The sequence below is a fragment of the Mus musculus genome, chromosome 8 (assembly GCF_000001635.26).
Source record: "Mus musculus strain C57BL/6J chromosome 8, GRCm38.p6 C57BL/6J".
Classification (NCBI taxonomy): Eukaryota; Metazoa; Chordata; class Mammalia; order Rodentia; family Muridae; genus Mus; species Mus musculus.
In genome coordinates, this window is record NC_000074.6 from 75,367,322 (window position 1) to 75,439,410 (window position 72,089).

The window sequence follows — 72,089 nt, forward strand, 5'->3', positions numbered from 1 at the left end:
TAGTCACTGATTAGTGGATATTAGCCCAGAAACTTAGAATACCCAAGATATAAGATACAATTTGCTAAACACATGAAACTCACGAAGAATGAAGACCAAAGTGTGGATACTTTGCCCCTTCTTAGAATTGGGAACAAACACCCATGGAAGGAGTTACAGAGACAAAGTTTGGAGCTGAGATGAAAGGATGGACCATCTAGAGAGTGCCATATCCAGGGATCCATCCCATAATTAGCCTCCAAACGCTGACACCATTGCATACACTAGCAAGATTTTGCTGAAAGGACCCAGATATAGCTGTCTCTTGTGAGACTATGCAGGGGCCTAGCAAACACAGAATTGGATGCCCACAGTCAGCTATTGGATGGATCACACGGCCCCTAATGGAGGAGCTAGAGAAAGTACCCAAGGAGCTAAAGGGTCTGCAACCCTATAGGTGGAACAACAATATGAACTACTCAGTACCCCCCAGAGCTAGTGTCTCTGGCTGCATTTGTATCAGAAGATCGCCTAGTTGGCCATCAGTGGAAAAAGAGGCCCATTGGTTGTGCAAACTTCATCTGCCTTAGTACAGGGGAATGCTAGGGCCAAGAAGTGGGAGTGGGTGGGTGGGGGAGTGGGTAGGGGAGCGTGTGGGGGGCTTTCGGATAGCATTGGAAATGTAAATGAAATAAATACCTAATAAAAAATAAAAAAATATTTATTCCCTTTAAATCTCAGTATCAGCTCACTTATCCTCCCAGGCCCCCCCACCCTCTTCCAGTGCCTCACCTACTCCTCTGTCCCCTTCTTCTTCTTTGATTATTATCTGATTATTATCCCCCCTACCCCACATATCAGTCACTGCAGAACTAGGTGCATCCTCTCTTATCGAGGCCAGACAAGGTGGCTCAATTAGAGGAATGGGATCAATAGGCAGGGAACAAATACAGGGCCCCCTGCTCCAATTGTTGGGAGAATCCACACGAAGACCATGCTGCTCATCTGCTACATATGTGTGGGTCAGGGAGGGCTAGGTCTAGTCTATGCTTGTTCTTTGGTTGGTGGTTCAGTCTCTGGGATTCCCCAAGGGTCCAATTTGTTGAATCTGTTCTTCTTGTGGAGTCCCTATACTCTTTGGTTCCCTCAGTCCTTCCCCTGACTCTTCCACAAGACTTTCTGAGCTCCATCTAATGTTGACTGTGGGTCTCTGCATCTGTTTTTGTCAGATATTTGGTGGATCCTCTCAGAGGACAGTTATGCTAGGCTCCTTACTGCAAGTATAACAGAGTATTGTTTATAGTGTCAGGGATTGGTTCTTGCCCATGAGATGGGTCTCAAGTTGGGACAGTTATTGGTTGGCCACTCTTCAGTCTCTGTTCTGTCTTTGTGTATTTCTTTTAGACAGGACAAGGTTTGGGTCTAAAGTTTTGTGGGTAGGTTGGTGTCCTTATCTCTCCAATGAGAGTCCATATTCTAGCTAGTTTTATATCAACTTGATACAAGCTATGACCATCTGCAGGGAGGGAACCTCAGTTGATAAAGTGCTTCTGTAAGCTCCATCCTTATCCTAAGGCGTTTTCTCAGTTAGTGATCAATGGGGGAGGACCCAGCCCATTGTGTGTTACTCCATCCCTGGGCTCGTGATTCTTGGTTCTATACCTGGCTGAGGAATGGGTCCATCCACCCATCTCCAAAATTTTAACCCAGAATTTCTCCTGCCTAAAGGAAATACGTGGACTGTAACCTCCAACAAGCTTGAAGCAGGCTGAGCCAGATCTCAACTTTGCTGCCACTAAGGAGATTATCAAGGGTGGAGCCTGCCTCCCTAGATCACTCTATTGTTCAGCCACTGTTGCTGCTGCTACCTGCTGGGAGTCGGCCTAGCTATTCTGGAGACTACATCTGATCCTACATGTGGTCACCTGCAGCTGGGCTCCAAGGATGAATTGGTGGGAATGGGCCTCCCCTCTTCCTTTATAAAGCGTGTCTGCCATTAAACATTAGATCCTTGAGCAGACTAGCTTGTCTTGGCTCCATTATTTCTCCACCCGCCTAGGTTCCCTCTTCTTTTTCAGCTCCAGGCTGCCTCTCAGGCTCAAACCCAGACATGAGAGCCACAGGCCGGCCCCAACAATGGACAAAGAGTGGAACAGATAGTGAAGGAAAGGTTATCCAGAGACTGTCCCACCTGGGGATCCATCCCACATGCAGACACCAAACACAGACACTATTGCTGATGCCGAGAAGTGCTTGCTGACAGGACCCTGATACAGTTGTTTCCTGAGAGGCTTTGCCAGATCCTGTCCAATACAAATGTGTATGCTTGCAGCCAACTGTCCGACTGAACACAGGGATCCCAATAGAGAAGTTAGGGGAAGTACTGAAGGAGCTGAAGGGGTCTTATCAATGGGAGAGGAGGCCCTTAGTCCCGTGAAGGCTTAGGGTGGTGAGTGGGGAGTGGGTGGGTGGGTGGGTGAGCACTCTCATAGAAGCAGAGTAAGGGGGGATGGAATAGGGGATTTGCAGAGGGGAAACTGGGAAAGGGGATAACATTTGAAATGTAAGCAAATAAAATATCCAACTTAAAAAAAGAAATAGTTAAAACTCAAAGAGAGAGAGAGAGACAGAGACAGAGAGAGAGACAGAGAGACACAGACAGACACACACACACACAGAGACAGAGAGAGAGAGAGAGACAGAGACAGAGACAGAGACAGAGACAGAGACAGAAAGACAGAGAGAAAGCAGGCTGAACAGCCATGGTGAGCAAGCCAGTAAGCAGCACTCCTCTATGGTTTCTACATCAGCTCCTGCTTCCAAGTTCCTGCTCTGTTTGAGTTCCTGTCTTGACTTCCCTCAATGATGGATTATCACCTAGAAGCATAAGCTGAAATAAACCCTTTCCTCCCAAGTTGCTTTTGGACATGGTCTTCCATCACAGCAATGGTAAACCTAAGACAGACAAATAGCAACTCAGATACAGGTTTTTAGTTGTTTCATTTATTTGAGACAAGATCTTACTTACTATGTTTTGCCTGCTGGCCTGGAACTTGTATTAAGCTTAGCTTCAAAATTCCAGGGATCCTACTACCTCTGCTTCCAAAGAATTGGATTTGCAGGTATGAGTCACCATGTCTGGTTTCCTGAACATTATTTTAAGATTAATTAAAATTATAAAGATAATTAAAACTGTCTATTTTACCCACTTATTGACTACAAACACACACACATACTCTCTATGTATACAGATATGCTTGTGAACACATATGATCATGTGTGAAGGCCAGAGGGTGATGTCAGATGTCTTCCTCAGTCACCCTCTATCTCAGTTTTGATACAGGTCTCTTACTGAGCCTAGAACATACTCATGGCTAGTCTGAGTGGTCAGTGAACCTGTGGTCCTGTGTCTCCCCCTCCCAGCTTTGATATTACAGATGTATCACTGTACCAGACATTTACCTGTGTTCTGGGGGATGGAACTCACATTCTCATGCTTGTCCAGTAAGTGTTTTTCCTACTGAGCCATCTCTCCTGCACCAAAACTTTTCTTTCTTTATTTTTTAAGATATTTTTTTAATTGGATTTTTCTTTATGTACATTTCAAATGTTTTCTCCTTTTCCAATTTCCTTACATAAACCCCCTATCCCATCCCCCCTCCTCCTGCTTCTGTGAGGGTGTACCCCCACCCACTCCTGCCTCCCCACCCTCACATTCCCCTACACCCAGGCATCTAGCCTTCACAGTACCAAGGGCCTCTTCTCTCATTAATACCTGACTAGGCCATCCTCTGCTACAGATGTGGCTGGAGCAGTGGGTCCCTCCATGAGTACTCCTTGGTTGGTAGTTTAGACCCTGAGAGCTCTGATTGGTTGATATTGTGGTTCTTCCTATGGGGTTGCAAACCCCTTCAGCTCCTTCAGCCATTTTCCTAACTCCTCCATTGGGGACCCCGTGATCAGTTCAATGGTTGGAAGAGAGCATCCACCTCTCTGTATGTATGTCAGGCTCTGGCAGAGCCTCTCAGGAGACAGCTATAACAGGCTTCTGTCAGCATGCACTTCTTGGCATCCACAATAGTATCTATGTTTGGTGACTGTATATGGGATGGATTGCCACTTTTCTTTTTTTTTTATATTTTTATTAGGTATTTTCCTCATTTACATTTCCAATGCTATCCCAAAAGTCCCTCATACCCTCCCCCCAACTCCCCTACCCACCCACTCCCACTTTTTGGCCCTGGCGTTCCCCTGTACTGAGGCATATAAAGTTTGCGTGTCCAATGGGCCTCTCTTTCTAGTGACGGCCGACTAGGCCATCTTTTGATACATATGCAGCTAGAGTCAAGAGCTCCGGGGTACTGGTTAGTTCATAATGTTGTTCCACCTATAGGGTTGCAGATCCCTTTAGCTCCTTGGGTACTTTCTCTAGCTCCTCCATTGGGGGCCCTGTGATCCATCCAATAGCTGACTGTGAGCATCCACTTGTGTTTGCTAGGCCCCAGCATAGTCTCACAAGAGACAGCTATATCAGGGTCCTTTCAGCAAAGTCTTGCTAGTGTATGCAATGGTGTCAGCGTTTGGAGGCTGATTATGGGATGGATCCCTGGATATGTCAGTCTCTAGATGATCCATCCTTTTGTCTCAGCTCCAAACTTTGTCTCTGTAACTCCTTCCATGGGTGTTTTGGTCCCAATTCTAAGAAGGGGCAAAGTGTCCACACTTTGGTCTTCGCTCTTCTTGAGTTGCCACTTTTCTTTTTTAAAGATAGTTTTAAAGATTCTGAATCAGGCACAGGTTGTGACACTCTCTCTTTTATCTAGCTATTTTCAAGTGTTCTCCAGTTGTTTGATACTCCATGGGAGTAGGTGTTTTTGTATGTGAGTGCCAGATGTACTTTGTCCCTTGCGTTGTTCACAATTTGAATCACAGATGGACTCACAGCCTTCTGTGGAATTACTGCTCTCCTTTCTGTGATGAGTGACATATTAGCCAGGAAGAATAATTTCAAGTTATTGTTTTAATAGACCTTTTCCTCAGGCTTAAATAAATCATGACTCCTTCACACAGGTTAGAAGACAGATTTAGACTTAATGGGAGATTGCAACTAAATCACAGTACAATGCTTGGAAAATTTACCTCCTTTTAATGTCATATTTCTTTCTAAATGGCTGTGATAAGTGGCTTTTATAGAAGGTTCATGAAAGAAGTGGAGTATTTAAAAAAGTTAAGACTTTATGACAGGTTTCAAAAATATCTGAAAGTCAGTATATATGTTCAAGCTTAATAGTTCTATATCATAATACCCCTAATACTTTTCAAGAACCTTTCTTGGCAATTAAAAAATTAACTAATGCGAAAGAGAGATCAAAAGAACTTAAAACCAAATGAAATGTGTCAAGATTATGAGGTATAAGTTGAAAATGAGTATGTGGGCTGAAGAATAAGGGCAGACTCTTTATTTAAAGCTATCTAGAGTTTAGACAATGGGAAGTTTTTGAAGAGGCTGCCTCCCTTCTTCTGCAACCAGGTATAATCCTGCTCACAAAGGTTAGGGATCTCCTGCTGTGGCAAGGTGGCCTCTAGTACCATAGAAGATGGGGATAAAGCTGGATGAAATTCTGGACCAAGGAAACCTGTTTTCTCAGTGGTCATCCTTCTTCAACTATTCTCTGGGATTTTTTGTTTTCCTGCCCATTTAACCTGCCTCAACCTTTCCTCAGAAAATGGCTGGATAAGAGCAATTCTCAGTCTATACAGAATTTACCCATCTTTTGTTTCTTTTAAAGAGGTTTATGTTTGATGCTTTGTTTCTAATAATTCTGTGCTACTAAGGCCATGTTTTATGTCGGATACCCAAGCACTGATCAATCTGTGAAAAGGCATTTGCGTGAGTTTCCTAGGACCCATGGTATACCATGTGGATAGCAGCTAACTGTAGGATCAACTTGGTTCTGTTTGTTGTTTCAGTAATGGAGATCTAGCCCAGAGTCTTGTATGAGCCAGGCAAATGCTTTGTCCTGGGAACTAACACACCAAACCCACACTAGTGCAGCTTTCTCTAGTAGGATGAGGCCTCACTGTGTGTTGTGATGTGTGCAAAATAAGCTGCATGTCCAGAGAGAGTTGACTGCTCACTCACCTGCTAAACTTTCTATTTAATTGTGAATCACAAAAACCAGTGCATCAGTTAGCTGTCACCAAAATACAGGAGTTTTGGAGCTCTCAGTCCTCAGTCTGTAGGTTCTATTGTGCCATCTCTGTATATGCAGCAAGCACATCCTGTTAGGTTGTATGCTGGGGGAAGCTGTAGGCCTCCCAGGGGATAGCAGACACACACAGCACAAGATACAATAAGACCAGACCAAAAAACTCACATTATGGCTTGGTGAGGCAGCCCAGTAGGAGGAAAAGGGTCCCAAAACAGGCAAAAGAGTCAGAGTCAGAGACTCCCCCATTTTCACTGTTAAACCCCTAAGCCAACTACCATATATTTATAGAAGGCCCAACGCAGACCCACATAGGCTCTGCGATTGCTGCTTCAGTCTCGAGAGCCCCCATGAGCCCTGCTGTTTTTTCCAGGTGTCTTCGATCCCTCTGGTTTCCACAAGTCCCCCTCCCTACTTTCCAGGGTTTTCTCAGAAGGGGGAAGGCAGAGATGGAGACCTCCAACCAGGGCTCTCTTTCCACCTAATACAAGACCTATACATTTTATGTTCTTTCCTGTAGTTTTGTATTTCCACAGTTTTGTAATTCATAAAAGAGATTTTAGATTCAGAAAACACATAGAAACCACAAAGACTAATAAGGAAGAAAAGCAACCCCCACATATGGCTTCAGCTCTTACCAATGCCAATAGGATTTGTCTTCTATTTAAATGTATAATTATGATAAGAATTTATTGAAATAAAAAAAGCATATTGTAAGTAATGACATTTATTTGGTCTTCCTAATAAAATGAAACCAAAGGTTTGGAAAGCAGCATTTCATCCGAATTATTTCCTTTTTGGGTCCAGTGTTTAATTCCTAAGCAAAGCCAGCACAACACATGTGGTGCTCAGTTTTCACATGGTAATGGATTCTAGAGGCAGGGAAACATGTTATATATTCCTCTTGATGGCTGTGAGGTTTGGGATTCTAATATTTCCCCAAAACAACTGCACCAAAACATGAGCTTCTATAAGTCTGTCTATCTATCTATCTATCTATCTATCTATCTATCTATCTATCTATCTATCTATCTATCTATCTCCTTGTAGTTTCATTAAGGGGCTCATTTATTTACCCATCTCTTTAGAATGGCTTTACCAGTCTTCCTTAAGGAGTAGTCAGTCTCCTTCTGGGTGATTGACAATTCCAGTAAGGTTAACTCTTAAGGAGAAGACAATAGTATAGATTGTTGTAGTTTTTGGTAGTAGAAGATTACCATGTCATGTCTCTACCTAGGGCCAAAGGTAGATTGGATTCTTTTGTCCAGGAAGGAATAATGTCTCTTTATTAAGCATAAACAGAGCTCTGGTAGCCATCTCTGATGTTCTAGAAGGCCACCATTACCCACCCCCCACCAAGAATTAAGGGCCTAAAATAATTGAGGAAATAGGTTGAAATTGGGGAACAGATATAACTTGTTTGTTCCATGATAATCCAAAAGTCCATCTCCAAAGCTGTTTGCTAGAAGACTGTGGTGCCTGTCCTGCAACTTCCTCTCCATGCTCACCTAGCCTCTAGGTTGAAGTGCTCATTTAGAAATTGGAGCTACCCCTGCTAGCATTTTTTTTCTGCCTTTGGCCAGGCCAGAACAAAGGCCATTTCCTGATTTGAGTCAAGGACAATAATTCTCTTTCAGGTTCCCTGCCCCTAAGTCTTTTTATTCTTTCTATCTCTTCCCCTCACCAATTCAACATTTGAGAAGTCTGAGACTCATGTAGAGGTACACAGTTGACTGTAAAGGGTCGACTTCACACCGGAGGTTTCAGTAGCACATGGATACTTTTCAGTTGCTTCAGTGCTTCAGAAATTAGAGGCAGACCAGCAGAACAGGTGAATTTCCATAGCCATCATCAGCTGCTCATGACAGAAACGTGGCTTAAGGAATTCTCTCCAGTTTAGAGTGATAGAAAAAAGCTCAAATACAGTTCAAACATCCTTGAACTGGCCATTCTTAACTAGCGAGTCTCTTTGATCATTTTGGGACTATACAACAGCAGAACATTTCCAAGAATGCCCGTGTTACAAAAAGGTAGAGGCATTTATAAGATTATTTCTGAGATTGATTTTAGAAATTTAAAAAATTTAATTTGATTCAAAGCTATCCCATGTTCTTTTTTTTTTTTTCTTATTTCTGATGCAAGAGCTGTGATTGCTAAGTCCCTTGCCTCTTTCTGAGAGTCAGCCTGCCCGTATGGGATGGCACATGCTAAGTTGCCATGGTTTTGATTTAGAAGGCTTGTGGAGAAAGCCACTGCACTGTTTTCTGTAGGGATTACAGAAATAATTGTCACTGGTTTTGTACTTTTAAATTAGAAGTTCTTTGTGGTGGTGGGCTATTCTTTTAGCAGTATGTTTCTACTTACTGAAAAGCATTGCTGAGCACAATATACCCACTCTGCTATGTAAATAAAGACATTATTGTTGGAATAATGCAGTGCAGGGGATGCCTCTTCTGGTAGGCTTATCTGCCAATCTGTGTTTAGTTGGCTTTTCAGCCCACCCATTGTAATTACTACTGCTTTTCAGTCTTCTAGAATAGGGATCTGGGAAGGGGATTTGTTACAACTGGGTTATTTAAGTGGAATTTTCCAAATATACAGTATCTCCTCCTCAGATCAGAAGTTCACTCCCCTATTCTTTCCTGTGTGCTTTAGAAGCCCTTGGCAGGCTATTATTACAAGCTGAAGGGCAGGTTTCAAGCTCCCCCTGTTTATGAACTTGTGCAGGCTATCAGTAAGCCACATGCGTCTCAGATTGCTACTCTTTGTTCTAATTTCACTTGGAATTGTGCTAAATTTAAGAGTGTGAATTCTTTCAGGAGCAAAGTTGGCAAATGCTTAATATTAGGTCTGTTGCATGTCATCTGGACTTTTTTTTTTAATAATTGGACACTATTTAATATAGATGATTTGATGGATGTCATATCTAAAGATTTTATTAAATATGTCACATAGATTGTTTTGAGGTTCTAAGGAATGTAACCAAGGACCTTGTGCATGCTAGACAATTATTCTTTACTGAGCCACATCTATAGCTTTAATTTTCTTTAAAAATATGTTAAAATATTAAATATAAAGGAAAACATTATCATAAAATGTAGTAGACCTGTGACATTTATGATCTTCAGTAAGGTGGTACATATTTTGCAATATCCTTTCCTTTGTCTTCAAAGCTTATGGCTGAGAAATAGATATTTAGAGTCCAGTCTACAAGTGAAGGCCTATGCCACACCAGGATAAGTTTCTCTGTATTTCCTTATTTATGGGAGCCTGCAATGTATCATATTGTGACACATTTGTAAAGGAAGCAACAGCATTGGAGACAGCTTCTCCTGCTTTATGAATGGCTCTTTCTCAGTCTCTTTAAATGTTGCAAACTTTACAAGGTTCATAATCCAGTTAGAAATTCATTTTTATACACTGTTTTCCCTCCCAGACTCTTCCTTCTCAATCACATTTGTTAGCACTGATCTGCATTTCTCACCTCCTGCTTATGTTGTAAGTTTCTGCTTGGATCCTGCATCTACTTCAGAAAGACCTTGGGGAGCTCATGGATGACTCTGGGGAGTATTTCTTTGACCATGCTTTTAAAATGTTACATCATCTCATTTTGTTGACCTCTCCCCATGACCTTTATATTCTTTTGTAGGAAGTAGAACAGCAATAATGATCACAACTTATTAGTAGATACAATTATATATTACATAATGTACTATTAATAATATTATTACCACTTTAATTCTGGTGCTGGATATTGCTAGCTTTCTATTTTAAGGTCAATTTCTTTCATTATTTTTTCTTTATTCTTCTCTCATTCAATATATCTTCCCTGCTACTTCCTTTCACTCCACTCTTTCCAGTTCCTCTTCCCCTTTCCTCTTCCCTAGATCAACTCTTTCCCTGATTACCCCCACTGCCTTGAAAAGAGCAGGCCTCCCAGGGTCTTACATCTTCTTCAATGGCTATTCCTTTCTGTTGTCTACCATAGGAATTTTCCAGTCAACTTAGCCTGGAAAACACTGAGTCATGGTTCCTTCTTGCTCCCTCTCTTTCTCCTTGTGATTAGTCAGCTAACAAACCTTTCTTGTCTTCTTCCTCACACCTTCTTTCTCATCGTCACTCCTCTAAGTCTATTATTGTTTGCTTGTTCTGTAGGCTTCAAGTTCTCATCTTCCCTCTGCAGAAGAAACTCTGAAGCAGTTTAGGTATTGTTAACCTGACTGGGGCACAGAGAAGAATTTTCTAAAGATCAGGTTCATCTGGGACTGGCTCAGCCCTGCAATGATAGATAACATGTGCACCACAGTAAACTGTGTGTGTGCATTCTAAAAGGTTCAGGCACAGAGGTGCTTTTAAAGTCAACACCAGAGAAATTTATATAAGACCCAATATCCAGTTGGTATAAGCTTACTAGTAATGGAGGTCACATAGATGCTGGCTAGATGTCTACAACATTGTATCTGGTTTGCCACAGTGCATGGTTACAGAAACTTATGCATATGTGTCAGGACACCCATGAGGTAAACAGAGCATGAAGGAAGTTTTATTTTATAGAAAGTCTCTGAAAAAGATTTATCTCACACAAGTGTTCTGCTTTAACTAGTTCTGGACTCTAATTTTATGTAGTTCTGGCAAGAACTATTTTATCTTGATATCAGCAACATTCACACTTTCTTCTTTGTCTAAAACAGTTTTCTTTTATAGGTGGGTAAATTTTTGAGTCTCATGGATTATTTTTTATATTACTTTGTTTTGCTCCCTTCTGAATGCTATACTTAAAACAAGCATGACTGTTCCTCACACTTTAAACATCTTTTTCCCCCCAAATGCACTTCATTCTTCTACCTTTACTTTTTCTCTTTGCTATTAAAGAAAAAAAAAAAAAAAACAAAACCAACCAACCAAGTAACCAACCAAGTAACCAACCAACCAACCGAACCAACTAAAAAATAAGAACCCTGCAGCTGCAGTGAAGCACTTGCCATGGGAAGACTTTGAGACATTCAAACAATATAGTTACATCTCCCAGCATGCCCATGTAATTGGAACTAACATGTGAATTATTATGCTAAGATGATACATGACATAATCAAATTCTGTTTAAAGGGTTTCAGTCTGCAGAGAGTTAGTAACCAGTATTGGTAATATCAGAAAAAGTCCTGCCTAGAATATGACCCTCCAGCTGAGCTCTAAAACTAAAGTGGAAGAAAGACCATTCCAATTAGAGGAACAACATACATCTCTGTGAGACAATGGCACAGTCAGGGTTGATATCAAAAGTAGATCTAAATGGAGATGAAGCAAAAAGATGAGTGTGTAGATAATGGAACTTCTTATATCCTCTCATCATTGGTGAGATGATAGAACACTTTGAAATATTTACATAAGAAATAACAATCTTACTTGTAATTCAGCTCATTCTCATCCCCCCACCCTCCAGGTGTATCTATTAGACGGAGTCTCATAGAGCTCAGGTTGGCCTCAAATTATGGAGTCAGGGATGATTATGAACGTCTGTTTCTCTTGCCTCTGCCTTCTAAGTGCTGGCATTACTGGCTTCCAGCATTATGCCTGGCTTATGTGGTACTGGGATTGTGTATTCTAAACAAGCATTATCAACTGAGCTACACTGCCAGATGTTTATTTACAATTTAGAAAATGCTGCTCTGGCTCCTGTTCTCAGAAGGCTAACATGATTGATTCCATGTTGGAAGCTGTGAGAGAACATAGGAGAAGCACTTAGGATTCATAGGACATAGTGACTCAATGGGTACTAGGGATAATAGAGATGAAGAACTTGAAACAAACATCTTGACTTTATTGTATAAGAGACAGACGGTAGAGGCTATAGGAGAAGCTGAGCTCACTTAGGAGAAAGCTGAGCTAGAAATTTAATACTGAAAAAGAGACTGTCTTCTTTTCCTTTTTCTACTGCAATTCAAGCCCCTGATTCTGACATGGTTACTTGGAAATACAAATGTGTTAGGCAGCAGCTTAGCCTGACCTACCACTGCCTACCCCTCCATGGTGGGGCTCGGAGTCAGGAGTCACCACAGGACCTGAAGGTGTAGAATCAGGCAGAGGTAGGAAGGAGACTGTGTTCACTGAGCACCGGTTTTGGTACCTGCCAGTCTAGTGCCTCTTGTGATGGTTTTTGATTATAACTGAGGATCTTTGGGAAGATAGCTGAAAGAAGTAATTTTTCTTTTTTAAAGATATACAAAATTATTACCATGCAAATGTCTCCAAAAGCACATGAAGTTTCTCCATTGTGTTTGAAACAGGCTTATGTTCCTGTTAATTCACAACAAATAGGCAGAGCTAGTAAATCAAATAGGCCTTTATTTGACTCTAGAAATACATACATGCATTTGAAAGAATGTTTCCTGAAAATACAGATGTTCTAGGTAACTGTTGGGGATTATGCTGATGAGGAATCATTCTGCAAGATTATTTTAGCTATCTGCACATTTATTCTGTTCTTTCCTTTTAATTTGTATGGAATATAATGACACAGCATAAGTAATTCTGAGATATGTTTGTTTTTCAAAGACTTTCTTCACTAACATCATTATACTATTTTGAGAACTAAATAAAAACAGAAAAATTTGCTTGGCAGCTTCTAGCAAGGAAGCTGTTAATCATCTTGATATATATTGAAAAGATTTTTCTTGACTTCTGTCAGTGTGAGAAAGTACAAATCCACAGAGTACTCACAGTAGGTCTGCAGTTACCCTAGCTGTGCAATGTTCTGCTTTGTCAGAACATACCAGCTGTTTTAATATTAAAATTCTTAAGGAATTGACTCACTTTGTATTAAATTTTAAAGTAATTATAGTTCCAAGTCTCTCCTTTCGGATATTAGTTTACTTTATGTTTTGTCTCTCAATTGTGAATATGTGATTAGATTTTTATAGATTTTCTCATGAAAACATTGTTTATATTTTTTATCAGATAATATATGGTGTCTCTCTAAGATCTTATGATGTATTGAATCATGAACAAAGCTGTTTTATTCACATACTTTATGCCCAGAGATTGTAATGCACACAGATTGATGCACATACTTAAAAGATTTGATTTTGTTTCTGAATTAACATTTTAAAAACATGGCTTTCAGAATTTTCTAAATCAAGAAATGCCTTTTTACTTGATAAGCAATGGAACTATTTTAAAATAAATCTTTCATATAAAATTTTAATTATTTACATTTTGATGAGTTGCTTTTGGAAATAAATATTTTATAGTAAAGAAACACAAGCTCATAACATTAAAGGGTCCAATGCTATTTAATCTGCACAACCAAGGGCCTAAGGATTTTTTTCTAGTGAAATATTTAATGAACTGCCAGTTTTCTTATCACTGTTGGGTTTACTGTGACCTAAATTTGGGAGTCTTTTGTTCCTTCTTTACTCTTTGATTTAATTAGTTAATGATTTTGTAGTCAGGAGTTCCCCAGAGATGGCAAATTTATTGATACTGTAAATCAACCTCTGGATATAACTTCATGCTGTTAGTTTCATTGATGGTGGCTGCAGCGGCCATTATAGTATGGGCAAAGGCTACTGCTGGCAAAAAGGAAGAACCTTACTCTTTTAGGTCTAGGTTGAATGAACTAGAAAAATAACTGGGCTAAAAGTTGTTAATTTTGATTGTCAACTTGACTGGACTAAGCTGCCCGGATGAGTGAGGTACACTTCTGGGTGTGTCGTTCATGGATTTTCCCACTGATAACACGAGGACTTGGACTTCAGTGGATCCATCCCTTGATGGATGGGTGATACACCACTACAGGCAGGCAATGAAGTGGGCGGTGGGGCCCTTGGAAGAAGGAGTTCACTAACAGCATGTGTAGATGGCTGTGTCCTGCCTTGGCACTTTCTTGTGTCCTCCTTTTTTCTTCCTCTCCTGTCATACTGTGAACTCCCCTGTCCTATTAAATCCTCCCTGCCATCACGGAATGGCACCTCTGTAGCCGGGAACCAAACCAAACCTTTCTTACCTGAAAATTATTTGTTATTTGGTCACTGTGATGAGACAATAACAAGACAGAAGTTAACTTGGTGGAGTCTGTAGAGGATCACGAATATTCAGATAGTTTCTAAGTATAGCTGAAGAATATACTACATCTTATAAAATTATACGAAGATATTGGGGTGGCCCAAACTGACACAATCATAGTTCTGTAACTCAAGAAACAGAGCTAGGAATATCTTTATCTGAAAGAATAAGTTATAGTAAACTTCCATTTTGTGTTGACATAAGTTTTACTGACCCTATGGATAACTCTGGAACTCTAACCCAGATTTTGCTAATTTTCATCTTTGAAAATCCTTTTAGGTTTTAACAACACTATTAGTATTTCTGCCTAACAGTGCTTTCAACCTTTCTCCCCATCATAACATTCAATAAAAATTTCATAAAACATTAATAAATTAAAATTACATTTCACTAGAACATACACTTTCTTTCTCTCTTCCTGCTCTTTTATTTTTTAATGCCACATTGAAGATCAAAACCAGAGCCTTATGAACCATACCATGAGCTCTTCCCCTGAGATAAACCATTAATCTAGAATAAATGCCTTTAAAATCAAATTTTATGATAATTAACAAAAGAATTCAGAGGGAATGAGGCTAATTATACAAACAAAATATTTAAAATTGGACATTACAGATAAAAGTTACTGTTATTTATCTGGAGTTAACAAATGGCTGTGGTTTTTAACTGTGGTTTTTCTCTTGTTCAAGAGAAAGCAATGATGTACAGTAAAAGTGGTTCCCAAGGATAAACTGGTGGCTGAGCTTACTTTTTCCTTTCTTTAATTTTTCCCTTGCTACTTCTGAATATTCTTTAACCAAGGATAACCAAAGCCCGAAGGAACAGAAAAATTAACAAAAACCAGGAAACTGGTTTTCTGATATGGGACACCAAGCATGTACACCACCCATACCTCAAAGATAATCAAAGAAACATGGTAAGCCCATAGTGGTTACCCAGTTTATTCTGTAGAAAAAAATCTTAGGCTGCAGTTCTAAGATTTAGCTCAAGTCAGAAATGACTAAAAAGGTTTGAGTTTGAAGAACACAGTGTATATGAAGAGCAACATGGAAAAATTCAGCTCCTTCCTATTTAAATTGAATACCAATAGAACATGTACATGATAAGACTAGCCAAAGCCAGGCAAGGTCTAGTTAAAGGCTCAAAGGAGACAACCTGTGTATGGTGCAGGCTAAGAACTGTTCTTACTTCTGCTAGCCAGCACAGGTAGCTTTCCAGTTCTCAAGGGATGCTGAGTAAACACCAGCTCTTTTCTTGGGTGGGTTGGGGAGCAGGTCAGGGGGAGGGTATAGGGGGTTTTGGGGATAGCATTTGAAATGTAAATGAAGAAAATATCTAATAAAAAAAGAATAAGGTAATGTCACTCCAAGTAGAGGTCAGTAAGCTTCCTGTCAAAGGACCGAGTGATGAGTGCTTTAGAGTTTTATGAGTAACATATAGCTTTGTTGATTATCGTCACTTGCCTCTTTTTCTTCTCTCTCTCTTTCTCAAACTTAAAGTCATACATAGTTCTTGGGAAATATAAAGAAATAGTTTGTGATCTGTATTTGATCCATGGTTACAGTTTTTTGACTCTTGACTCAGAATTGTGATTGTTCTGTTCTTGTCTACAAAAATGTATAGGAGTTTCACATAATTTCCTAGAAATTATAACTTCATCTAGAACAATGTTATCCTTACTTAAAGGAATAGAAAAACATAAAGCATCCGAGAAAGACAATTCATATTTTTCATCTCTTTAAATATTTATAGGCATATACAGAAACAGGAGATTTCAGTCTTAGGATGAGAATAGTCAGTTACTAAAACTGACTCAGAAAGATGGCCTTGGCGGCTCAAGCTTGTAATACTGGTGCTCAGCAGGAATATCACAAGTTTCATGTCAGCCTGAAGTTCAATGAAGACCCTGTCTCAGAAATAACAAACAACAAAAGCAAACAAAACCAGAAAGCCAAAAACTAAAGAAAAGAAAACCAGCCTAACAAAAACCAAATCAGAAATTTCAGAGATCATAAGATTAGCAGACAAGGTCATTAAGATACTATGTGCATGTTGAGCATAGTTCAGGAGTTACATAAAATTCTTAGCTATTTAGAAATATAAAAGATAAAATGACTCAAATTTGTACATAAAAATGAAATGGTGCCCGGCGGGAGCTGGCAGAGTCGGTGGATAGGTGGATAAGCCGACAGAGTCGGTGGATGGGTGGATGTTCGTCCGCTACTCTGGAGATGGCTTCGGCGGGAGGCGGTGGCTCAGAGAGTACTGCGCCTGCCCGAGGCCGATCTTCCTCAGCCTTGGCCGTTCCTCATCGGCGTGAGTGGCGGCACCGCTAGTGGCAAGTCAACAGTGTGTGAGAAGATCATGGAGCTGCTGGGACAGAATGAAGTGGACCTCCGGTAGCGCAAGTTGGTCATCCTGAGCCAGGACTGCTTCTACAAGGTTCTGACGGCTGAGCAGAAAGCCAAGGCTTTGAAGGGACAGTACAATTTTGACCATGCAGATGCTTTTGATAATGATCTGATGGACAAGACCTTGAAAAACATTATTGAAGGCAAAGTTGTTAAGGTTCCTACCTATGATTTTGTGACCCACTCAAGGTTACCAGTGACCACTGTGGTCTACACAATTGATGCGGTTCTGTTCGAGGGCATCTTGGTATTCTACACTCAAGAGATCCGGGACATGTTTCACCTGCGCCTCTTTGTGGACACAGACCCTGATGTTAGGCTGTCTTGAAGAGTTCTCTGGGATGTGCAATGAGGAAGGGACCTGGAGCAGATCCTGACTCAGTGCACCACCATTGTGAAATCGGCCTTCGAAGAGTTCTGCCTGCCGACTTAGAAGTGATCATCCCTCGAGGGCTTGACAATATGGTGGCCATCAACCTGATCGTATAACACATCCAGGACATCCTCAACGGGGACCTGTGCAAGCGGCACCGAGGAGGGCCCAATGGGCACAGCCACAAGAGGACCTTACCCGAGTCAGGAGATCACCCTGGGGTGTTGGCCACTGGTAAACGCTGACACCTGGAGTCTAGCAGCAGATCCCATTGAGGACCAGCATATATAGGTTCCCTACAGACCCATGATTAAGGGCCTGGGGAGACCACTAGCTCCTAAAAGCACAGTCAGGGATCCCTCTCAGTGGGATCTAAGGTAGCATCGAGACCAAAGCCTTCCTTGCATGGAGGGCAGACTCATGCTGACAGAGCATTCTGGGGTCCTCTGTTTCCTTTCATTGGAGGAGGCCACAGGTCTCTGGGTCACTGTCCCAAACAGCATAGTAAGCCCATGGTGCCAGCTTCCCCAGGGGATGCAGGACACATATTATGGGGCAACAGGAAACAGCTCGGGCTCTGGCTGGTCTGGTGTTGACAGTGAGCCAAACAGAAGTCCTTCCCCGTATGGTGTGGCTTGTGTCCATGTTGCAGAAGTAAAGTTTGCAGAGATGTTCGATACCTTTGTTTGTTTTGTGGCAGGCAGTTTGTGACCTCTGAACCTAGTTTTACAACCTACCACTTGGCTATGGTCCAGTTTAAGGAGCCTGAGGCAGGAAACCTAAGGACTACCCACATGACTCTATCTCGGGGCCTGGATCTTGGGTAGATCCCATCTGGGAGTGGGCCATCAGGTCTCTTGTGGCTAAAACAGTGTCTCCCAATTCTGCAGGAAGCCTTGAACCAGGGGGCTGACTGTGTACAAGTCACTTGGGTACAGTTCATGGCTAGCATGCCAGGCAGGCTCTCTCCAGCCAGGGAGCACTGCAGTGCAGAGGCAGGTGACTGTGGCTGCCTAAAGCCAGCTAGTCTCCTGCACACCCAACTCAAGCTCCTGGCTCCACAAATGCTCCCTTCTGTGTTGTAAACTTTGTCTTCCCTCCCACGGGATGGCTGTGTTTGGAAAAGTGTCCTTTGCTATTCCCGTGATGGAAGCACGGGACTTCTCATTTCATGTTCAATACAACTGTGTTTCTCACAACAGCAGCTGAGCTGTGATTAGCTCAGGGGCTGGTTTCTGCTAGTGCTGTGCTGGTTTTGTTGAACTAAAACCCCTCTTTGGAGGAAGAATCAATAAATAACATAAAATATTAAAAAATGAAATGGCTGAGGATAAAAAATACTGTGTGGGTTTAACAGATTAGAATCTGTGGAAAGCCCTTCTGGTCAGCGCCAGCTCCAGGTCACCTTGGGTGCAAACTCAGCGGACAGTCCTGCAGTCGCAAGATGACTGTCCACACCATCTTAGGATCACTGGTGAGTGGAACACAACATCGGTTCAATCCAATCGCGCCAGGACTGAGCCAGCAGCAGGAAAACAAAAAAACCTGTCTGACCAGGGGCACAAGTCCCTTCCAGTCAGCGCCAGCTCTGGGTCACCTTGGGCAAGAACTCCAGGGAAAGTCCCACAGTCCCCAGAGGACTTTCCATGCGATCTTAGGATCACTGGTGAGTGGAACACAACATCTGTTGCAAACCAATTGTGACGGGCCTGTGACAGCAGGAGCAAGGACACGGGAGCCTTTTCTGAGGAGCAGCTTGGGCTCCTTCTGATCGGTACTGGTACACCTTGGTTTTGAACATACCAGACAGCCCCACCATCCTCAGAGGAGACACAACTTCCAGGCGCTGTAACACACCCAGGATCTTAGTATTCCAGGAACCCAGGATAATAGAGCTTGGTCACACCAGGATCTCAGGGTCTCAGAGGAAGCTTGACTGCCAAGAACTCTGACATACCCAGAATCTCATGTTCACAGGAGTCAGGAATCACAGGATCACAGAGAAAGCTGCACTCTGAGGAGTCCTGAATCAACTGGGATTATAGGAAGGAGAGCCTCCAATTAGATATATTGAGGGCAGCAAGCATTTGAGATAATCAGATGACAGGAGGCAAGCATAAGAACAGAAGCAATAGAAACCAAGGTTACTTGGCATCATCAGAACAAAACTCTGCCACCATAGAAAGTCCTGGATACACCATCACACCAGAAAAGAAAGATATTATCTAAAGTCATTTCTCATGATGATGTTGATGAGGGACTTTAAGAAGGAAATACAGGAAAACAGGTAAATAGCTAGAAGCCCTTAAAGAGGAAACACAAAATTCCCTTAAAGAGTTACAGGAAAACACAGCCAAACAGGTGAAAGAATTGAACAAAACCATTCAGGATCTAAAAATGGAAGTAGAAACAATAAAGAAATCACAAAAGGAGACAACTCTGGAGACAGAAATCCTAGGAAAGAAATCAGGAATCATAGATGTGAGCATCAACAACAGAATACAAGAGATGGAAGAGAGAATCTCAGGTGCAGAAGATTCCATAGGGAACATGGACACGACAGTCAAAGAAAATGCAAAAGGCAAAAAGCTCCTAACCCAAATCATCCAGGAAATCCAGGACACAATGAGAAGAACAAACCTAAGGATAATAGGTATAGATGAGAATGAAGATTGTCAACTTAAAGGGCCAGTAAATATCTTCAACAAAATTATAGAAGAAAACTTCCCTAACCTAAAGAAAGAGACGCCCATGAACATACAAGAAGCCTACAGAACTCCAAATAGACTGGACTAGAAAAGAAATTCCTCCCGACACATAATAATCAGAACAACAAATGCACTAAATAAGGATAGAATATTAAAAGCAATAAGGGAAAAAGGTCAAGTAACATATAAAGGTAGACCTATCAGAATTACACCAGACTTCTCACCAGAGATTATGAAAGCCAGAAGATCCTGAACAGATGTTATACAGACCCTAAAAGAACACAAATGCCAGCCCAGGCTACTATACTCAACAAAACTCTCAATTACCATAGATGGAGAAACCAAAGTATTCCATGACAAAACCAAATTCACACAATATCTTTCCATGAATCCAGTCCTTAAAAGGATAATAAAGGGAAAACTCCAGTACAAGGAGGGAAATGACGCCCTAGAAAAAGCAAGAAAGTAATCCTTCAACAAACCTAAAAGAAGATAGCCACAAGAACAGAATCCCAACTCCAACAACAAAAGTAACAGGAAGTAACAAATACTTTTCCTTAATATCTCTTATTATCAATGGACTCAATTCCCCAATAAAAAGACATAGACTAACAGATTGGCTATATAAACAGGATCCAACATTTTACTGCATACAGGAAACCCACCTCAGGGACAAAGACAGACATTACCTCAGAGTGAAAGACTTGAAAACAATTTTCCAAGCAAATGGTCCGAAGAAACAAGCTGGAGTAGCCATTCTAATATTGAATAAAATCGGCTTCCAACCCAAAGTTATCAAAAAAGACAAGGAGGGACACTTCATACTCATCAAAGGTAAAATCTTCCAAGATGAACTCTCAATTCTGAATAGCTATGCTCCAATTGCAAGGGCATCCACATTCATTAAAGAAACTTTAGTAAAGCTCAAAGCACACATTGCACCTCACACAATAATAGTGGAAGACTTTAACAGTCCACTCTCATCAATGGACAGATCCTGGAAACAGAAACTAAAACAGAGACACATGGATACTAACAGAAGTTATGAAACAAATGGATTTAACAGATATCTACAGAACATTTTACCCTAAAAGAAAAAAATATACCTTCTTCTCAGCACCTCATGGTACCTTTTCCAAAATTGAACATATAATCAGTCACAAAACAGGCCTTAACAGATACAAAAATGTTGAAATTATCCCATGAATTCTATCAGATCACCACAGACTAAGGCTGATCTTCAATAACATCATAAATAATAGAAAGCCAACATTGACGTGGAAGTTAAACAACACTCTACTCAATGATAACTTGGTCAAGGAAGAAATAAAGAAAGAAATTAAAGACTTTTTAGAGTTTAATGAAAATGAAGCCACAACATACCGAAACTTATGGGACACAATGAAAGCAGTCCTAAGAGGAAAACTCAGCTCTGAGTGCCTCCAAAAAGAAACTAGAGAGAGCATACACTAGCAGCTTGACAGCACACCTAAAAGCCCTAGAACAAAAGGAAGCAAGTTCACCCAAGAGGAGTAGACAGCAGGAAATAATCAAACTCAGGGCTGAAATTAACCAAGTGGAAACAAAAAGAACTATTCCGAGAATCAACCAAACCGGGAGCTGGTTTTTTTTTTTTTTTTTTTTTTTTGAGAATATCAACAAGATAGATAAACCCTTAGCCAGAATAACTAGAGGTCACAGGAACAGTACCCTAATTAAAAAAGTAGAAATGAAAAGGGAGGCATAACAACTGAACCTGAGGAAATCTCAAGCATCATCAGATTCTACTACAAAAGGCTATACTCAACAAAACTGGAGAACCTGGATGAAATGGACAATTTTTTTAGACAGATACCAGCTGCCAAAGTTAAATCTGGATCAGATTAATGATCTAAACAGCCCCATATCCCCCAAAGAAATAGAAGCAGTCATTAATAGTCTCCCAACCAAAAAGAGCCCAGAACCAGATGGGTTTAGTGCAGAATTCTATCAGACCTTCAAAGAAGACCTAATTCTAATTCTCCTCAAACTATTTCATAAAATAGAAACAGAAGACACTCTACCCAATTCATTCTATGAAGCCAGAATTACTCTGATACCTAAACCACACAAAGGCCCAACAAGGAAAGAGAACTTCAGATCAATTTCCCTTATGAATATTGATGCAAAAATACTCAATAAAATTCTTGCTAACTGAATCCAAGAACACATCAAAACGATCATCTATCATGATCCAGTAGGCTTCATCCCAGGGATGCAGGGATGGTTTAGTATATGGAAATCCATCAATGTTATCCACTATATAAACAAACTCAAAGACAAAAACCACATGATCATCTCATGAGATGGTGAGAAAGCAGTTGAGAAATCCAACACCCATTCAGGATAAAAGTCTTGGAAAGACCAGGAATTCAAGGCCCATACCTAAACATAATAAAAGCAATATATAGCAAACCAGTAGCCAACATCAAACTAAATAGAGAGAATCTGGAAGCAATCTCACTAAAATCAGGGACTAGATAAGGCTGCCCACTTTCTCCCTACCTATTCAATATAGTACTCAAAATCCTAGCCAGTATAATTAGATAACAAAAGGATGTCAAGGGGATACTAATTGGAAAGGAAGAAGCCAAAATATCACTTTTTGCAGATGATAGGATAGCATATATAAGTGATCCTAAAAATTCCACCAGAGAACTCCTAAACCTGATAGCTTCAGTGAAGTGCCTGGATATAAAATTAACTCAAACAAATTAGTGGCCTTTCTCTACATTAAGGATAAACAGGCTGAGAAAGAAATTAGGGAAACAACACCCTTCACAATAGTCAAAAATAATATAAAATACCATGGTGTGACTCTAACTAAAGAAGTGAAAGATCTGTTGATAAGAACGTCAAGTCTTTGAAGAAAGAAATCAAAGAAGATCTCAGATGATAGAAAGATCTCTCATGCTCATGGATTGGCAAGATCAATATAGTAAAAATAACTATCTTGCAGAAAGCAATCTACAGATTCAATGCAATCATGAAAATTCCAAGTCAAGTCTTCACAGAGTTAGAAAGGGCAGTTTGCAAATTCATGTGGAATAACAAAGAAACCATAGGATAGCAAATACTATTCTCAACAATAAAAGGACCTCTGGTGGAATCACCATGCTTCACCTCAAGCTGTACTACAGAGCAATTGTGATTAAACCTGCATGGTACTGGTACAGAGACAGACAGGTAGATCAATGGAATGGAATTGAAGACCCAGAAATGAACCCACACACCTATGGTCACTTGATCTTTGACAAGGGTGTTACCATCATCCAGTGGAAAGAAGACAGCATTTTCAACAAATGTTGTGGCACAACTGGCAGTTATCATGTAGAAGAATGCAAATTGATCCATTCTTATCTCCTTGTACAAAGCTCAAGTCTAAGTGGATCAAGGAACTCCACATAAAACCAGAGACACTGAAACTTATAGAGGAGAAAGTAGGGAAAGTCCTTGAAGATATGGGCACAGGAGAAAAATTCCTGAACAGAACAGCTATGGCTTGTGCTGTAAGATCGAGAATCGAAAAATGAGACCTCATAAAATTGCAAAGCTTCTGCAAGGCAAAAGATACTGTCAATAAGCAAAAAGGCCATCAACAGATTGGGAAAGGATCTTTACCAATCCTAAATCAGACAGGGGACTAATATCCAATATATATCTATAAAAAACTCAAGAAGCTGGACTCCAGAAAATCAAATAACCCCATTAAAATGAGGTACAGAGCTAAACAAAGAATTCTCAATGAGGAATACCTAATGTCTGCGAAGCACCTGAAAAAATGTTCAACATCCTTAATCATCAGGGAAATGCAAATTGAAACAACCCTGAGATTCCACTTCACAGTAGTCGGAATGGCTAAGATAAAAAATTCAGGTACATCAGATGCTGGTGAGGATGTGGAGAAAGAAGAACATTCCTCTGTTTTTGGTGGGGTTGCATGCTGGTGCAACGACTTTGGAAATCAGTCTGGCGGTTCCTCAGAAAATTGGACACAGTACTACCAGAAGATCAAGCAATACCTCTTCTGGGCATATACCCAGAAGGTGTTCCAGCTTGTAATAAGGACACATGCTCCACTATGTTTATAGCAGTCTTATGTATAATAGCCAGAAGCTGGGAAAGAACCCAGATGTTCATCAACATAGGAATGGATATGGAAAATGTGGTACATTTACACAATGGAGTACTATTCAACTATTAAAAACAATGAATTTATGAAATTCTTAGGCAAATGGACAGATCTGGAGGATATCGTCCTAGGTGTGGTAACCAAATCACAAAAGAACACACATGATATGCACTCACTGATAAGTGGATATTAGCCCAGAAATTTAGAATACTCAAGATACACGTTGCAAAACACATGCAACTCAAGAAGAAGGAAGACCAAAGTGCCCATAGTTTATTACTTCCCATGGATGGAGTTACAGATACAATGTTCGGAGCAGAGTCTGAAGGAATGACCAACCAGAGCCTGCCTCACTTGGGAATCCACCCCATAAACAACCACCAAACCCACACACTAGGCAGATGCAAACAAGAACTTGCTGACAGGAGCCTGATATTGCTGTCTTATGGGAGGCTCTGCCAATGCCTGGCAAATACAGAAGTGGATGCTCACAGACATCCACTGGAGAGAGCACAAGGTCCCCAATGAAGGAGCCAGAGAAATACCCAGGGAACTGAAGGGGACTGAAGCCCCATAGAAGGAACTTCAATGTGAATTGACCAGTACCCTCAGTGTTTCTTGAAACTATACCACCAATCAAGGAAAACACATGGTGGAACTTGTGGCTTTGTAGGAGAGGATGGCTTAGTTGGTCATCAATGGGAGGAGAGGCCCTTGGTCCTGTGAAGGCTCTATGCCCCAGTATAGGGGATTGCCAGGACCAGGAATGGGAGTGGGTGGGTTGGGGAGCAGGGGCAGCGGGGAGGGGATAGGGGATTTTCAAATTGGAAAATAGGAAAGGAGATAACATTTAAATGTAAATAAAGAAAATATCTAATAATAATAATAATAATAATAATAAACTGTAGAAAAAAGACTGGTAAGTTTGAAGACATGGCTATAGAAACTAACCATCATGACATATAGAAAAATAGGCTAACCCTTCTCCCTCTCAATCTCCCTTATCAAAGAGAAAAAATAGAAGAAACAGAGTCAAAATTATGAACCAACTGTGAAGTTGAATGTATAGAGGGCTGGGGTGATGACTCAGGCAGTAAAATGCTAGGTGTGCAACAGTGAGGACTTGAATTTGGATCCCTAGAACCCATGTTTATTTCCATGTACTGGGAGCCAGAGCAAAGAAGATCTCAAGGTCCTGATGGCCAGAAAGTCCATCCAGCTGAGAGCTTAAGCTTCATTGAGAGACTGTCAAAAATCAGAACCACAGAGGAAGACAAATGATACTGATCTTAGGTTCCAACAACTACACGAACAGTTCTACTCACAAATATGCTCATGTATGCATACTCCACACCAGCATTTTATGTCATAATTGGAAGGTGTGCTTGATATTTTAAATGTCAATATAGTATAGCTGACCAAATTTATATAAAAAATAAAAACCGTAAGGCTATCTTAATAGACAGGGAAAATTGTATTTAACAAAACCTCATACCCAGTCGTGATACACAATATTAGAAACAAGAAGTGGAGCTTCCTCCAGTTGATAAGGGCATTTAAGGAAAACCATAGATAGCAATAGTTATTGGTAGGCTTGATTGTTGCTCTTTTTATCAGGAGCTTGACAAAGATGTGAATTTTACAACTTTACTGTTTTCTGGCTATGCCATTGAGTGGGGAGAACTAGCAACTCAGCTTACTCTCCAAGAGTGATAAGCAGCAAACAATCACACTTTTTAGTACAAACCAGAAATTAGAAACTGAAATGGAAAAAAATGACCATTTCAAATATCACAAAGCAAGAAATACTTAGTAATAAATATTTCAAAATACATTCAAATGACATCTTATTCATTCATTCATTCACTTTACATCCCGATAATGCCTCCTCCACCTTACTCTCCTCCCAGTTCCACCTTTACAAATCCCTCTTCCCATTACCACCTTTCTCTGGGACATCCAGTCTCAGTAGGACAAAGCCCATTCTCCCACTGAGGCCCAACCAGGTAATCCAGTTAGTGCAAGGGTTTCCAATGGCAGGGAACCAAGTCAGAGACAGCCTCTACTCCAATTGTTAGAGGACCCACATGAAGGCTAAGCTTCATATATGCTATAAATGTGTAGGGTGCCTAGGTCCAGCCCCTGCATGTTCTTTGGTTGGTGGCTCAGTCCCTGTGACCACCTATGGGCCTAGGTTAGTTAACTCGATAGGTCTTCTTGTGGTGTCCTTGAACCCCACCCCCACTCTTTCACAAGACCCCCCAAGCACAGCCTGATGTTTGGCTGTGGTTTTCTGCATCTATTTGTATCAGCTACTTGACCCTGAGATTCCATCTTACATAAGTCAGGATGTCTGAGATCAAAAACTGAAGTGATAGCACATGCTGGCAAGGATGTGGAGCAAGAGGGACACTCCTCCATCACTGGTGGAAATGCAAACTGGTACAACCACTTTGGAAATCAAATTTGGAGTAGAGGCAGGTTTTAGAAAATTGGGACTAGTTCCACCCCAAGACTCAGTTATACCACTCCTGGCATATACCCCAAAGATGCCCTACTTTATCACAACATGTACACCTTCTTGACTATATTCATAGCAGCTTTATTCACAATAACCAGAAACTGAAAACAACCTATATGTCCTTCAATTAAATAATGGATAAAGAAAAAGTATGTCTACACAATGGAATACTGCTCAGTGTTTAAAAACAAAGACATGATGAATTTTACAGGCAAATAAATGGAACTAGAAAGTATCACCCCGAGTGAGGTAACCCAGACCCCAAAGGACATACATGGTATGTACTCACTTATAAGTGGACACTAGCCATAAAGTACAGGCTAGCCATACTATAATTCGTAGACTAAGTAAGAAGAGATGTTCAAAGGAGGATGCATGGATCTCACTTAGAAGGGGAAACAAAATAGTTATCAGAGATAGATGGAAGGAGGAAACTTGGTGGGAGAGGAGGTGTGAGAGAGGAACAGGGATGGGGATCAGGTGTGAGGAGAGGGCTGGGTATCTTTAAAGCATTTAAAGGGGGGAAATGTAAAGAACCATTATACAAATGGAGAGTTATTATGTTTATAGATGAAAGGATTCAAAGTAGTAGATTCTAATTTTCCTCAAATTTATTCAACATAATTTCATTGAAAGCTTCAATTGTTTTCTTTCATAAATTAGTAAAGAAATAAAAATGTAGAAATCTTACAACAGTCAGAACAACTTATCAAAAGTTCACAGACCAATGATAAATCTACATTAATAAAGTTAGTGTGATTATGCTATAGACACAATCAAACAGATCCTTACCAAGAACCCTCATGTACATGTTTGTTATAGCTTGGATCTGAAATGTTCCTCAAGGGCACATGAGTTAAAGGCTTGGTTTTCAAGTTAGTATTGTCAGTAGAAAAACTTAATAGGTGGGACCTTATGACAGATATTTGGTCACCAAAGGCATGACTTCAAAATGGGTTGGGGAAACTTGGTCTCTTTCTTTCTCTGTTTTCCAACCAACATGAATTGTATAGCTTTCATTGTGTACACTATAACTTAAATTCAAACAACCAAAGTTAAACAGATGGATTAGTAAACAAACTAGTATTGAGTTAGTAAACGAACTGTAGTATATTTGTACGAGAAAATATTTGTTAGTAGTGAAATACATTAAAAAAAAAAAGAAATCGGAGCCTTATCTTGTAGTTCAAGCTGGTTTCAAACTCATTTACTGTATAGGTCAGGTTGGCTTAGAACTCGTGACAATCCTCCTGTCTTAGTCTCTTATGGCCTAGATTGCAGGTGTGAGCCACTATGCCCATCTTTAGTAACAAATATTGATATATTCAACATGGTTGTATTTTAAAATAAGTATCTGCGATTCAGAAATTTAAATGTGATTTCATTGACACAAAATTCTAGAAAATGCAAATTATTCTGTAGTGACTAAAACCAATCAATCAATACCACCCTATTGTAAGGAGACACAATGGGAGAATTATCTAATGATATGAAGAGAATTTTAGGAAATAGACATGTTTGTCATCTTTCTTTAAGTATCTATATATGCTATTAAGTATCTACAGTTGGAAATGTTTATGTAATTTTATACTTGAGAATATATGGTGATTACTACATGGTGATATTACACAATAAAGGAAATGACTGCAGATATTTAGAGGCTGATTCAGTAGCTCTATGTAGAAATAATCTTAAAACATAAACATAGAAGATAAAAGTAACTAAATTGTGTAATCAGTACTCAAATTATCTCAGTACAATTCTGTCACTGTACTCTATCTTAATGAGTTCATCTGTTTTTACAAAATTGTAGGCATGCCTATAGTATTGCAGTGTTTGGGAAGAAAACTTTATAAATATACATATATGAAGCCTAGCATTTTTAAAAAGAACATCTGCTTACTAGGTGAACGTGAAAACCCATGTTCACTTAGACATACTTAGATATTCATACGCACCTTATTGAAGTAGCTCCAACCACAGAATGAATAAACTGATAGTGATATATTCAGGCAAGCAATACCTCTGAGCATTGAGTGGATGTATGTAACAACCTACAAGAGACTCAGAAGCATTCTGGTATATGAAAGAAGCTAGGAACACAGCATTACCAACTGTATAATTCTGTGTATATATAATTCTAGAAAAAAATGATTCAGTAATAAGAAAACAGCCTAGTGGTTGGTGAAGGCCACAAGGCAAAAGCTGGGGATTGATTGCAAAGGGACAAACAGGAGCTTTCGAAGGTATTGGAAATTAATAACATCATTGTGGTGGTAACATCACTGTGTACATTTGTCAACACATATCTAGTTGTTCAATTAAAATGGTGAGTTTACTGGTATATAGACCAGACAATAATAAAACCAGAGCCAGAACACCAGTTCTATATTTAAAATAAGTTAGTATATATCTACAGGGTGAAAAAAAACTAAGGTCTGGTATTTAAATAAAATGAAAAAAAGGCAGCAAATTTAATCTACTGTTTTACTCGTGTTAAAAATTATATTTAGTGTATAAGTGTCCTTGTGGCGTATATTACAGATTTTCAACAGTAATGTATTTTTAGAAAGAAACTAAAACATAGGTTGACCGCTGGTGTGTTATGGAAGCCTATCTTTGTGTTCTACTTGAATGTTCATTTATCTCTTCCTCTTGTACTTGTCCTAATTCATAGTTGGCTTACTGAGTATATTTGATATTCCATTAGAAGAACACTGAAGCCCAGTTTATTATTTTTTTTTTTTTTAGTTTGTCACTAATACATCTTTGAGTGCTATATTATTGAACAGAGCTGTGCAGAGAGGAAAGAGAGTATGGCCATTCTCCAGGACAGTAGTTCTCAGTCTGTGAGTCATGACCCTTTTGGAAAACCTCTATCTCTCAAAATATTTGTGTTATGATTCATAGCAGTAGCAAAATTAAAGTAGCAACAAAAATAATTTCATGGTTGGGGGTTATCACAATACAACTGTGTTAAAGGGTCACAGCATTAGAAAGGTTGAGAACTAGTGTTCTAGAAAGGTCACTGCTGTCAAAATACGTTTTTAATTTCAATTTAAGAAGCCCTGTATGCAAAAAAGTTATTTGAGAAGAGTACTGAAGATTAAGGTCAGTCAATATTGTTTCAAAGACTTATAGGCTTTGCTCGTAGTTTGAATCAAACAATTTGATAATATCTGACCAGAATAGTGCTACATTTTATAAAGGTTTTACAACTCATCAGATAATATAATGGACTTTCAAGTTTATTTTAAAGATGTATAAAATTATGGTAAACCATAGAAATACTGAAGGGACAGTTTTCATCAGTGCAATCAACAGAACTCAGAGATATAACTGTTACAAGTAGTCTTGACATATTGATAAAGACAATTCTCCAAATGTTTAAGAGTTATCTGTATATAAGTTTACATTTTCTTTGGGTGAATTTTAATATTAGAAGCTTCAAATTTGAATAAGCAATTTATCAGATATAGGTACTTTATATTTAGGGTGGGCCATCTCTAGAGTCAGAGAAAGATAAAGGGTAGAAGCAGAAGGTCAAGAAAATCTTCTAGGTGGTGACAAACTATTTCTCTTTAAATGTTCCTGTTATTCTTGGGTCTCCAACAATATCCTAAGGTGAGGAAGGCTGACACTAAGATGAAGACTACAGAAATGTGAATGATAGGTATAGAACTGCACCTTCCTTTGGAAATACAAAGAAGAAAGTTACCTTTTTTACTAACATAAATATTAGTTTGTCAAGTTAGAAAGGATTAAGACATGAGTTCAATAAATAGAAAAGAGTCACAACATACAGATTTTTTCAAGATAAAGCGTTAATTCTTTCTTCCTTTTTATCTTTTCCGAGTTTGATGGTAAGGTATTCTATTCTAAGCTTCTGTTGTCTATTACCTGGATAGCCTACATCTGATACAGTGGCTCAGTGATGTTGTGAAAGATCCAGGCTCGTTTTGTTTTCCATGTTGTACCCTTAGCCATAAAGCTGTTAACCTTTTGGATATCATGGTAATATTACAAAAAGATAAAAGAAAAAAGACAAAGGATTAAAGTCATGAGATTAAATCTGTACCTTTGAGGAGTTCTAGAAATCTCACTTGAGAGTATCTTGAATTTTCTTTGAACAGGACTGGGTAAAATGGCTACCTCTAGGCTCCACAAACATTACTGAAGGTGAGTCACTAGATAAAACTGGGAGATTATTATGAAGAAATAATTGTAGAGACCTGGCAATGTTTACCATAGCAGAAAGGAATTTTTTTTTTAGCTCTACTTTTCTTTTTTTATTGGATATTTAAAAATTTTTATTAGACATTTTCTTCATTTACATTTCAAATGCTATCCCAAAAGTCCCCTATACCCTCCCTCCACCCTGCTTCCCTACCCACTTGCTCCCACTTTATGGCCCTGGCGTTTCCCTGTACTGGTAACCCAATCACAAAAGAAGTCACTTGATGTGCACTCACTGATAAGTGGATATTAGCCCACAAACCTGGAATACCCAAGATACAATTTCCAAAACACAAGAAAATCAAGAAGGAAGACCAACGTGTAGATACTTCATTCCTCCCTAGAATAGGGAATAAAATACCCATGGAAGGAGTTGCAGAGACAAAGTTTGGAGCTAAGACGAAAGGATGGACCATCCAGAGACTGCTCCACCTGGGATTCCATCCCAAAATCAGCAGAAAGGAATTTTAAAGAGTCAAGTTTAAAGGCTATTTCAAAAAACAATATCTCGGGCGGCGCAATGACCACGTTCCGGGCCTTCACCTGCGACGACCTGTTCCGCTTCAACAACATTAACTTGGATCCACTTACAGAAACTTATGGGATTCCTTTTTACTTACAGTACCTTGCGCACTGGCCAGAGTATTTCATCGTTGCTGAAGCACCTGGCGGAGAACTAATGGATTATATTATGGGCAAAGCAGAAGGCTCAGTAGCTAGGGAAGAATGGCATGGACATGTCACAGCATATCTCTCTCTCCCCTGAATTCCGCCGTCTTGGCTTGGCTGCTAAACTTATGGAGTTACTAGAAGAAATTTCAGAAAGAAAAGGTGGATTTTTTGTTGATCTCTTCGTAAGAGTATCCAATCAAGTTGCCGTCAACATGTACAAGCAGTTGGGTTACAGTGTCTACAGGACAGTCATAGAGTACTACTCAGCCAGCAATGGGGAGCCTGATGAGGATGCCTATGATATGAGGAAAGCACTTTCCAGGGACACTGAGAAGAAATCCATCATCCCATTACCTCATCCTGTGAGGCCTGAGGACATTGAATAACCATAGGCAGTGGTTCTTAGGCAGTTGTTCCAGACAGTTTGTGGACATACTACTTTCATAGGATGATCTTGGAGCTCTATTAGGAGGAAAGTAAGCATTCAAGTCTTAAAGACTTCAAAAAATGCAGGCTATAAACTTCAAATCTCATCCTTCCAATGAGCAATAGCATACATGTTCGAACTGTTTGCCATAGTAAAATTCAATCAAGGCAGCTAAGTCAGAAGGACTCGTTCCACTATCATGGTTGACGGTACATGCCAAGAAAAGACTCCCTCCATCCTCCTCCTAAATCCTGTGCCTGAGAACCACTGCTGCACATATATAAATATATATATATTTTATTTTGTATTGATCTGTTAATTGAAGCTTTAAAAGCATATATGAAATGTATAAATCTGAGATGTATAGTAAAACATTGTTGACTATGAAAAAAAAAACAAAAAAAAACCAATATCTCCATGGTATTGTTGATGGTAGAGACTGAGGCAATTTGAAACTTATCAGATATATGGTTTTTTAAGAGTGAAGTTTTTGATGACTTAGTATGGAATGACAGTAACAGTAAGTGGGCAAGGATAATTTCTAGGTATTTATATTGCTCTGCAGAAATAAAAGGGAGTATTATCTGCTGAGATAGTGAAGATGCATAGGAGATGAATCAAGTTTAGAATTCTCTCTGTTTAGACAGAAATTTCACCATTTCTAACATTAGTGGTAAAGTTCTTTTGGCTTCTTAAAAGACATATTGTGACAGGTATTTAAAAAATACTGATCAGTTGACCATAATTATTGATCTTTTCAAATTTCCTATTACATTGCCCTACGCAAAGTGTAAACCATCTGCAGCAAAGATATCTTATCTCTAACAACGAAGATCTTGATTCCACAAAATTCTCTCATATTAGAGTTTTGATGCAGTAAGTTTTTTTTGAAAAAATAAACTAGTAAAAATAAAATAGTAAAAACACCATTTTCTGGCTTGGTGCCAGAATAATTTCCCCTGAATTATGTGGGCCACTGTACTTCTGTAGAAATGCAGAGCAGTCTCCATAGGGTGGTGTGCATGCATGGTCCACAGATGTGGAGCCCATTGGCATGGGTAAGTAGCTTTCATATTTAAGTGAATGATAGGAAATGAAATTGTGGAGTAAAACTCAAGTTTTTTGAACACTCTTTCTATAATATCACCAAAATACCACACTGCCTTTAGGATTAAGATTCAGTAGCCTCTTAAACCCATGAGTCAGGTCCCATCTGCTGGATTGCTTTTGAAAACCCTTCAGAATATAGACAGAACCAAGCACACATCTCACCTTAAGCTATTTGTGCCTCTAAGTTGTATCCTTGTCTATGTTCTAGTCCTTGTAGAACATATGTCTGTTCAGAGTCCCCAGATGTTACCCTAAGATTGTTCTGCATCTTACATTGATTTGCTGGCCAGATGTTTATCAGCAGGCTCAGCATCAAAGAATGAGGATTAGAACTGAGTTCTGATTTCCACAAGTTTTAAAGTTCTGGGGACCCACAGAAGCCCTTATAAATCCAGTTGCTAATCTTTGAGGGTCTGTACTATGTCTTGGCTGTGTTTATACTTTCTCTCCACATCAAGCCAGCTATTTTGTACATCACTGCCCACACACCTGCTCACATGAGGATCAGACCTGTGGCTCTGATTTCTAAACTACCTTTGTTAACACAGAGAACTAAAAATTGTGTTTTCTGAGTCTTACTTATAGAATTTATTTTCTTATTATAAAGGCATAGGCCTTCTAGAATGACATGGCTCCCACTGCCTGCCTGCCTTCCTTCCTTCCTTCCTTCCTTCCTTCCTTCCTTCCTTCCTTCCTTCCTTCCTTCCTTCCTTCCTCCCTCCCTCCCTCCCTCCCTCTCCCTTTCTCTCTCTCTCTTTCTTTCTTTCTTTCTTTCTTTCTTTCTTTCTTTCTTTCTTTCTTTCTTTCTTTCTTTCTTTCTCTCTCTCTCTCTCTCTCTCTCTCTCTCTCTTTCTTTCTTTCTTTCTTTCTTTCTTTCTCTTTCCTTCCTTGCCCCCTCTCTCCCTCCCTCCCTCCCTTTCTTTCCTTGCTGTGTAAACATTGCTTCCCAATTTAACTGGTTAATAAAAGTCTAGAGCCTATGATTAGGCAGTGGATGGAGAAAGGTGCAACTTAAGGATTGAGTGAAGTGGTTGCAGGTAGAGGAAGAGGAAGAAGAAAGGAGATGGAGATGGAGGAGGCTGCCATGAGAGGAGAAGGATCATGAGCACCAGTCTAGGAGATTGTAAGTAATCAGGGACTTTACAGCTGGGAAATAGTTAGAATAGCTCCAGATCTGCCCAATATAAACTTATGGCTTGTAAATAGAATAACCAGATTTGTGTCTTTTATACAGGCTAGCTAAAATTATAAATTCATTTTACACCCAGTCCTACATAAGACCCACAGAACTGTTCAACATGAAACACCCATCATGTTGAATGTTACTACTAGAAAAATAAGTGGTTCTTTTGAAATGGAGAGAAAGTACCTAACCCAATTTATAGGGTATCTTATACTTCTGTAACCTAGCTTCTCCTCCCGTTTAACACTCTCACTTTTTCATGTGCTTTATCAACAAACATCTTTAACAAACTGCCATTCTGTTGAAAAGAATCTTCCCTCCTTCCCTAGCTTCCAGATTGCTTATACTTCTACCATGCCTGATGAGATAAAAATTGCCTATTGTATCAATGGTAACTTTTTACCTCTTTGCCACAGTTGCAGTTTTACACTGATTTATGTAATTGTTTTATCAACATCTATCTCCTTCTCTAGAACATAATTAGAAGGCCATGTACAAAATCATTCGTTGGAATACCAGCACAAAGCATATTTCTTGGGGCATAATAAGCTCTTAAAAAAAGATTCTGTGGCCAAAGTCACTACGATGAAGTAATACCAGCCCTGTGACGAGGTTGGCTTCAATGCTGATGAAATACATGATAAAGTTAAAAAGTATGTTGATGAAGTCTTAGGTGAAGGCTATAGTCAGAACAATATCAAGCAGAGGACCACAAACAGAGTGGAGCAATCTTTAAAACATTTTGTTAAAATGGGAAAAGCCTATTGCCCATTGTGACCTATGCAGTGGCCTAGCAGAATACATGCGCATTTCATAAAGCCATCTTATGTTTTGTAGATACTACATCTGATGGAATCTGTACTGTAAGATGGGGGAACTATACCATGAATTGCATCAGTAATGTTTTTGACATTACAATTGTCCTGTAACTAACTAAATATGTTGGGCTAAAGCCATTAATTTAAGTTTGTGAGTCTGTTCTTTCTAAAAGGAGAAGTGATTGCTTATTAATATGCTAGATGACAAGTGAGCAATGTGCCTCAAAACTGATAGTAAGAAACGGCGTGATGTAACAAAACTCTTAAAGTAAAGAAGGTCTTGGCAGATTATCTCGTATTCTGTAGAGCTTCATTTAAATATGTAAACATCAGTCTAAATATAAATACAGAAATATCCACTGACAAGCCTTTCACTAGCATTATGGACCCACAGAGAAATTTATTTAAATTAGAAAACACAAATATGTGAACAAAAAGATGCAAGAATAAACGTGGAGACAACTTTATCAATTCGCCAATCTTTCCAGTTTATTTTAATTTCTTTAGTACATTGAAGAGTATATAATATTTGATGGAAAGTAATTTTGACCACGGTCAATGTTATAATGCTAGCTATGACTAACCTAGTTTTCCTAAGATTTGGTAAATCCAACTTTCAAAAGTTGAGTTTCTTGTATTTATGCTTAAAGTGGAAGTAAATCTGATAACCCAATTTCCTTGTTAAATAAAAACAGTTAGGTCTGTGATCAATAGTGTAAGACTCAGACAAGGGTCATACAATCCATGCATCCCATGAATTCTACTGAATTCTAGTGAAGGCGTGCTCTGCATACTTCCTGCCAGGCATGGCAGCTCTCAACATGGTGGTGAAGTTTTAAGTTTCTTTTGGCAACTGTATGCTTGGGAAACTAGTGTTTACATTTGAAGAACAGAAGAAAGAAAAGAAAAGTGTCTGGACTTTAATGGAGAACTAACTAAAAGGAAAGCGCTTATTGGTGACAGAATTATAGATATAATTTTTAAGAGTTTCTTCTTACAAAGTAAAATACATAAAGACCTTATTAGTAGTCTTAGCTATACAAGAAATAAATTATGTCACTGAGTTAGTTACAACTAGTGAGAATAATTTAAAATACTTAAGTGGAGTTAGGGCTGAAGTCTCATATACATTAAAAGTGAGCAATTAGAGCTGGGCGTGGTGGCGCACACCTTTGATCCCAGCACTTGGGAGGCAGAGGCAGGCTGATTTGAGTTCAAGGCCAGCCTGGTCTACAAAGTGAGTTCCAGGACAGCCAAGGCTACACAGAGAAACCCTGTCACAGGGGGGAAAAATAAGTGAGCAATTAGCAGGCTATTTAATATTTCGGGGTTAATGAAATATAGTTAAATTTATTTGTTTTTATTTATTTTTGGAAAATGTAAATTATGGCATTTATTTTTACAATCAATATGGAATAAGAGAAGATATGAACAATATAATTTTTTTGCAGTTCTCAAATACGGTTTTATTATTCCATTCATTTTAAAAATTTATTTATTTATTCACTTTACATCCTGCTCACTGCTCTCCTCCTGGTCACCCCTTCCCACATTACTTCCTCCCATCTTCACATCCTTTTTCCTCTGAGTCTCCCTGGGTATACCCCTACCCTAGCACATCAAGTCTTCACAAGGCTAGGTACATCCTCTCCCACTGAGGCCAGACAAGGCAGTCCAGCTAGAAGAATTCCACATACAGGTAACAGCTTTTTGGATAGCCCTCCTCTCCAGTTGTTCAGGACCTACATGAAGACAAAGATGCATATCTGCTACATATGTGTGGGAGGCCTAGGTCCAGCCCATTTATGTTCTTTAGTTTATGGTTCACTCTCTGAGAGCCCTAAAGGTCTAGATTAGTTGATTCTATCCCTCCAGGACCCACAATCCTTCCTCCTATTTTGCCATAAGAGTCCCCAAGCTCCATCTACAGTTTGGGTGCGGATGTCTGCATCTCTCTTAAGAGGTAGATGGAGGAAGGGAAAGGAAACAGGGAGGAGAATTAGCATGTTTTCTGGATCAGGTGAGGGAGAGACACGAGAAATAGTCAAATGGCTATGAGAATGAATGAGCTTGCTAACTGATGCTTCCAGGTAAAATGATCTCCCTGAATGTGAAACAAAAAATTGTATAATTCTGGGTACATTACTCAGTAACTTGAAAGTCATATAAACATGTGAGTCTGAGTTCAATTTCCAGAACCCTGTGAAAATGCTGGATATGGTGGTTTACACTTGTAACCTAGTGTTCCTCATGTGACAGCCTGTCTCAAATAAAAGATGAGCAGCCATAAAGAATGACACCTGAGGTTACACTCTGGCCTTCATAGTATGTGCAGATACATATATATTCACACACACACACACACACACACACACACACACACACACACACACACTGAATACCAAAATCAGTCCTCTATTAGTAAGGCAATATTTTTTTTAGCACAATTCTACCTACTTGGACAAAGAATGAGATCCATGGATACTGAGTTTTTTTGGTGTTTTTTTTTTTTTTTTTTGTTTGTTTGTTTGTTTTTTGTTTTTTGTTTTTTTAAGATTTGAGGGGCAAAGTTTATGGACTAGTCAAGAGTTTCTTGATGATTTTAAGATGAATAACCAGAACAAGAGTGAGACCAGTGATTGATAAATGGGTATTTGAGGAGATCTAGTTGAAATCAGAGATGGCGATTTGTTTTAGATTGTTAAGTCAGAGGTTATGTTAACATCTCATTTACCAAGCTGTTGTTTGTTAGGTACCAAAGAAACTGGGACAAGTCTCATTCAGGGTACTTGTGGCTCCTCCCAGCACTTCTTGCCCAGCCTTCTACCCTAAACTTCTGCAGGCTAGGGCCTGGGCTTCACTTCTCCTTCCCCAGCCTGATCTCTAACTAGGAGATCAATAACTAAGTCTTTGCAGCCATGTTATTTCTTGGGTCCTGGCTGGCTCTCTCTTGGCCTCTTGGTCCAGGACCTCTCTCTTTGTTTGCTTGCCCTCTCTCTTTGTCCTCTCTCTTACCCTAACTCTCCTTCCTCCTCTCATGGCCTGAATATCTAGAATAAAACCCATCTCCTCAACCATACCTAGAAGCCATCAACTCTTCATTTTCTTTTTCTTTTCTTTCTTTTTTTTTTTTTTTTGGGTGCAGCGAACTTTATTGATGGTATTCAAGAGAGTAGGGAGGGCTCCCTAGGCCCCTCCTGTTATTATGGGGGTCTGGGATGGAAATTGTGAGGGAGATGCTCAGTGTTGGGGGCCGAGTTGGGATAGGGCCTCTCTCTTGCTCAGTGTCCTTGCTGGGGTGGGTGGTCCAGGGTTTCTTACTCCTTGGAGGCCATGTAGGCCATGAGGTCCACCACCCTGTTGCTGTAGCCGTATTCATTGTCATACCAGGAAATGAGCTTGACAAAGTTGTCATTGAGAGCAATGCCAGCCCCGGCATCGAAGGTGGAAGAGTGGGAGTTGCTGTTGAAGTCGCAGGAGACAACCTGGTCCTCAGTGTAGCCCAAGATGCCCTTCAGTGGGCCCTCAGATGCCTGCTTCACCACCTTCTTGATGTCATCATACTTGGCAGGTTTCTCCAGGCGGCACGTCAGATCCACGATGGACACATTGGGGGTAGGAACACGGAAGGCCATGCCAGTGAGCTTCCCGTTCAGCTCTGGGATGACCTTGCCCACAGCCTTGGCAGCACCAGTGGATGCAGGGATGATGTTCTGGGCAGCCCCACGACCATCACGCCACAGCTTTCCAGAGGGGCCATCCACAGTCTTCTGGGTGGCAGTGATGGCATGGACTGTGGTCATGAGCCCTTCCACAATGCCAAAGTTGTCATGGATGACCTTGGCCAGGGGGGCTAAGCAGTTGGTGGTGCAGGATGCATTGCTGACAATCTTGAGTGAGTTGTCATATTTCTCGTGGTTCACACCCATCACAAACATGGGGGCATCGGCAGAAGGGGCGGAGATGATGACCCTTTTGGCTCCACCCTTCAAGTGGGCCCCGGCCTTCTCCATGGTGGTGAAGACACCAGTAGACTCCACGACATACTCAGCACCGGCCTCACCCCATTTGATGTTAGTGGGGTCTCGCTCCTGGAAGATGGTGATGGGCTTCCCGTTGATGACAAGCTTCCCATTCTCGGCCTTGACTGTGCCGTTGAATTTGCCATGGGTGGAGTCATACTGGAACATGTAGACCATGTAGTTGAGGTCAATGAAGGGGTCGTTGATGGCAACAATCTCCACTTTGCCACTGCAGGTGGCAGCCCTGGTGACCAGGCGCCCAATGCGGCCAAATCCGTTCACACCGACCTTCACCATTTTGTCTACGGGACGAGGCTGGCACTGCACAAGAAGATGCGGCTGTCACTGGAACAGGGAGGAGCAGAGCAACTCCTCATTTTCATTCAATGCTTTTTAGGGATAATTACTCCTGGATGCTTCATAGACAGCTTTAGCTTTCAGTCATTTTTTCTAATACCTTTGTTTAGAGTGTGCCTAGCTCTGAATCCTGGGTTGCAAAGCCCTTCTTGGTTAGCAGATCTTTGTTTCATCTTTCCCTCAACTTTATTCTTAGTTTCCAGGTATTTTTCCATTTTTATTTTTATTATACTCTGTCCTTGAAATATAAGGGGCCACACAGAATGTTTTGCCCCAAGCTTTCATGCTCTCAATTTGGCCAATTTACAGGCAGAGCTCCGAGTAGCATTCAATCTTAATCAGGAGTCCACAGGATAGGCAAGTGGAGTGCCTAGCATCCTGGTGAGGATTTGACATTAATCATCAGAAAGATTTATTTGGTAACTGAAATTGTGGAAAGAGTTGAGTTTGCCTAAATTATAAAACAAGATAGTCAGAGGATTGAGCCCTAGAAGTAAACGCCTTGGGTATCAATAGAAAATGAAAGCTTTGGCCATGCACAAAAATCATCCTCTACATGTAAAACAAGTCAGTCTCTAACAGAGAATTCAACCCATTAAACAGTTTCCGTACCTGCTATTGTGGCTGTTGAAGACCACTTGCAGTAAACATGTAAGGACCACTCACATTCATTCAATGCAGAATGTTTAAGTTGAGCACCCTGGGAAACAGACTCTAGGATGAAGGTTTATATGGAAGAGCTGTTGAAAACAGTACCTACAAAACAGTGAGGGAAATGTTAAAGTATGATACATTTGCACACTATCTCCTAGAGGGCTCCAGAGCTAAGCATGCCATTCACAAATAGTCAAAGACACAGGGAACAAACAAGTCTTTTCTTGCTTACTTTAAACAACAATTCAGTGTGGGCATTGGTTAGGATGAGCTGTATTCTTAGAGAATTTTATTAACTGAAGACAATTTCTGGAAAGAGCCTTAGCTATGAGCCACCAATAGATAACATCTTTGGCAGCTGCAAAAATAAATCCTCCAATCCTTAACAGCTGCATCTAAGCAGTACATCACTAAGAATATTCTAGAGGGTGGAGAAAAGCTGAATACAGTGCAATTTGTTTTCCTTGCGTGTGTATGTGCATGTGTGTAATAACTTTATTGGTATCTATTTGTATACCACTCACTTCATTCTTTATACAGTTTAATAGCTTTACATGCATTAACAAACCTGTCGAAAATCAACAGAATTTTAAAATATTTTTATATTCCCAAACAAAAACCTGCACTTCTTAACTGTCATTCTCTTAGATGCCTCATCTCCCTCACCCCCTAGGCAAACACTGTTTTCTCTACTGACTTGCTTGTTTGAAAGATTTTATATAATCATGATCAATGTTTAGAATTTTGTGACCAGAATTTTTCATTTGGCATGATGTTTTTAATTCTGTTCTGTAGTATAAAGCAGTACTTCAGTTCTTTTTGGTGCCAATGTGGTACATCTACACAATGTAATATTGTGAATCAACTTATGTCTATTAACAGTTTGTAGAGATTTGTGGGGTTTTTCACTTTGGGGCTATTGTGAATAATGCTGCTATGAACATTAGAGTGCAACTAGTCTTATGGACATATTTGTCATGAGTGTGTAGCTAGCATTGGAATTGGTGGGTCATATTATACTTTCATTTAAACATTTGGGGAATTGCCAAACTATTTTCAAAGCAGCTGCATTATTTTTCATTGCCATGAGCAGTGCATTAGGGGTCCTGTTTTGCTATATTGTCAACATTTGCTATTATGCTATTTTTTCTTGATGATTGAATATAATATAGTATTTCATTATAGATCTTATTTGCAACATGTTCTGTGTTTTTCACTGAAATAATGACTAACATTGAGCATCTTTTTATTTTGTATTTTGACCATTTGTATGTTTTTGACAAAAACCTTAGTTAGATCTTTTACTTATATTTTAAAAGTGTGTGGTATGTTTTTATATATTTTCTATATTTATATTGTTATGTTTATATACAAGTCCCTTAACAGACATGTGATTTGCAAAATAAAATAGTTTTCTATTGACTTTTCTCTTTCGTTGTCATGTCCTTGGGAACATAAAAGATGTAGTTTTGTTAATATACAGATAATCAATGTTTTCTCTTTTGTTGTAAGTTGTTTGGTATCAAATCTAAGAAACTATTCCATAACTCAAGGGTCAAAAGAACTTTTTGAATCACAAAATAATATGATAGAAGGAAAAGCAGAAAGGATGATATGTTCTATGTTAGGTGGAAATATAATTCTGGGCAGAGAAAAATCCCAAATTCTGTGTGGGAAGCTTTGTTTCAATCCAGTTCACAACTTATTTTATGCCCCCCATGGTGTTCATTATTTAGAGAGAGAGGTACTGTACTGGCTGGTTTTGTGTCAACTTGACACAAGCTGGAGTCATTAGAGAAGAAGAAAAAGCCTCAGCTGAGGTAATACCTCCATGAGACTCTGCTATAGGGTGTTTTCTCAATTAGTGATCAAGGTGTGAGGGCCCAGCCCATGGTGGGTGGTGCCATCTCTGGGCTGGTGGTTCTGGGTTCTGGGTTCTATAAGAAAGTAGGCTGAGCAAACCAGGGGAAGCAAGCCAGTAAGAAGCTCTTCCCATGCCTTTGCATCAGATCCTGCTTCCAAGTTTCTGCCTTGTTTGGGTTTCTGTCCTTGTTTCCTTTAGTAAGGAACAGCAATGTGGAAGCATAAGTTGAATAAACCCTTTCCTCTCCACATTGCTTTTTGGTTATGGTGTTTCATTGTAGCAATTGACACTCTAAATAAGATGCATAGATAGATAATAGAAGATAATTAATAGATGATGAATAGAACATAAATAGCCAGATTGATTGACTGAGTAATTCATTAAACAGTTTGTATTAGTTCCATGACTTCCAGGTAATATGACAGACTAGACACTGCCTCTCTGTGACCCAGTAAAGAAGAAGAGTGAAAATGAGAAAATATAAGACTGTACCACAAAGAGTCAGAAAAAAACTTCAACAAATCATAAAAATAGTGAAAGAACAACCTGATAGTATGAGAAAAAAGATGGGCAGCCCACTAAAATATAAACCAAGCTGGATATAGCTCCAGAGCACAGCTCTCCAGTGAGATGAGGGTGGCAGAAGCCTCAGCCAAAAGGCAAACCAGGAAACGTTAGAGAAAAATGACTAGCTGGCTTACCCCCTGGACAAGCCAATAGTCCTTAGCAGGCTCAAGACCAATTACAGATTTTGTGAGATATAACAGTAATTCCTTTGGGAGACAGTTCAGTAGCGAAGAATAATCAAATTTTGTCACTTTGTATGACTTAGATTGCAACAGCCAGTTTCCTCTCAAGAAATTTGATCTAATTTGGGAATCTGGGTCTAACTTGTCATGGTCCAGGAGTGAGAGATGACCAGGGAGGCATTTGTGAAGAAACAACCAAACACTGACAAGCCAAAATTTGCTGGTGGCAGGAAGCTCAGTTCATGTAATGAAGTACAACCACACTCAGTGATTGACATCAGACCTTATCAACTGAGAATAGCACTTGAGCCTGAAGTGAGTAGATGAGATAACCTTTAAAACCATCTTCGACTGCTCATTGCCATAGCATCTATGAATACTTGACAACCACATCTGCATTCCTCTAATAGGGCAGGGTTATCAACACTTTTGCTGTTCAGAAAATACAAAGTCCTCTACCTTTACCCATTTCAGTTCTGTTGTGGCTTCCTCAGCTTCTAACAAACTCGAAGACAACAGTCTCCCTAGTTAGCATATTAGATGTCTCATAGGATACAGCCTGGGAAGTTTTGGGAGAATGAGAGAATTGCCCAAACTATAGCCCAAAGAAGGAAATGAATATAAGCAACAGAGGCTTCTGATACCAAAAGAAAAGAAGGTACTAAAGCAGATAGTTATGGAAGACTCTGGACACATGTCCCAATACGGGCTCAATGCCAGCATAAACCATACAGAAGTTTTTCAGTTTAGTGAGGTCCTATTAATACACAAACAAACAAACAAATAAATATAGCCTGCACTATTGGTATTCTGAAGTAGAAATTTCTGGTGTCTTTGGAGACTCAGTTATGTCATGTGATTTTTGTTTTCTTCCTGGAAGCTGTCCTGTGAAAGGGCATGTTTTGCTGGAGTGGACACTTGAGAGGATGTGTGATGTTTAGAAAGAATATAAGTATAACCCCACAGAGAGTGGGAGGGCACTCTTGCATTGATTCACCTTGCAGTGCTTTGCTGGTCTTTGCTGATCTTCGTTCGCTTGTCATGACTTTGTAGAAGGAAACTTGCCAGAGAACTTTTAGTGCTGCTTCTCGACACTTCAGCTGACTCATGCCAATTCAGCAGAGCTTCTTAGTTTCTCCTGGATTGAGTTCCTGATTCTCATTTGTGTTTGGTGCTTTGGACTTGACTGCTGATATTCTGCTAATGAAGAATGGAATTGCCCCCAAAGCACTACTTCTAAACAGGCCCACAACCCCCATTTCCTATTAACCTTTCTTTTCCCCTACCTGTGATAAGCAGGCTAGAAGGGAGGTTTAAGAACCTTTATTATAGTATGTTCAGGAAGTTGTCTCCTGTGCTAATGCATTCAAGGTTTTCCTCTACTTTATCTTCTAGCAGATTTAATGTATCTGGCTATATGTTGAGATCTTTGATCTACTTAAACTTGAGTTTTGTGCAAGGTAACAGTATCAGTATATTTGCATTCTTCCACATAACACCATCTGGTTAGACCAGCATCATTTGTTTTAAGGTACTTTCTTTTCCCATTGTATAGTTTTGGCTTCTTTGTAAAAATGTCGGGTGTTCATAGGTGTGTGGATTTACTTCTGGATTTTTGATTTGATTTCATTGATCAGTCTGTTGTTTTTCTGTCAATACCATGTGGTTTTTATTATTGTTGCTCTGTAGTGCAGCTTGAGACTAGGGATAGTAATACCTCCAAAAGTTCTTTTATTGTATAGGATTGTTTCAGATATCCTGAGTCTTTTGTTTTTCATTTTGAGGTTTAGTATTGTTTATTAAAGTTCTATAAATAATTGTGTTGGAATTTTGATGGCAATCACATTGAATCTGTAGATTGATTTTGGTAGAATGGCCATTTTTACTATGTTAATCTTACAGATCCATGAGCATTGGAGATCTTTCCATCTTCTGATACTCCCTTTAAATTCTTTCTGAAAAGACATGAAGTTCTCATACCGGTCTTTCACTTGCTTCATTAGAGTCACACTAAGAGATTTTTATATTATTTGTGGCTATGGTGAAGGGTGTTGTTTTCCATATTTCTTTCTCAGTCTGTTTATCATTTGTATATAGGAAGGGTGATTTTTTTTGAGTTAATTTTGTATTCAGCCATTTTGCTGAAGCTGTTTCCCTGGTAGAATTTTTGAGGTCACTTATGTATACTATCACATCGTCTGTAAATGGTGATACTTTGACTTCTTCATTTCCAATTTTTATATCCTTTATCTCCTTTAGTTGTCATATTGCTGTAACTAAAACTTCAAGTCCTAAATTGAATAGATACAGAGAGAGTTGAGAGCTGTGGGACACAAGTACTGTGACAACAGAGGAACTGTCATGAAACTGGCAAGATGGAGCATGTTCAAACCCTGGAAATCTCAAAACTTGAGACCAGCAGGAGTGAAACAAACTCCCTTCCTATTTCTGTGCCTTCCTTAGAGCACTAACCCAAAGACCCCCAACCATGCGGTCACAGGTCACATAGTCACATAGTACAGCACCTGGAATTCTTCACCAGCATCTGAGCCTCAGCCAGTAGAATGCATTTATCCCCCAAATCCCATCTCACTTCTTAAGGTTCAGATCATGCCTCACTACATGGAATAAAGCACACAAGTTATTTCACCAAGGATCATTTGAGACTGTTTTTACTGAGCTATAACACTTGGGGGATGACTCTCTTCCTTCAGACACTCATCATTGATCTTTTGGACCCACCTGTTGGTCAGGTTCCTTTTGCTTGAAGAGGTTCACATCAGAGCACAGCCCCCCGCCATTACTTCTGCACCCACAACTGCCTCTGGACATGGGACTCAAGCTCCATGCTCACCACCTGAACTTCATTACCCCACTTTAAAAGCTGTAACACTATTTCAGCATTCCCACCTGGACTGCAATTCTGTGGACCTCATTTTTCCAATTTAAAACTACTGGTTAAATAAAAATGGCTAAAGCCAATTATTGGGAAGAACAAAATAGGTGGAGTTTGAGTTACTGGGCTGGGGGTCACAAGTTGGGACCATTAGGGGAGAAAGAGGAAGGAAGAAGAAGATGGAGGGAATAGAATATCTCCCTTAAATATAATGGACCAAGAGCATGTACCTGAATCCAATGGACCTTAAGGACAGGCTGGTGGAACAGAAATAACCCAGGAAGACCCAAACATAAAGTATTTGGGAAGCTGAGCAGGGAATTAACAGTCTAGTGATTAGAAAATTAGACTAGGGGTAATCCTCCAGTAATTTTGCAAAGGCCAAATAAATAAATCATAGTCTGAGTCTCATTTATTTGGAAGGTTGTTTGGGATAGGAATAAGTATATTAATTTACAGAAAGTCTATTTTATTAGATACTAGAATGGATATTGAAGCTTGCTTCTTGAGTTTGTTTGCTTGGAAAATCCTTTTCCAGCCCTTCACTTGTTGGGAGCCATTAAGACAACACAATTGTCCTGATCTCTGAATTGGGCCTCTCCCTCCGAGAAGAAAAGGGGGTCAAAAGCGGGCCACCGACACACCGCTCCAAGAATAACCACAGATTGTTCCAGCCCTAAGTCAGCCCCAGATGTCCTGACCTCAAGATGTACCCTGATACGGCCAAGTTCCTGCTTCCCTGTGTAGTTGCCAAAAGAAAAATTTCTGCTGCCCCATCCCTCCTGCTGAGAAGTACTTCCTCTTTTTCCACTTTCCCATTTCTCCTGCTGAGGTGCATTTCTGCTGCCCCATTCCTCCTGCTGAGAAGTACTTCCCCCTTTGCTTGTGCATTTAAGCCTTGAGCCTTGCTGAATACAGTTGACACCTTGATGCTTCTCAGACTGTTTACGTGTCGTTTCTCGCACTTGGTGTCCGTCCTTCTCTACCCCCCCCCCCCATTTGGTTCTTAGGAGAAGGTCCCCTCGAGACCCTCGAATAACTGGACCTGCTGGACGGGTCATTCACTCAGAGGTAATATATATAATTGATGCTGAGGTGTGTTTCTTGTATGCAGCAGAATGAAGGGTCTTGTTTTCACATCCATTTTGTTATCCTGTGTCTTTTTACTCTGAGAGATATTAACAACCAGTGGTAGTTAATTCTTGTTCGTTTGTTTGCTTGTTTGTTTATATTGGTGATATGTGTGTGTGTTTCCCTTCTGGCTTTTGGAGTCTCTGTTGAGAAGTTGGGTGTAATTATAATTGATTTGTATTTGTGTATTACTTGACCTTTTTCCCCTTGCAGTTTTAATATTCTTTATTCTGTTTATTTAGTGTTTTGAGTATTATGTGGCAGGAGGATTTTCTTTTTTGTTCCATTCTATTTTGTGTTCTGAGTAAATGTAATGTCACTTTTATTTTTTCAATGAAAGGGATGAGATGAGAGTCATACTCAAGCTTTAGGAATACATGGCTTGGGCTGAACCCAGAGCATTTCTATCTAACTATCCTTAGACCAAAGCCTGGATTTTCTAGCCTCCATTCAATCTAATCTTGTGCAAGCCTGGACTTTGAAAGCTTCACCTTCCAGTCTCCATCTGTTATTCTGGGCCTATAATGTTTCTACTTCTGAGACTTACTGCTGAATAAAATCACGTGTTTTAGCTCTTTCTGAACTCTGGCTGGTTGGTACAACTTAACTGTTTTGGCTAAAACTTCTCTCTAAGATGACTGACTCAAATTGGTTTCTCTTAGCTTCTGAATGAACTCTATTAACTGAACTACTCTGAACTTCTGATCTAAACTGAGTTCAAGTGCACTCATGTGTACTTAACTGAATTGGGATGAACTGAACTCTATTCTCTCTCCCTTCACTGCTTTCAAATAGCCTCTCTTTCTTATCTGTTTTCATGAAAGGGGCGTACCCTATCTCTGAGTCATTCTGTCAAATCGTTCTCTGATTTGTTACTTTGCCCCTTAATTAATTGTCATTGTTTGGGATCAAAGGTATATACCAAAAGTATGTCTCTATTCTAGTCTGACCATACTACAATCCAGCGCATGTCTGCTATTCTAGTCAGAACCATAGACCTAGAAGATATTTGAATGTAATCTCTTGCCAGAGAAGCCATGTTTCTAGATTAAAATTTCTCTACAGTTTTGTAAACTTCTTGCACATTTATAGTCATCTCTTTGTTTAGGTTAGGAAAAGTTTTTTACATGATTTTCTGGGTTTTTAAGCTAGGAATAATTTTTTCTTCTTTCTCTATTACTCTTAGGTTTGGTCTTTTTATAGTGTTCCAGATTTCCTAGATGTTTTGTGTCAGGAACTTTTTTTTTTTGTTTTTTTGGCAGAGTTCTCATCACAATTTTGACTATCAGAAAGGGACCTAATAGCAGCCCCTCTATAAAAGAGCTTAATAATCACAGATATAATTTTAGGAATTCTTTTTTTCTTTTTTTTAATTGGGTATTTATTTCATTTACATTTCCAATGCTATCCCAAAAGTCCCCCACACGCTCCCCCACCCACTCTCCACCCACCCATTCCTACTTCTTGGCCATGTCTTTCCCCTGTACTGAGGCATATAAAGTTTGAATGACTATAAAAAAGAGATGACTTCAACTTAGTAACAATTAAAAAGATTTCTACAAAATTGCTATGTCCACTCCAGTGCAGTCTGCTTGGTAGGCCTAAGGGCCCAAAAACAGTCATGAGGCGAAGAGTTTCAAGGAAACTTTGCCTCCTGAAACCTTGGCATTCACATAGCCCATATACTCAAACCCTGCACCCCCCCCCCCCCAAGTTAGTCTTGTGTTTGGATCCTTGTGCTCTCTTTCAGTATTGTTTTATTATAAGTGCCTTTAAGGATTGATTTTTGACATAGCTAAGCCTCCACCAGTGTTCCAATGGTTCCTAGAAAATCCTTGAAGCCTATGGTGAGCTTGGAATTCAGTAAGAATGTTACTTATTCAGTAACATTCAAATTCACTTCTAGTAGAGGCAGTGAAACTAATTAGGCAGAGCTAGAAAAGCTCAGGGCTAGTCTGCATAGTAATCACTTAGGACAATAGCCGAGTCACACCCAAACACAAGAATACACATTGGCCTAGGAAATAGGTGGGTTCGGTGCAGGTTTCTTCACTAGGCCCAGAGGAATAGCATAATCAGGTATTTACTAAAGAACCCCTGGTGGTGGGTTTAACAATAGACTAGCATTACATCAGGGCATTCACCTGGCCCCATTCTCAGGGCTAAACTCGGCCTGGCTGCTGCCATTTTTTTAATGTATGCATTCTTTTATGTTTTGTGTCAGTGTAACTTGGCAGATGTGTTCACCTGGCTTTTCTTGTTTTTCTTCTGTATAAAAAGGTCTGGTGTTCGTTTGAACATTACATTCAGATCCAATACACACTCTCATGTCATGTCTGTTTGTCACCCCATTCTCGCCGACTCCATGTCCTCTTGCCGGAACCTTTGATTTCCATGGATTGAAGGGGGCCGACTAGGCCCTGTCCATGGCACAAAATGAGACTATGGCTATGTAATCAATTCCAGATATTCCTTCCTGATCCTATTACGACCATTTCTAAACTCCCTAGAAACACAACCTATAATAACCCCCTCAAGCCCCAAAGCCCAGGGAACCTGGGCAATGATGCTTCATACCTTCTTCAAGCTGAATGTGGCTTTGACATATCCCCCCCCCCCATTGGATATTTTCTTTATTTATATTTCAAATGTTATCCCCTTTCCCAGTTTCCCTCCCTCCCAGAAATACCCTGTCACATACTTCCTCCCTCTGCTTCTATGAGGGTGTTCCTCCACTCACCCACCAACTCCCACCTCCCCACCCTAAATTCCCCTACACTGGAGCATCTATTGAGCCTTCATATGACCAAGGACCTCTCCTCCTATTGATGGATGACAAGGCCATCCTCTGCTACATATGCAGCTGGAGCCATGTCTACTCCTTTGCTGATGGCTTAGTCCCTGGGAGTTCTGGGGTGTCTGGTTGGTTGATATTGTTGTTCTTCCTATGGGGTTGCAAACCCCTTCTACTCCTTCAGTCCTTTCTCTAACTCCTCTATTGAGGACCCTGCACTCAGTCCAATGGTTGGTTGCAAGCATCTGTCTCTGTATTTGTAAGGCTGTGGCAGGGCCTCTCAGGACACAGCCATATCAGGCTCCTTTCAGCATTCACTTCTTGTCATCCACAATACTGTTTGGGTTTGATAACTGTATATGGGATAGATCTCCATGTGGGAACGTCTCTGGGTGGCCTTTCCTTCAGTCTCTGTTCAACACTTCATCTCCATATTTGCTCCTGTGAGTATTTTGTTCTCCTTCTAAGAAGGACCAAAGCACCCACACTTTAATCTTCCTTCTTCTTGAGCTTGATATGGTCTGTTAATTGCTGGCTACTTGAAGTTTTTGGGCTAATATCCAGTTATTAGTGAGTGCATACCATGTGTGTTCTTTTGCAACTGGGTTACCTCACTCAGGATGATACTTTCTAGTTCTATCCATTTGCCTAAGAATTTCATTAATTCATTGTTTTTAGTAGCTGAGCAGTACCACATTGTATAAATGTACCACATTTCCTGTATCCATTCCTCTGTTGAAGGACATATGGGTTCTTTCCAGCTTCTGGCTATTATAAATAAGGCTGCTATGAACATAATAGAGCATGTATCCTTGTTATATGTTGGAGCATCTTTTGATTATATGCCCAGGAGTGGTATGGCTGGATCCTCAAGTAATACTATGTCCAACTTTCTGAGGAACCACCAGACTGATTTCCAGAGTGGTTGTACCAGCTTGCAATCCCACCAACAATGGAGGAGTGTCCTTTTTCTCCACATCCCACCAACATCTGCTGTCAACTGAGTTTTTTTATCTTAGCCATTCTGAGTGGTGTGAAGTGGAATCTCACTGTTGTTTTGATTTGCATTTCCCTCATGACTAAGGATGTTGAACATTTCTTTAAGTGTCTCAGCCATTCAAGATTACTCGATTGAGAATTCTCTATTTAGCTTTGTACTCTACTTTTTAATAGGGTTATTTGGTTCTCTGGAGTCTAACTTCTTGAGTTCTTTGTATATATTGGATGTTAGCCCTCCATTGGATGTAGGATTTAGAAATATATTTTCCCAATCTGTTGGTTGCCTTTTTGTCATATTAACAGGGTCCTTTGCCTAACAGAAGCTTTACAATTTTATGAGGTCCCATTTGTTGATTCTTGATCTTACAGCATAAGCCATGGTGTTCTGTTCAGGAAAATTTCCCCAGTGCCCATGTGTTTGATGCTCTTCCCCATTTTTCCTCTATAAGTTTCAGTGTATCTAGTTCTATGTGGAGGTCTTTGATCCACATAAGGTCAAGTAACATATAAAGGCAGACCTATCAGAATTACACCCAACTTCTCACCAGTTATTATGAAACCTACAAGATCCTGGGCAGATATCATACAGATCCTAAGAGAACAAAAATGCCAGCCCAGGCTACTATACCCAGTAAAACTCTCAATTAGCATAGATGGAGAAACCAAGATATTCCATGACAAAGCCAAATTTACACAATATCTTTCCATAAATCCAGCTCTACAAAGGATAATAAATGGAAAACACATACACAAGGAAGGAAACTACACTCTAGAAAAAGCAAGAAAGTAATCTTTCAAAAAAACCCAAAAGAAGATAGTCACACAAACATAATTCCACCTCTAACAACAAAAGTAACAGGGAATAACAATCACTTTTCCTTATTATCTCTTAACATCAATGGACTCAATTGAGGAATTCCCTAATTAAAAAAGACATAGACTATCAGACTGGATACATAAACAGGATCCAGCATTTTGCTGCATACAGGAAATCCACCTCAATGACAAAGACAGACACTACTTCAGAGTAAAAGGGTGGGAAACAATTTTCCAAGCAAGTGGTTCCAAGAAAAAGCTGGAGTAGCCATTCTAATATCAAATAAAATTGACTTTCAACCAAAAGTTATCAAAAAAGATAAAGAAGGACATTTCATACTCATCAAAGGAAAAATCTAGCAAGAAGAACTCAATTCTGAACATCTATTCTCCAAATTCAAGGACACCCATATTCATAAAAGAAAGTTTACTAAAACTTAAAGCACATATTTTACCTTAGACAATAATAGTGGGAGACTTAAACACTGCACTCTTATCAATGAACAAATCATGGAAACAGAAACTGTACAGAGACAAAGTGAAACTAACAGAAGTTATGGACCAAATGGATTTAACAGATATTTATAGAACATTTCATCCTAAAACAAAAGAATATACCTTCTTCTAAGCACCTCTTGGAACCTTCTCAAAAATTGACAATATAATTGATACAAAACAGACCTCAATCAATATAAGAAGATTGAAATAATCCCATGGATCCTATCAGATCACCACAGACTAAGGCTAGTCTTAAATTCCAACAAGCACCATGGAAAACACACATACACATGGAAACTGAACAACATTCTACTCAATGATAATTTGGTCAAGGAAGAAATAAAGAATGAAATTAAAGACTTTTTAGAATTCAATGAAAATGAAGGCACAATATATGCAAATTTATGGGAAACTATGAAAGCAGTGCTAAGAGGAAAACTCATAGCTCTGAGTGCCTCCAAAAAGAAACTGGAGAAAGCATACACTAGCAGCTTAACATCACACCTGAAAACTCTAGAACAAAAATAAGCAAATACACCCAAGAGGAGTAGATGGCAGGAAATAATCAAATTCAGGACTGAAATAAACCAAGTAGAAATAAAAAGAACTATACAAAGAATCAACAAAACCAAGAGCTGGTTCTTTGAGAAAATCAAAAAGATAGCTAAACCCTTAGCCAGACTAACCAGAAGGAACAAAGACAGTATCCAAATTAACGAAATCTGAAATGAAATGGGAGATAGAACAACAGAAACAGAAGAAACTAAAAAAAAAAAAAAAAAAAAAAATCATCAGATCCTACTACAAAAGCCTATACTCAACTAAATTGGCAAATCTGGATTAAATGTACAATTTTGCAGACAGATAACAAATTTAAATAACAAAGTTAAATCAGGATCAGATAAACCATCTAAACAGTCCCATAACCTCTAAGGAAAAAGAAGCAGTCATTAAAATTCTCCCAACCCCCCTCCCCCCCCCCAAAAAAAAAATTCCCAGGACCAGATCAGTTTAGTGCAGAATTCTATCACACATTAAGAAACCTAATACCAATACTCTTCAAACTATTCCACAAAATAGAAACAGAAGGAACACTACCCAATTTTTTCTATGAAGCCACAGTTATACTGATACCATAATCACACAAAGACCCAACAAAGAAAGGTTACTTCAGGCCAATTTTCCTATGAATATCGATGCAAAAATACTCAAAAAATTCTTGCAAACCTAATCTAAGAACACATCAAAATGATCATTTCCCATGATCAAGTAGGCTTCATCCTAGGGATTCAGGGATGGTTCAATATACAGAAATCTATCAACATAACCCACTATATAAACAAACTAAAAGAAAAAACCCACATGATCATTTCATTAGATGCTGATAAACCATTTGACAAAAATTCAACATCCCTTCATGTTCAAAGTCTTGGAAAGGTCAGGAATTCTATGCCTATTCTATATTCTAATTCTATACCATACCTAAACATAGTAAAAGCAATATACAGCAAACCAGTAGCCAACATCAAACTAAATGGAGAGAAACTTATAGCAATCCCATAAAATCAGGGACTAGAAGAGACTGCCTGCTCTCTTCCCAGCTATTCAACATAGTACTTGAATTTCTAGCTAGAACAATTAGAAAACAAGAAGAGGTAAAAGGGATACAAATTTGGAAGGCGGCACTCAAGCTATCACTATTCACAGATGATATGATAGTATATGTAAATGACCCCAAACATTCTACCAGAGAGCTCCTACCACTGAGAAACAACTTCAGCAAAGTGGCTGGATATAAAATTAACTCAATCAAATCAGTAGCCTTCCTCTCTTCAAAGGATAAACAGGCTGAGAAAGAAATTAGGGAAATGACCCTCTTCACAATAGCCACAAACATTATAAAATACCTTAGTTTGACTCTAATCAAACAAGTGAAAGATCTGTACGACAAGAACTCCAAGTCTCTGAAGAAAAAAATCGAAGAAGACCTCAGAAGATGGAAGATCTCCCGTGCTCATGGATTGGCAGGATTAATATAGTAAAACTGGCCATCTTACTGAAAGCAATCTACAGATTCAATGCAATCCCCACCAAAATTCCAACTCAATTTTTCATAGAGTTAGAAAGAACAATTCTCAAATTCATTCAGAATAACAAAAAACCCAGGATATCAAAAACTATTCTCAACAATAAAAGAAGATCCGGGGGAATCACCACTAGGAAGGGAGGGTTGGGTTAAGATAGTCCGATGAAAATGAAGAGCTGTCTGTGCCACTAGGATCTACATAAACCCATTTAAATGGAAGAAGAGGTGAAGGAGAGCCCATAGCAGATGGTGTACTACAAAGCTGAAGGTAAGGCTAGGGACTTAGAATTGTAGGAGAGGAGTGGATTGGAGATTGCCCAACTGCTTCCCTGGCAGTCATGACTGATGTTGGATATTAGTCCCCTATCTGATTTAGGATAGGTAAAGATCCTTTCCCAATCTGTTGGTGGTCTTTTTGTCAAGAAGTGCCTTCATGAGCTGGTGGCTGAGACAAAGGGTGGAACAAGGCTGTGTGAGAATGTGTGATCCACTGGAAATGGGATCAGAGAAGAAGGGGAGTCAGCAGATTGTCTGCTACAAGGCTGGGAATAAAACTTTAGTGATTGGGATTGAAGGGTAGAGGGAGAGCAAAGATTGCCCTGGTCTGTGTGTGGCTGATGGTTCCCAGGGATTCTGGTTGTATAATTTAAATGTGAAAATGAGAAGCATATTGAGTAGATTCTCTACTTATATCCAGAATTATAAAATAATTCACAAGGTCTACTTTGCATTAAAACAAATCTCATGTCTTAGATGCAAAGATTTGGTTGAAAGGAATCATGTAGATGCTATTTCTTTTTGTTCAATGTATTAAGATAAAAATCATATAAAAATAACTGGCGACACCTGAGAAAACATGTATCACAACATGAGAATAATAATAGTCTGTTTTTCTCAGACAACCTGTTTTATAGAGCAAAAAGTTTTGCTTTAGACTTTCTGCTTTGGGTGGTAAAATAGTGATTTAATACACTTAAAAGGCTAAAAGCCTTTTTTAATTTTTTTTACATTTGAAATTGTCCCACATGTGTATTGTTCTCCCATTTTGTATAATCACCATTGAGAGATGTAATATTTTGGTATTCATTTATAGTAATAGGTCAATTATACAGCACAATGGAAATGTACAATATTTAATTTCTTTTCGACAATAATTTCTTTGCAAACAATTTTATTTACCTGAAACCAGGTTTTATATTGCATTCCTTAGTATTCTCAATTCATTACTCATAGATGACATCCACTTATATCCCTTTAGGCATGAGAAATTTACTTTTGTTTTATGAAAGGCATGAGAAATTTAAAATGAAGAGATTTAGGAAATTTCTTCTTGGGAAATATCTTCTTGATAATCTTCCATATAATTTAATCTATTGATGATAGGTTTTTTTGAAAGGTTCTGAAAGTTCAGATTAAAGAATGTTTACATGTTTAACTCTAAGAATTTTCCTGAAGTTTCTGTTGAACATCTCTATAGTAGTACTGAGAAGTCATTCCTGGCAGCAAATAGTACTTTACTATTAAAAGATGTTCAGCTTTTATAACCTATTGGCCATTCCATCAGTGACAAAACTATTAAACTTCTGGTCCCTGTCATAGGTACTAAAATGAATCAGCAGGTAATTTGTTTTTATCTGAATCATAAGAGGGAAGTGTTCTTAAAGTGGCACTCATCACATGTTTCTAAGTTTGAATAACTATGATGATTACCATGTATTTATATCAATGGCCAATCTATAGTGAGCATTCAATCTGGTATAAAAGACTAATTTTCTCTCACTTAATCATTATTTTTGGAAATAATGGTATATCAATGGTCTTGAGTTATCTAAATCAGAATGCCACCTGAACAAAAGTGACTAGTCTCCAAACCCAGACACTATTTTGAATGCCAAGAAGTGCTTGCTGACAGGAGCCTGATATGGCTGTCTCCTGAGAGGCTCTGCCAGAGCCTGACATATACAGATGCAAGTGCTGGCAGCCAATCATTGGAATGATCATGGGGTCCCCAATGAAAAAATTAGAGAAAGGACTGAAGGAGCTCAAGGGGTTTGCAAACCCATAGGAAGAACAACAATATCAACTAACCAGACATCCCCCCACCCCCAGAGTTTCCAGAGACTAAACCACCAACCAAGGAGTACACATGGAGGGACCCCTGACTCCAGCTGCATATGTAGCAGAGGATGTATTTGTCGGGCATCAATGGTAAGAGAGGCCCTTGATCCTATAAGGGCTCAATGCCTCAGTGTAGGTAAATTTGAGGGCCAGGAGGTGGGAGTGGGTGCGTGGATTGGGGAACATCCTCATAGAAGCAGGGGGAGGGGGGTAAGATAGGGGGTTTCAGTGTATGTGTGTGTGTGTGTGTGTGTGTGTGTGTGTGTGTGTGTGTGTGTAGACCGGGAAAGGGCATAATATTTGAAATGTAAATAAAGTAAATATCCAATAAAAAATAAACCTTCATCACATATTCCCCTTTTTGTTTAAAAATTGTCTTTCCCGAAAGTGGGGAAAAGCCTTGAAGATATGGGCACAGGGGAAAAATTCCTGAACAGAACAGCAATGGCTTGTGCTGTAAGATCAAGAATTGACAAATGGGACCTAATGAAACTCCAAAGTTTCTGCAAGGCAAAAGACACCGTCAATAAGACAAAAAGACCACCAACAGATTGGGAAAGGATCTTTACCTATCCTAAATCAGATAGGGGACTAATATCCAACATATATAAAGAACTCAAGAAGGTGGACTTCAGAAAATCAAATAACCCCATTAAAAAATGGGGCTCAGAACTGAACAAAGAATTCTCACCTGAGGAATACCGAATGGCAGAGAAGCACCTGAAAAAATGTTCAACATCCTTAATCATCAGGGAAATGCAAATCAAAACAACCCTGAGATTCCACCTCACACCAGTCAGAATGGCTAAGATCAAAAATTCAGGTGACAGCAGATGCTGGCGTGGATGTGGAGAAAGAGGAACACTCCTCCATTGTTGGTGGGATTGCAGGCTTGTACAACCACTCTGGAAATCAGTCTGGCGGTTCCTCAGAAAACTGGATATAGTACTACCGGAGGATCCAGCAATACCTCTCCTGGGCATATATCCAGAAGATTCCCCAACTGGTAAGAAGGACACATGCTCCACTATGTTCATAGCAGCCTTATTTATAATAGCCAGAAGCTGGAAGGAACCCAGATGCCCCTCAACAGAGGAATGGATACAGAAAATGTGGTACATCTACACAATGGAGTACTACTCAGCTATTAAAAAGAATGAATTTATGAAATTCCTAGCCAAATGGATGGACCTGGAGGGCATCATCCTGAGTGAGGTAACACATTCACAAAGGAACTCACACAATATGTACTCACTGATAAGTGGATATTAGCCCAAAACCTAGGATATCCAAGATATAAGATACAATTTCCTAAACACATGAAACTCAAGAAAAATGAAGACTGAAGTGTGGACACTATGCCCCTCCTTAGAAGTGGGAACAAAACACCCTTGGAAGGAGGTACAGAGACAAAGTTTGGAGCTGAGATAAAAAGATGGACCATGTAGAGACTGCCATATCCGGGGATCCATCCCACAATCAGCTTCCAAATGCTGACACCATTGCATACACTAGCAAGATTATGCTGAAAGGACCCTGATATAGCTGTCTCTTGTCAGAGTATGCCTGGGCCTAGCAAACATAGAAGTGGATGCTCACAGTCGGCTATTGGATGGATCACATGGCCCCCAATGAAGGAGCTAGAGAAAGTACCCAAGAAGCTAAAGGGATCTGCAACCCTATAGGTGGAACAACATTATGAACTAACCAGTACCCCGGAGCTCTTGACTCTAGCTGCATATGTATCAAAAGATGGCCTAGGCGGCCATCACTGGAAAGAGAGGCCCATTGGACACGCAAACTTTATATGCCCCAGTACAGGGGAACGCCAGGGCCAAAAAAGGGGAGTGGGTGGGTAGGGGAGTGGGGGTGGGTGGCTATGGGGGACTTTTGGTATAGCATTGGAAATGTAAATGAGCTAAATACCTAATAAAAAATGGAAAAAAATTGTCTTTCCCCCCCTAGCACTAACAATATACATAAATAATTTTAAGGACTATAAAATTAGAATTCTACATGATATTTTAAATAAATAGCAAATGTACAATATAGTCTAACAACCCTAAGTTTCTATTAATATATAATAATTAAAACAAAACAACCTTAAATTCGTATCAATATACAATAATTTAAACCTACCAACCTATACGATAACAACTGTAACACATCGAACAACGGAAATCATCCATCCCAACTTAAGAGGTTGGAATGACAGTCATCTTATAATTGCTTCATGCTGAATTGGGGAGAAGAATTCCTGTTTGGTGCCCAAGGAGGGAAATATGGTTAATCTTGAAAAAAAAAATCTAGCTGTTGCATTTGTTGCCCAGTCTCTGTTTTTACACAGTCTCTGTGCTGTCTGTTTGCAGGGTAGTGGGCATGGGGGAATAAAGGGAGTGGTAGATTATCTGCATCTGGCCAGAGTTGGGTGCTCTAGGTGGGCAGATGTGGGAGGACTGCGCATGCTTTCAACAAGGCCCCGGGTGGGAGTCTGGCTGTGGGAAGCCACGGAACCCCACCTTGTGGAGTTGGGTGGTGGACAAGGGGCAGTCTGAGGTCTCTGGGCTTCATGGAGGTCAGAGATAACAGATTCTCAGTCTCGGGTACCCCAGACACCACACGCGGGTGTGAGTCCTTGGTTCAGTCTGTGGCTGGAGCGCAGGAAGGCCTTCCGGAGGGAGGTTAGATGCAGCTGTTTAGGGGAAAGCCTATCCCATCATTCAAGTACGGCAGGCTTTGATGAGCAGAGAAAGTCTATGGTTTTAGAGCTTTATTGTAGAAAGGCAGGGGGAAAGAGAGAAGGTAGAAAGAAAGAGAGAGGCCGGCCATGGCCATTTGGAGAGAGGAGGGAAGGGAGAGAGAGAAGGAGGGCTAGAGAAGAGTGTAAGAAAAATGAGAGCTTAAAGAGAGAGAGAGGAGGGGCCAAGCAGCCCCTTATATAATGGGCTGGGCTACCTTGCTGTTGCCAGTTAACTGTGGGGAGGAGCATACCTGGCTATAGTCAGGTAACTGTGGGGGTGGCGCCTAGCCAGAGTGCCAGAAGGTTGGAACATTGTCCGTGTGACTTATAGTCACAGAATTATAGAGTTGGGGGCTCTGTGGTGTCAGGCACCTGTCTCTGGGAACGAGGGTTCACTGTTCTGTCCCTTGTAGAGCTTCCTACTGGGTCTCTGGAGCAAGCCTCATTCAACCAAAACAGGCTGCCTTTCATGGTCCCATATCTGTCCAGTCTCTGGTTTGTCTGTTAAGTCTCTGTGCTTTCCAGTCTCTGTGTGATTTATCATGTGGCCTAGCGCTTTTGAAGTTGTTTTGCATGGATATTTTGCATGGATATGGAAAAATAATTAACTGAGATAGTCTGTAAGAGTGAAACCCCACCTCCCCTGGAGCTTATTTGCTCTGTGAAGACATTCATATCTTACCTGATAAGAGGTTTTCTCTGGTCAGATCTAATTTTTGTACATTTTATTAGTAACTATATTTTTTCATTCCCTGTATATACATAAGTAAAACTATGTCCCTATTTAAAAACTATTTCAGGTTTCCATTTTAATGTCAACACATCAGGTGGCCTAGTTCCTCACTTTTTTGATGACCCAGTGTCTTTCAGCTTGTTGTTCTCTTTTCACCAACATTAAGAAAATTTAGAGTTAAAAAGGCATTATTTAGTCTGTCCCTGTTTTTTTTTAATTCTTCATTTTTGTTTAGTAAGCATCTCTTTAAAGGTATGATTGGCTCTTTCTATATTTGTTTCTCCTGTCAGATTGTGTGGTATGCCAATAACATGCTTTAATACTGTAATATGTTAAAAAAATTGTGTAATTTTATTGGATACACATGCAGGAGCATTATCAGTCTTATATGTGCAGGTATCCCCATAATTGCCATTATTTCCAATAAGTGTGTAATAACACAACCAGCCTTTTCAGAACATAAAGCAGTTGCTTATTGAAACCCTGAGAACTTGTCAATGGTATGCTGTATATACCTTTGTTTTCCAAATTCTGTAAAATGGAAAACATCCATCTGCCTGACGTAATTTCTTTTGGTATTCCTAGAGTTACTACCAGCAGATAACAACATTTGGTTGTTTAGAGAACAATAGGACATTTTTAACAATTATTTGTTTGGCTTCTTGCCAAGTGATGGAAATCTTTTTCTTTAAACATCTCCCATCAATATGATGTTTTTCATAAAATTTTGAGGCTTCTAACACATTTTCTATTAGTAATTGGTCAATTTAATAATTTCCTTGAGCGAATGGACCTTGCAAACCTGTGTGAGACTGAATAATATATAATGGATAAATTTCTATTTCTGATGGCTTGCTGCAATTGTGTAAATAATCAGGTTAATTCTGAGTTATCATGCACTAATTCAGCAGTCTACATATGCAGAATAACTTTCTGCTTAAATTAAGAGAGTCAGGATAATCTAATAATGCCATAAGGGTTACATATAATTCTGACTTCGAATTGACTTATATGGACTTTGGAGCACCTTGCTTGTTTTGTCTAATTTATAACCTGCCAACTTCATCTTGTTTGCATCCATATAGAATGTTGTTGTCTCTGGAGCTGGTTTTTTTTTTTTTTTTTTTTGTGACACATGAAAGAATCCAATTACTTCTTTTTATAAACTATATATGTTTGCTTTTCAGATATTTGTTATTAATTTCACTAAGTAGTTACTAAAAAGTTTTTGTCAATCTTCACTGATCATCCATAATGATATAATCTCAACATTAGTAAGAGGTACTATAATTTTAGCCAGGTCTGTCCCTGACAATTGATATAGTCTTATTTTACCTTTTTAATTAGCTCAAATATTTTTATATATTTCTTCATTTTTTTTTACTTTATTTGTGAGCTAAGAAAACCTATCCCATAATACTCTTTTTTCTTTACATGATGAGTCCAGTAGGAGAATGAGTTGAAGGAAAAATGACCAAAACAGCAAGTTTAGCATCAATTTGATCCACATTTGCATCTTTCAGTCTTTGTCCTACAAGAGTTAACTCCTTTTCTGCTTCAGCTGTTAACACTGTTGACATCTTTTTTGTTTGCTTGTTTTTCGAGACAAGGTTTCTCTGTGTAGCCCTGGCTGTCCTGGAACTCACTCTGTAGACCAAGCTGGCCTTGAACTCAGAGATCTGCCTGCCTCTACCTCCCAGGTGCTGGGATTAAAGGTGTGCGCCACCACTGCCCGGCAGCTGTTAACATATTGAACTGTTTAAATTTGAATCTCCTTGTAATATTTATAACAAATTACTTAACTCATATGTACTTAATCCAATTGTAGGCCTCAGTGAATTATAATATCCCATTAATTAATTAATTGCAGTTATTGGGATACCTGTCCAAAAATTAAGACTGATAATGCCCCTATATATGTGTCCAAGAAGATGAAGCAATTCTTTGCATATTACAATATAAAGCATGTTACTTATATACCACACAGTTACACAGGAGAAGCAGATACAGAAAGAGCAAATCATACCTTAAAAGAGATGCTAATTAAACAAAAAGGAAGAGTAACCCCCCCACCCCCTTAGTAAAACCTAAGTAATACTTTGTTAACTCTAAATTTTCTTAATGTAGATAATAAAAAGGAACAACAAGCTGAAAGACACTGGGTTATCAAAACAAACAAACAAACAAACAAACAAACAAAACCCAAAAAACAAAAAACTGAGGAATTAAGCCAACCAATACACTATAAAGATATGTTCACGTTAGAATGGAAACCGGTAATAGTTTTAAGATGGGGCATGGTTATGCTTATGTATCTACAGGGACTGAGAAAATATGGTTACCTTTAAAAGTATAAAGATTATATCTGACCAGGGAAAACCTCTTATCTGCTGAGTCATGAATGTCTTTACAAAGCAACTTATAACCTATCATCCCCATCTTGTTTGCATCAGTATAAAATGTTGGTGCCTCTGAAATTGGTGTACTCTTTATAATAATATGGAAGAATCCAAGTAGTTCTTTTTATAAATTGTATACATTTGATTTTCAGATATTTGTTATTTATTTCACTCAAGTAGTTACTACAAGATTTTTTCCAATCTTTATATGAATCTTCATAGTGACATAATCTTAACATTTATAAGAGATACTACAATTTTGGCTAGATCTGTTCCTGACAATTGACATAATCTTTATTCTACCTTTTATAATTAATTATATTTCATTCAGAAATCTTTGGAGTGTTTAAGTTTGAATCTCCTTGTAGTGTTTAAAACAAATTACTTAATAATTCATTTGTACTTAATCCAATTGTATGCCTCAGCAAGTTAATATTTCCCATTAAAATTTTGAAAATCATTAAGAGTTTGTAGTTGGTCCCTATGGACCTATAATTTTTTTGTAGTTGAATTTTTTTGTTGATCAATTTTATAATCCAAATATCTAAGTAAATTTCCTCTTCATATATTTGTTTTTTTGTGCAATCTGTAACCCTCAGCAGGGCAGAATTCTTTTTGTTACCTTTAAATATATTCTCTAAAACATCTTTGCCAGAGTCAGCTAACAGAATGTCATCCACATAATGACAAATATTAGACTGAGAAAAGTGCATATGAATTATTTCTAATGGTTGTTAGACCAAACATTGACATAAAGTTGTACTATTTAACATTCCCTGTGGAATATTCCAATGGTATCTTTTAATTGTATTATTGTTGTTCAGAATAGATACTGAGAAAGCAACCCAAAAGTTCTTTGGGGGCAATTCCAATCTTTATTGTCAGGATATCAGCAGTTTAGTTTCCATGAATCAGCAGTGGTAGCAATTGATCAAACTGAGACTGAACAACACAGAGACTGGATAGCACAGAGATTGGACAGACAGCACAGAGACTGGAGAGAACAAGATACAGCTGGATTTCATGGAATTTGGCCAATATCCCAATTTTCATAGTGTACTCAAAAAGATACCTTTGCCTCCAGATAAGTAATTTTAAACACATGACTCCCCTATTCCCAAAAGTTTTGATGGATGTTTTGGTTGTTTGATGTTTATAGTTGTTATCATCTAGAGTGGTTGGTTGTTACTAGTTATGATCAGGGAGGAAAAAAAATAAAGTTTAAATCAGACATGTCTCTCCTCTTATTAATAATGGACAAAAAGAGGGAAATGGATTAATAATAAAAAACCTACTAGTCTTAAATATTTTATTTTGGCATATATTAATATATATTGATAGAAATCGAAGGTTATTTTGTATAATTATATATTGATTATTTTGCTATTATATATCATCATAGAAATTTAAGGTTGTTTTGTTTGACTATTATTTAATATATTGTACATAGATTGTACATAGGCAGCTTATTGAAAATGTAATGGAAAGTTCGAGTTTTATGGTACTCAAAATTATTTCTATTGTGTGTAGAGACTTTTTTTTTTAAACAGAAAGTGGGATCTGAAGTGGAAATTTCTGGTTTCTTTACCAACTCAGTTGTGCCATGTGATCTTTTTCTGGAAGCTGTCTTGTGAGAGAGCATGTGATGTTTTGCTGAAAACAGACACTTGGGAGGGCATTTGATGTTTATTAAGAATATAAGTAGAACCCCAAAACAGTGAGAAGATGATTTGGCATTGTAGGCCATGCAACACTTTGCTGGTCTTCACTGGTCTTTGCTGGTCTTCACTTTATAGAGAGAAGTGCACCAAAAAAGTTTTTGTAATATTCTGGCTGATTCTGGCTGCTTCTACTGAGTTTTGTTGATTTGGCAGAGCCTTGCTGTTTATACTGGATTGTGAAGACAGTACTGGTTTGTGGTTGGTGTTTCCTATTGAACTGTACTGCTGGTATCCTGACAACAAAGAGAGGAATCACCTTAAGGAACTGTTGTGCACTAAACAGGTGCACAACAGCCTTTTCTTATTAATCTTTTCTTTCTCCTACCTCTGGTCAGTGGACTAGAAGTGAGTTGAAGCACTGAAGAAATCTAAATAAAGTAGGTCTTAAGAAATCTAAGCCTATATCCTTTTTCCCTGAGGAGTCCTGCTGGCATCAAGAATAACCAGTCAGCACCAGAGACATCACTATGGCTAAAGAACAGCTTAAAAACACAATCACGGGTCCCCTCAATTGAAGGCACTGTGCAAACAATGATTTGTCTTTCATTCTGAATTTCAAGGGCTCCTGTGACAAGTGGACATGCAGTGAGTGAACCTTTCTGTTTCTGAGGTGCCTGGATGGAGGCTCAAATAGAAGATGGTGTCAGATATACATTGTGTTGTCAAGAATTTTACCATTAAAGTGCATTATATAAAGTGAAAAACAAAACAAAACAAAACAAAACACCACAATCACCAAGAGCCAGGGCAATAGGGCACCACATGAGCCCAGCTCTTTTGCTACAGCAAGCTCTGGATAAACTAACACTGCTGAGGCACAGTAAATGACATTAAATCCAATCTCATAAAGATGATAGTGGTTTTTAAATAGGAAATGAATACATTCCTTAAAAAAATACAGGAAATACAATGTAACAGATGAAACAAATGAATAAACCTGTCCAAGAACTGAAAATGGAAAGAGAAGCAATAAAGAAAACACAAACTGAGGCAATCTTAGAGTGGGAAACCTAGGAAAGAGAACAATAACTGTAGATGCAAGCATCATGAACAGAACAAAAGAGATGGAAGAGAGAATCTCAGATGTAGATTTGATTGAAGAAATTGAGAGTCAAAGAAAATGCTAATTCTAAAATGTTCATGACAAAACATCCAAGAAATCTGGGACACTATGAAAAGATAGAACTTAAGAATAGTAGTAATAGAAGGAAAAGTGGCCCAGCTCAAAGGCCCAGGAAATACTTTCAACAAAATCATAGCAGAAAATTTCCCTAACCAAAAGAAAGGTACAAATGTACAAGAAACTTACAGGACACTTAATATATTGGACCAGAAAAGAAAACCCTCCAGCCACATAATAATTAAAGCACCAAATATGCAAAACAAAGAAAGAATATTAGATGCAGCAAGGGAAAATGGCCAAGTAACATATAAAGGTAAATCTATCAGAATTACACAAACTTCTCAACAGAGACTCTAAGGCCAGAAGGGCCTGGGCAGGTGTCTTGCAGACCCTAAGAAACTACAGATGTAAGCCCAGACTATTATACCCAGCAAAACTTTCAATTACCATAGATGGAGAAAATAATACATTCCATGAAAAATCAAAACAAATTTAAACAATATCTTTCCATAAAACCAACCCTACAGAATATACTAGGAGAAAAACTCCAACCCAAGTAGGCTAACTATATCTAATACAGAAAATAAATATCTTCACACTTCCCCTCCCCACACAACCACTACCAACATCAAAATAACAGGAATTAACAATTGTTGGTTATGTATATCTTTCAACATCAATGGGCTCAATTTCCCAATATAAAGACACAGGCTAACAGTATGGACATTAAACAGGATCTTTCATTTTGCTACATACAGAAAACATACCTTAGAAACAAAGATAGAGATTACCTCAGAGTAAAGGGCTGGAAAAAGGTTTTCTGAGCAAACAAATTCAAGCAGCAAGCTGGAATAGCTATTCTAATATCTAATAAAATAGACTTCCAACCTAATTTAATCAAAGAAGATTGGGAAGGACACTTCATCCACATCAAAGGAAATGTCTACTAAGGCGATGTCTCAATTCTGAACATCTATGTCCCAAATGCAAGAGCACTCACATATATAAAAGAAACATCTCTAAAGCCTAAATTACACATCAAATTCCACACATTAATAGTGGGAGACTTCAACACCCCACTCTAACCATTCAACAGGCTGTCAAGACAGACACTAAACAGAGAAATAAATGAACTAACAGAGGTTATGAATCAGTAGATCTAAGAAATACCTACAGAATACTTTATCCAAACACAAAAGAGTTTAACTTCTTCTCAGCAACTCATGGAACCTTCTGCAAAATTGATCATATAGTCAGTCACAAAGCAAGCTTCAACAGATACAACAAAATTTAAATAACCCCTTGTATTTTATCATACCACCATGATTTAAATCTGGAATTGAACAACAACAGAAACAACAGAAAGCCTACAAACCCATGGAAAATGAAAAATTCTCTACTAAATGACCACTAGGTCAGGGAGGACATAAAGAAATTAAAGACTTTCTAGAATTCAATGAAAATGAAGGCATAGCATATCCAAACTTACGGGATACAATGAAAGCAGTGCTAAGAGGAAAGTTCATAGCATTAAGAGCCTTCATAAAGAAATTGAAGAACAAATCAAAGAATCAACAAAATCAAGGGATGGTTCTTTGAGAAAAATCAACAAGATAGCCAAATCATTAGCCAAACTAACTAAAAGGCAGAGAAAGAATATTCAAATTATCAAAATCAAAAATGGAAAGGGGGAGAAAACAACAGACACAGAGAAAAATCCAAGAAATCATTAGGACTTACTTCAAAAACCTGTACTCTGCAGAATTGGAAATATAAATGAAATGGATGACTTTCTTGACAGATACTATGTACCAAAGTTAAACCAAGATCAGATAAACTACTTAAATATTACCATAATTTCTAAGGAAATAGAAGCAGTCATTAAAATCTTCTAATCTTTAAAAAGGGCCAGATGGTTTAAGCATAGAATTCTACCAGGCTTTCAAATATTCCTCCAACTAGTTCACAAATTAAAAACAAAAGGAACAGTCACCCTCATACCTAAACCACACAAAGACTCAACAAAGAAAGAGAATTTCAGATCAATTTCCCTTATGAATATTGATGCAAAAAATACTCAATAAAAAACTTGAAAAGCTAATTCAAGAACACACTAAAAATGTGAGGGTTAAAAAAACAAAACAAAACAAAACAAAACAAAAAAAACAACAACAACAACAACAACAAAAACACACTAAAACATCATCAACCATGATCAAATAGGTTTTATCCCAGGTATGCAGGGATGGTCAAATATAAAAAATTCCATCAATTAAATCCACCATAAAAAGAAACTGAAAGAAAAAAATCACAAGATCATCTCATTAGATGTAGAAATTTTTTGGTGGGGAGGGTTCCAAGGTCCACAGAGGACTCTCCACACCACAGGGCCCCTAGCAAACCCAGGGCCTCAGGTTCACGAGTGAGTGGAAACCAACATCAGTTCCAAAGAATCCCGGAGGGTCTTGTGCCAGCAGGAACAGGGACAAAGGAACCCCACCTGACCTGAATTTCTGTGCTCCAAATGAAAGGGCAGCCACATTCATTAAATAAAATTTAGTAAAGCTCAAAGCACACATTGCACCTCACACAAAAGTAGTGGAAGGCTTCAACACTCCACTCTCATCAATGGACAGACCCTGGAAACAGAAACTAAACAGAGACACATGGACACTAACAGAAGTTATGAAACAAAGGGATTTAACAGATATCTACAGAGCACTTTATCCTAAAACAAAAGGATATACCTTCTACTCAGCACCTCATGGTAACTCTTCCAAAATTGACCATATAATCTATCACAAAACAGGCCTCAACAGATACAAAAATATTGAAATTATCCCATGTATCCTATCAGATCACCATGGTCTAAGGCTGATCTTCAATAACAGCATAATAATAGAAAGCCAACATTCAACTGGAAACTGAACAACACTCTACTCAATACTACCTCTGTCTAGGAAGAAATAAAGAAATAAATTAAAGACTTTTTAGAGTTTAATGAGAATGAAACCACAACATACCCGAACTTACGGGACACAATGAAGGCAGTCATAAGAGGAAAATTCATAGCCCTAAGTGCCTCAAAAATAAAAAACAAACAAACAAACAAACAAACAAACAAAACCTAGAGAGAGCATATACTAGCAGCCTGACAGCACACCTAGAAGCTCTAGAATGAAAGGAAGCAAATTCACCCAAGAGGAGTAGACAGCAGGAAATAATCAAACTTAGGGCTGAAATCAACCAAGTGGAAACAAAAAGAACTATTCAAAGAATCAACCAAAACAGGAGCTGGTTCTTTGAAAAAATAAAAAAAGATAGATAAACCCTTAGCCAGACTAACTAGAGGGAAAAGGGACAGTATCCTAATTAGGAAAATCAGAAATGAAAAGGGAGACATAACAACAGAACTTAAGGAAATCCAAAACATCATCAGATCCTACTACAAAAGGCTATAATCAACAAAACTGAAAAATCTGGATGACATGGACAATTTCCTAGACAGATATCAGGTACCAAAGTTAAATCAGAATCAGATTAATGACCTAAATAGTCCCATATCCCCTAAAGAAATAGAAGCAGTCATTAATAGCCTCCCAACCAAAAAAAAAAAAAAAAAGCCCAGGACCAGATGGGTTTAGTGCAGAATTCATTCAGACCTTCAAAGAACACCTAATTCCAACTCTCCTCAACCTATTCCATAAAATAGAAACAGAAGGTACTCTACCCAACTCATTCTATGAAGCCACAATTACTCTGATACCTAAACCACACAAAGATCCAACAAAGAAAGAGAACTTCAGACCAATTTCCCTTATGAATATTGATGCAAAAATACTCAATAAAATTTTCGCTAACCGAATTCAAGAACACATCAAAATGATCACCCATCATGATCAAGTAGGCTACATCCCAGTGATGCAGGGATGGTTTAATATATCGAAATCCGTCAACGTAATCCACTATATAAACAAACACAAAGACAAAAACCACATGATCATCTCATTAGATGCTGAGAAAGCATTTGATACAATCTAACACCCCTTCATGATAAAAGTCTTGGAAAGATCAGGAATTCAAGGCCCATACCTAAGCATAATCAAAACAATATACAGCAAACCAGTAGCCAACATCAAAGGAAATGGTGAGAAGCTGGAAGCAATCCCTCTAAAATCAGGGACTAGACAAGGCTGCCCACTTTCTCCCTACCTATTCAACATTGTACTTGAAGTCCTAGTCAGAGCAATTGGACAAAAAAGGAGATAAAGGGGATATCATGAAGGGGTGTTAGATTGTTTCAAATGCTTTCTCAGCATCTAATGAGATGATCATGTGGTTTTTGTCTTTGTGTTTGTTTATATAGTGGAAGTTTCAGGATAGCATTTGAATTGTATATAAAGAAAATATCTAATAAGAAAAAGAAAAAAAAAAGAAATTAGGGAGACAACATCCTTCACAATAGTCACAAAAAATATAAAATATCTTGGTGTGACCCTAACTAAGGAAGTGAAAAGATCTGTATGATAAGAACTTCAAGTCTCTGAAGAAAGAAATTAAAGATCTCAGAAGATGGAAAGATCTCCCATGCTCATGGATTGGCAGGATCAATATAGTAAAAATGGCTATCTTGCCAAAAGCAATCTACAGATTCAATGTAATCCCCATCAGAATTCCAACTCAATTCTTAAACGAATTAGAAAGGGTGATTGGCAGATTCATCTGGAATAACAAAAAACCTAGGATAGCAAAAACTATTCTCAACAATAAAAGAACCTCTGGTGGATCCACCATGCCTGACCTCAACCTGACTACAGAGCAATTGTGATTAAAAACTGCATAGTACTGGTATAGCGACAGACTGATAGACCAATGGAATAGACCCAGAAATGAACCCACACACTGATTGTCACTTGATCTTTGACAAGGGAGCTAAAACCATCCAGTGGAAAAAAGACAGCATTTTCAACAAACAGTGCTGGCACAACTGGCGGTTTTCATGTTGAAGAATGCAAATTGATCCATTCTTATCTCCTTGTACTAAGGTCAAGTCTAAGTGGATCAAGGAACTCCACATAAAACCAGAGACACTGAAACTTATAGAGGAGAAAGCATGGAAAACCCTCGAAGATATGAGCACAGGGGAAAAATTCCTGAACAGAACAGCAATGGCTTGTGCTGTAAGATTGAAAATTGACAAATGGGACCTCATAAAATAGCAAAGCTTCTGTAAGGCAAAAGACACTGTCAATAAGACAAAAAGGCCAACAACAGATTGGGAAAGTATCTTTACCAATCCTAAATCAGATAGGGGACTATTATCCAATATATATATATAAAGAACTCAAGAAGATGGACTTCAGAAAATCAAATAACCCTATTAAAAAGTGGGGTACAGAGCTAAACAGAGAATTCTCACCTGAGGAATACCCAATGGCTGAGAAGGACCTGAAAAAGTGTTCACCATCCTTAATCATCAAGGAAATGCAAATCAAAACAACCCAGAGGGTCCATCTCACACCAGTCAGAATGGCTAATATAAAAAATTCAGCAGATGCTGGCGAGGATGTGGAGAAAGAGGAATACTCCTCCATTGATGGTAGAATTGCAAGTTGTTACAGCCACTCTTGAAATCAGTCTGATGGTTCATCAGAAAATTGAACATAGTACTACCTGAAGATCCAGCAATTCCTCTCCTGGGCATATACCCAGAAGATGTTCCAACTTGTAGTAAGGACACATGCTCCACTATGTTCATAGCAGCCTCATTATTTATTTATTTATTTATTTATTTATTTATTTATTTATTTATTTATTTATATTTTTTATTACATATTTTCCTCAATTACATTTCCAATGCTATCGCAAAAGTCCCCCATACCCTCCCCCCCACTTCCCTACCCACCCATTCCCATTTTTTTGGCCCTGGTGTTCCCCTGTACTGGGGCATATACAGTTTGCGTGTCCAATGGGCCTCTCTTTCCAGTGATGGCTGACTAGGCCATCTTTTGATACATATGCAGCTAGAGTCAAGAGCTCCGGGGTACTGGTTAGTTCATAATGTTGTTCCACCTATAGGGTTGCAGATCCCTTTAGCTTCTTGGGTACTTTCTCTAGCTCCTCCATTGGGAGCCCTGTGATCCATCCAATCATTTATAATAGCCAGAAGCTGGATAGAATCCAGATGTCCCTCAACAGAGGAATGGATACAGAAAATGTGGTACATTTACACAATGGAATACTACTCAGCTATTAAAAAACAATGAATTTATGAAATTCTTTGGCAAATGTATGGATCTGGAGGATATCATCCTGAGTGAGGTAACCCAATCACAAAAGATGCACTTGATATGCTGTTACTGATAAGTGGTTATTAGCCCAGAAACTTAGCATACCCAAAATACAATTCGCAAAACACAAGAAAATCAAGAAGAAAGAAGACCAACGCATGGATACTTCATTCCTCCTTAGAAGAGGGAACAGAATACCCATTGAAGGAGTTACAGAGACAAAGTTTAGAGCTGAGACGAAAAGATGCACCATCCAGAGACTGCCCCAACTGGGGATCCATCCCATTATCAGCCACCAAACGCAGACACTATTGCATATGCCACCAAGATTTTGCTGAAAGGACCCTGATATAGCTGTCACTTGTGAGGCTCTGCCAGTTCCTGGCAAATACAGAAGTGGATGCTCACAGTCATTTATTTGATGGAACACAGGGCCCCCAATGGAGGAGCTAGAGAAAGTAACTAATGAGCTGAAGGGGTTTGCAACCCTAAAGGTAGAACAACAATATGAACTAACCAGTACCCCCAGAGCTCGTATCTCTAGCTGCATATGTAGCAGAAGATGGCCTAGTTGACCATCATTGGGAAGAGAGGCCCCTTGGTCTTGCAAACTTTATATGCCCCAATACAGGGGGACTCCAGGGCTGAGAAGTGGGAGTGGGTGAATAGGGAAGCAGGGTAGGCCATTACTGGGAAGAGAGGCCCCTTGGTATTGCAAACTTTATATGCCCCAGTACAGGGGTATGCCAGGGCCAAGAAGGGGGAGTGAGTGGGTAGGGGAGCAGGGCAGAGTGAGTGTATAGGGAACTTTCAGGATAGCATTTGAAATGTATATAAAGAAAATATCTAATAAAAAAAAAGAATTTAGCGGGATAACATTCTTTGTAACAGTCACAAATAATATAAAATATTTTGGTGTAACTCTATCCGTGCAACTGAAAAACCTGTATTGCATGAACTTCATGTCTGTATATAAATTGAAGAAGGTATCAAAAGATGGAAAGATATCCCATACTAATGGATAGGTAGGATTAACAATAAAAATGGCCATAAATTCATTCTTTTTAATGGCTGTGTAGTACTCCATTGTGTAAATGTACCACATTTTCTGTATCCATTCCTCTGTTGAGGGGCATCTGGGTTCTTTCCAGCTTCTGGCTATTATAAATAAGGCTGCTATGAACATAGTGGAGCATGTGTCCTTCTTACCGGTTGGGACA

The 72,089-nt window shown here is 39.0% G+C and overlaps 4 pseudogenes; 3 read left to right on the plus strand and 1 right to left on the minus strand.

Annotated features, from left to right (window-relative positions):
* Umpk-ps (uridine monophosphate kinase, pseudogene) lies at positions 16,395-18,349 on the plus strand (annotated as a pseudogene).
* Positions 31,187-31,728, plus strand: Gm7984 (annotated as a pseudogene).
* A 2,918-nt stretch (positions 31,729-34,646) lies between these two features.
* Gm19885 lies at positions 34,647-34,990 on the plus strand (annotated as a pseudogene).
* On the minus strand, positions 38,016-39,216 carry Gm10358 (predicted gene 10358; annotated as a pseudogene).